The sequence below is a fragment of the Cibotium barometz genome, chromosome 8 (genome assembly GCF_041138505.1).
Source record: "Cibotium barometz isolate CiBa-2024 chromosome 8, ASM4113850v1, whole genome shotgun sequence".
Taxonomy (NCBI): Eukaryota; Viridiplantae; Streptophyta; class Polypodiopsida; order Cyatheales; family Cibotiaceae; genus Cibotium; species Cibotium barometz.
In genome coordinates, this window is record NC_141053.1 from 25,352,337 (window position 1) to 25,424,425 (window position 72,089).

At 38.7% G+C, this 72,089-nt stretch overlaps 2 protein-coding genes across 2 annotated transcripts; both read right to left on the reverse strand.

Annotated features, from left to right (window-relative positions):
- Positions 1 to 12,660: 12,660 nt before the first annotated feature.
- LOC147636083 (feruloyl CoA ortho-hydroxylase F6H1-3-like) lies at positions 12,661 to 13,204 on the reverse strand. Its single transcript, XM_086802069.1, has 2 exons — positions 12,886 to 13,204; positions 12,661 to 12,795 (listed from the first exon to the last, which is right to left on the reverse strand). Exons 1-2 carry the CDS (start codon positions 13,141 to 13,143, stop codon positions 12,661 to 12,663), a joined length of 393 nt encoding a protein of 130 aa, XP_086658195.1. The 5' UTR covers positions 13,144 to 13,204.
- Positions 13,205 to 40,598: 27,394 nt separating this feature from the next.
- LOC147636084 (fe(II)/2-oxoglutarate-dependent dioxygenase 4-like) lies at positions 40,599 to 42,364 on the reverse strand. The gene is made up of 4 exons (XM_086801088.1): positions 42,031 to 42,364; positions 41,720 to 41,940; positions 41,173 to 41,500; positions 40,599 to 41,081 (listed from the first exon to the last, which is right to left on the reverse strand). Exons 1-4 carry the CDS (start codon positions 42,286 to 42,288, stop codon positions 40,809 to 40,811), a joined length of 1,080 nt encoding a protein of 359 aa, XP_086657214.1. The 5' UTR covers positions 42,289 to 42,364; the 3' UTR covers positions 40,599 to 40,808.
- Between the last annotated feature and the right edge of the window lie 29,725 nt (positions 42,365 to 72,089).

Consider the following 72,089-nt stretch of genomic DNA (forward strand, 5'->3'; position numbering starts at 1 on the left):
TAGAAAACAGTTGGACTTGGTTAGAGGCCTCTCTCACCTATAAATAGATCCTTAGCCCTTTGTAAAAAAATATGAGAACTATACCATGCGAGTCTTATACTCAAATAATGATAATTTCTATTATCCTCTTAAAATCCTCAAAATTGAAGAGATTGGAACTTCTCTCGCTTCAATCTTCCTTGGAGACTTCATCAACATACCAAATCAATTGATTGGTTGGGGGCCTCTACTGTGATCAAAGAATCAAGTAATTTAGGAGGTAAAGTATGGATTATTGTCTTCTTTTTCTTAAATCTCCAAATGTTTCTCTTCTCAACCCCTCTCAAGCGGGATGCGATCGGATAAGAATGGATGTGATAAGAGGTGTATGGGATGTGATAAGATGAAAATAGGATGTGATGTAATGAGAATGGATGTGGATGTGTATGTGCATGTGTATGTGGAAGAATGGACGTGGAAGAATGAATAGGGATGTGTATGACGAAGAATGAATGTGGATGTGTATGTTGAAGAATGGATGTGGATGTGTATGTGGAAGAATGAATGTGGATGAGTATGAGGAAGAATGGGTGTGGATGTGTATGTGGAAGAAGGAATGTGGATGTGTATGTGGAAGAATGGATGTGGATGTGTATGTGGAAGAATGAATGTGGACGTGTATGTGAAAGAATGGATGTGGATGTGTATGTGGAAGAATGGATGTGGACGTGTATGAGGAAGAATGGATGTGGACGTGTATGTGGAAGAATGAATGTGGATGTGTATGTGGAAGAATGAATGTGGATGTGTATGTGAAAGGATGTGATGTCCATGTGAGTGAATGAATGAGAAGTGATGTGATGTGAATTGGGATAAGAATGAATGAGATGAGATGTGAAATGAATGAGATGAGATGTGATGTAAATTGAGATAGATGTGAAATGAATGAGGTGTGATGGAATGTCAATATGGGTTAATGCGAGTGGATGAGATGTAGATGAGGAAAGATGAGATGATATGGAAAATGATGTGATTGGATGAGAATGGGTATAAATATGAATTGGATATGGCTTAAATAATGTGGACAGATGTGGAACATTGTGAAAGACGAGAGTTCATTATAGGAACTGTATTTATGACCTGTTTTTAAATGTCTGTTTTATGTCAAAAATGCTGGGGAAGCATTTTGACCATCTTGTGAACGAGGTCACGGGAGACCTAGCTGCTAAAGTTGCAACAGCTGGCGCGCGAAGAGTCAACGGAGGACATCTCGCATAGCAAGGTCGGTCCAGTTCTTGACCAGCCTCGATTCGATTTAAATGGTGAGCTTTCGGTACGGTAGATGAGTGACCAAGGAAGCGGCCTATGAGTGAAGCGCTAGGTGACCTGCGCGAAGGATCCTAGAGGGTGCTGACCATACGGTGCTCGGGTTCTGGGTCGCTGAAGATACCCACACGTGCGTTGTGGAAGATATTGGAACAAGGAGTAAGAGTTGTTTTCTGAAACCGGGCATGGATGTGGTTGATAGACCTTGCTGGTCCTCAACGGATGAGTCTAAGGCTCTTTTATATGGAGCTGTTGGTTGATCTTGCTGATCTTCAACGGCGGAGATTCCATCTTGATTTTTTTATAAGTGAATATATTGTCGGGTATTATGAGTTAGGAACTATCAAAAAGGCCCCTGAGAAATAGGTGGTGAGCGTTTTGGTTGCCAACGATGCCATAGGTACACCGATGAAGGAATGATTGGAAATTAGGATTTGAATATAATGCTATCCAGATGATGAATTCGAATGTGGTTGATTTGATTTTAAGGTTCTGGTTGAGAATTGGTGAGTTTATTTTGATTCTGATTGAGATGATTCCTGAATTTTGGTCGAAAAGCAATCGGTTGATCAAAGCCACAATAAGGATGAATGGGACTCGAAGTCCCTATGATGATGTTCGTAACTAGAATGATGATAAGGACCTCAGCAAATCACTACGAGATTAGTGGATTGTGCTGACAAATTGCTACTGTTGACTAGTGGATCCAGTTAAGGGATGACAAATTAAAAACCTGCATAACTGAAACTTCCATGGAGGAATGTTCAGATAGAATTTTCGGTCTGATGGACCATTATTGTGTTGAGAATATGAATGATATATTCTGAATGAATTGTTATCTGATAATGAGTTCTATATAAGGGATCTTTATCCCATGATTCTGTGGAGCGAGCTGACCAATCTAAAGAACCCCAGAATCAATTGTATCTAAAGTCGGATTTGAATTGTAAATAAAAGGACTTAACAAGAATTTTCGTATTGATAGAATCATGGATCGAGAACATGATAGAATCATGGATCGAGAACATCGTGGTAGGAATGATAACCCCCAACTCGATGAGGAAGAGCTCGACTTGGATGTTCGTAAAAATCTTCATAGATCGCAGCCTGGACCTTTCAAGGGTGAATGGGAAAACATGGACGAGACTGTGGAGAAGTGGATCGAAGCAATGAAAGAGTACTTCGATGTCACCGGGTACAATGAGAAGAGCAAAATGGCTCTGCAAGGCTGAAGATAGTAGAAATAGCTAGAGTAGCATGGAGAAACCACTACGAGACAAATCGTGTGGATCGAAACACTCAGACATGGAATGATCTCAAAATTTATCTAAGGAAGAGATTCTGTCCTCCCTGCTTTTTGGAAACAAAGATGAACAAATTCTTAGAGTTAACCCAAGGGGAGCAGAACTATTGAAGTATATCAACAAGCGTTTGCTCTCCTCCTCCAATACTCGCCACCGTTGGATGAAGAACAGTTGATGGCCAGGTCCATTCTGGGACTAAACGAACCTTTGAATATCCTAGTGAAGAATGCCAAGCCGGTTTCCATGGCCAAAGCGCGACGGATTTCGCCAAGGCATTTGATGTCCAGGTCCCCTCGAAGCCAACACCATCACCTTTCAAAAGGTTTTTAGCTCCAGAAGGTGATTCCAACCTTCCACCGTCTAAGAGATACAAGGGTCAAGCCTAGGATAAGGGAAGTTCCAGAATGGAAGAAATGTCCTTTTCTCGGAACTCAATCCCTTGGAATGCAACTTCAGAAGTTCAACAAAGGAAGTGAAATGCTTTAACTCTCAAGGATTTAGACATCGCCATATGGATTGCCCAACACCTTTTGGAACAAGGTTTTCAGGGCAGGAAAATCAAGGATCAAGATTCAAGACTCCAGCTCCTTCCATCGAGAGTAATCACGTTTCTTTTCGCGAAAATCAAAGAAATCCTAGAGGTAGACCATCTAACCAACCTGCAGTTTTAATCCAAAGTAATGCAAGACCTCCGCCTGAGAATACAAGAAGTCAAGGAGAGATGTTCCCAAATCAACCGTCCACTTCCAAGGCAATAACGCTGGAGGTGATTGAAGAAGAAGAAGAAGATGACAGAGATTATACTCCACCTATGAGATGAGGACATCTCGTGTTTTTTAAGTGGGGTAGGATGTAAGATTCCTGCCTCCAGCTTTTGAGGTGTACAGGTGTAAGAACCTCCCCTTTTGATCTTGTAAATTATTCTCCTCTTTGAAATAAAAGAAAGATTCAATTTTACCCTGTTTTGGCTTAGAGAGAGGTAATCCAAGATTGAGATATTTTTTGATATAAAAATCTTCCTAGTGTCTAAAATGATTTCCTCCGAAAAAGAAATTCAAAAAGAACTTTCCAATGTGCATTTGGAATTAATTGAAAAGGAGTATAAAGGACCTTAGCCTAAGGGTCTAGATTTTCAGAAATTTTTGAATTATGGTCCAATTAAGGTTCCTATGGGCCAATTGGATCAATCCAAGTGTGGGGAGGAGATAAATCCAATTTGTAAAAGAAAAACTCCCAAAAATGAGTAAATGCTCACATAAGATGAAGAGTTGACTAAGGACAAGGTTTACTAGTAAAAAACTATGAGTATTACTAAAAAAATGAGATATTTTGGGTATAAGATTCAATTTTGACACCTTGGTAAGGATAAGCAAGCTATTCAAGGAGGCACCTATTTAACATGTGTGGTGGAGTTTTAAACTTAAAAATATTGTGATATTTTTATCTCTCCTCTCTCTTCGATTAAACCAAATCAAAAGGGAGCCAAACTAGGTCCAAATCTTGTCCAAATTCACCCAAACTGAACCTGGAAAATTCTAGAAAATAGTTGGACTTGGTAAGAGGCCTCCCTCACCTATAAATAGATCCTTAGCCCTTTGTAAAAAAATACGAGAACTATACCATGCCAGTATTATACTGAAATATTGATAATTTCTATTATCCTCTAAAAATCCTCTAAAAATTGAAGAGATTGGAGCTTCTGTGTCTCTTCAATCATCCTTGGAGACTTCATCAACATATCAAACCAATTGATTGGTTGGGGGCCTCTAGTGTGATCAAAGAATCAAGTAATTTAGGAGGTAAAGTGTGGATTATTGTCTTTTTCTTAAATCTCCAATGTTTCTCTTCTCAACCCCTCTCAAGCTTGAGAAGGATTAATTTGAATGGCTTTTGAATACTATTGAAATTCTTTAATGTATTGTAATGAAGAAACACATAGATTTTCATTTATGCTTAATTTATAATGATTTTTAAGAATTTCTCTCTCCCCCCCAAAGAATGGTCATTCCTATGACCTATTCTAAATTCGAATGAAGCTTCTCATGAAGCATTTCTCTAATCTAAAAGTAATTTCTATGCTTGTCTAATTGGAGGCCAAAATAATATCTTTTTAATAGTTTTATGCTATTTAATTTATGGTAAAATTAAGAATCGATCCATAATTGGATAATGATCCAATTAGTGGTTATTCTAATCACATGAATAATACTAAACTTTATTCTTTCAAATTTATTAAGAATTATCAGTAATAGCAGAGCGGAGCTATGGTAGAATTTTTGAAAAATAAACACATAAATCATTTTCATTTATATTATGAAAAGAGGACTTCCTACCATATTCTAGGATTAATCATCCTAGATTGATTGAATGTTTCTCATTATAATCATCAAAAAATTAATTTTTAGGTCTATACATAAATAGTTAAATACGAAAAAGAGGAATTTCTAGTAATCCATTTTTATGTTAAAAGAGTAATCCCCATGACAATGAAAATCCATGTATTCCAATGACATAAGAGAAAAATTGTGATGCTAAAATAATGTAGATTTTATAAAAAAAATTTAAAGAAGGATTCTAGTTAAATTTATCTTTTTGTAAAGATAAGTTTAAATGATGAAAGAGAAATTCCCACCATATTGGAATTCAAATATTTAAATGAGAAAACTGTAATTTCTAGTGTAAAGGAATTAATTGAGATTTTTATTTATATTTAAAGAGAAGATTTGGTTAAATTTATCTTTTTACTTAGATAAGTTTAAATGGTCAAAGAAGAATTCCTTTTACATTTGGAATTCCATCATTTAGATGAGAAAAGAGAAATTCGTAGCATATTGGAATTAATGAGTATTGTGTTTAAATTCAAAGATGAATTTTAGATAAATTTATTTTATCTATGAGAAATATTTAAATGTTAAAAGAGGAATTCCTATGACATTTAGAATTCCATGATTTAGATGGGAAAAGAGAAATTCCTAGCATACTGAATTAATGGGTATTTTATTTTAGATGAAATTACTTTATGAGAAATATTTGATATGATAAAAGAGGAGTACCCATGACATTGGAATGCAATAAATTAAATACAAAAAGAGGAATTCCCATGGTATTTGAGATCCAAGAAATTAAATGAGAAGAAGAGGAATTTTTAGTATAATTCAGTTTATGATTAACCCTAATCCTAGCTTGTACATACAAACCTTAATAGAGAGCTTTCATGGCTCTCCATCAAAGCTTTCTATTAAGGTTTCATGTAAAAGCTAGGGTTAGGGTTAAGCTTCAATAAGAAGGGGAAAAAAACAATTCAATAAGTTTTGTATATGATACAAAAGCTTTCATTAATATTTCTATTTAGATTAGGGTTTTGTATATGCTTTCTATTAGGGTTAAGATTATGATAACTAATACTTTTTTTTCTTTATTTGGTTTGATTTTGTAGGTTATCCACTCATACAAGCCTCATAAGGCAAGAGATCTCTCTCTTTCATGTTTCCTTTCTTATGTTTTTACATGTTATAGGGTTTGTGAGTTTTAGGTTTTTAAGATTAGGGTTTGTTATCTTCTCTCCCCTCTATGGATAGCCATGCTTCTCTCAAGAGGTGACTATATGCATGAGCCTCATGCATGAGGCTAGTGCATAAAGCTTATGCATTACCCCTATGCATAAACCTCATGCATGAGACTTATGCATGAGGCTTGTACATAAGGTTTATGCATGAGGCTTATGAATAAATCCTCATGCATAAGTCTCCTGGTGTAGGGTTCCTTCTTTGCTACTGCCATCACCTTTAATGGTTCTTCCTACAAATGCACTGTCTCTCTTTTACTTGCCATCAAATTTCTCCCCATAGCGCCTACGTAGTGCCCTTATTATTTTCACTCAATTACTCTCATTGCTACATCACTCTCATACTTTACTTACTACCATCATTATAACACATTGGGGACATAGGAGCATTTCAGTGGCATTTTGGAAGGGAGAATCCCAAGGATCTTAATGCTACGAGTAGTAAAAAAATGGTATTAAACAGTGTAAAAATGTTGCTACATTTTATCTCTACTCAGAAGAGCTTTTTTGCAGCAAAAAATGCTACTACACTATGAAAAAAATGTTGCTTAGCAACATGGCCTAGAAAAAGTACTCCTACCTTTTTTGTCGCTGTGTCGATTTTATTATTTGAATGTCCTAACTGTGATACCTTGAGTTTTTTCAAGTTTGTCTAATCCATCACTTCTACCTCTCCTACCCTATCCTCGTGAAGCTCATGCAAGGTATGTCTTCTATTTTCATTTATCTCCTATGCAAACAAGCTTTCCATGAAAGCTTCTTTTGAGTATTTTCCTTCTCTTTCCTCTCTTTGAAGTTTTTCTTTTCTTTTTTTTGCCTTCTCAAAGCGTAACCCTAACCCTAGCTTGTACATACAAAACTTAATAGAGAGCTTTCATGGCTCTCAATCAAAGCTTTCTATTAAGGTTTCATGTAAAAGCTAGGGTTAGGGTTAAGCTTCAATAAGAAGGGAAAAAAACAATTCAATAAGTTTTGTATGTGATGTAAAAGCTTTCATTAGTATTTCTATTGAGATTAGGGTTTTGTATATGCTTTCTATTAGGGTTAAGATTATGATAACTAATACTTTTTTTTCTTTATTTGGTTTGATTTTGTAGGGTATCCACTCATACAAGCCTCATAAGGCAAGAGATCTCTCTCTTTTTTGTTTCCTCTCTTATGCTTTTACATGTTATAGGGTTTGTAAGTTTTAGGTTTTTAAGATTAGGGTTTGTTATTTTCTCTCCCCTCTATGGATAGCCATGCTTCTCTCAAGAGGTGACTATATGCATGAGCCTTATGCATGAGGCTAGTGCATAAAGCTTATGCATTACCCCTATGCATAAACCTCATGCATGAGCCTTGTACATAAGGTTTATGGATGAGGCTTATGAATAAGCCACATGCATGAGACTTGTGAATAAATCCTCATGCATAAGTCTCGTGCCCGATGTCGTGCCATGGCACGTCTATGGTGTGAAACCATGCATGTGAGACCATTAAATGTAAATCCAGATGCATGGATAAAGTGCCACAGTGTACATGATGTGTATATGCCTTTACGCATTCCGAGGGGCTAGCAGAAGTCCTTATGCCTTTGTACATAGGTTTGGGCAAAATGCTTGTGGGTGAGATCTTTGGGTTGTAGATGGTTTGCTGTTGCCTGCACGGACAGCATGTGGTCACAAAGCTGATGATAGTGTTGAATGATGCAGTGAATGGCCAAGAGTCGGAAAAATTTCCTTTGGCATTTTTTTTCGACCGTAATGGGCACTTGAAGCTTTATTGAAGTGTGAATGGAAAACATGGGCAGAAAAAGGTAAAAAGGGCCAAAGTTGTCTTGGACTTGGTGTGAAAAGACACATTATGGTGGCCATTTTCAAATAAATAAAAATAAATAAAACAATGAAAAACGTGGCCAACGAGGTAGTAGCCACGTAGAGGACTGTAGCTGGAGTCCCTGGAAGGTTGGCGAAGCCGCCTTATGGAGATGAGGAGCTGCCGATGAAGGGGGACGCCGTGGGGGAGGACCTGGTGTGAAGGGCTCGGATCGAGCTGCAACTGGATAGGAGGGGAACCGCCTTGTATAGTAAGGACCTAACTAGTGACAAAGCAGGGAAACGGCGGGGTGGGGCTCTGATGGAGTATAAACCTCATAATGCCTCTCTGCGGGATAATTCCTCATCCAGAAACACATGGTTAAGGGGATGATTTGACATTCTGAAACTTCTAGTTGTGGAAGATTGCTCGGGTGATTGAGCAGCAGCAAAAGGTGAAGAGTGCCAATGATAAAGTGACCGTGAAATGAAGCTGCAGAGGACAGACGTGAAGGGTGAACTTGCTGCTGGCGGCGACTGAAGAGGGAGTCGAAGAGCAACTGGGGAGCGCCATGCTACAGTGGGTGATGGGGCCTCCCGTGTGAAAGAAGAAGCTGCCCGGTCCAGAGCAATAAAACAGGCATACACAGTGGAGCTGGAATCTGAGTGACACTTGTAGAGGTCTTTTTGGAAGTGATTTTCTCTCCTTTATGATGGCTGCGGTAAATACTGGGTGCTATACTATGGGCTGTCGACATGCAGATGCTGAAGATATGTATACCCTTTGGATTTGGTGATGTCTTGTGAGTTTTATTGTTTTGTCTCATGAGTGTTGTTGCATGTCAAACATTTTGTACAAACATATACCATATGTTATGTGAAGACCTTCCATGATGAATCTTTGATGATGAAATATGATGATGAAGATGAGTTCTCTTGCCATAAGCCTTGTATCATCAAAGACGAAGATGGTGTGTCATGTATGAGTTGTGGAGACAATTCCATTGAATGTATGCCTGAGTCAAGAGATAGAATTAATACCGTGTTATACTTTGTTCCATGAGAAGCTGAGAAGACATTTAATGCTTGGGATTTTGGAAGCCACTCTCACAGCCAGAAGCCTCGCGCTTTCCCAGCGACACCGCCCACGTCACGACAGCTTTGGTGAACCCGACGTGAAACCGCTGGGGTGAGAGTACGTAGAGATGGCTAGCAAAATGGAGCATTTATATGCAGAGATGAAAGAGCTTGAAGAGCGGTTCAGGAAGATTGAAGAAGAAAAGCAAATTCAGGAAGCAGTGGAAATTGCTGTGCAATTGGTATATGACAGGGTCAATATATTTGATGGTTACGATCCAGAAAGCTATCTAAGGTGTTATGAGACAGAGATGAAGAATCAAGTGGTTCCAGAAAACATGATGATTGCATCTTTTGCATACCTTGTAAGTCCTGATTTAAAAGATGAAGTGCTGGAACTAGCAGAGTATCACTCCAAACGATGGAATGATTTTGCAGATGCACTTATTTATGCGAGTTCCAGGTATAATGTGAGCTGTGATAGTGTTCCAGCAACAATCCGAGCAAATTTAGAAGCCGTTGTAGATGCATGTCTTATGGAGGATAATCAATTGCTATTCAAGGCTGATACAGAGATTGTGGAGGCTGTTTATGCTAAATTGGGACTGCAAAAAGCCATTAGTGAGCAACAAGGCCTTCACAGTGACAAAAGGGATGCTTTGCTACAACCTCAAAAAGATGCAATGGGTGAACTGTGCAAGTATAATCTGATTTCCTTGGGTGCAGACATACAGGGTCCTATAATCATACCACATGATGTATGTATGCCTATGCTTGAGGAGACACATTTGAAGGGTATTCCTCAGGGGTCGTATCATATGTGTGAAGAACATCAGGAACCAATGCTTCTTGCTGAAAGCATGATTGCAGAGTTTGAAGATTTAAGACAAGAAGAAGATGCTATCATTACTGCATTCTTATCTAGTTATGATGCTTATAAGCAGGATGATGTACATGAATATGCAGATGGGCCACAAGTATGTGTGATTGATTTAGAGGGGGTGAGTGATATGGGTGATTCCAACAGTGATGTTGTTTCTGAAGCTGGTTGCCAAGGTTCTTTGGATTTGGGTTATTCTGGAATGCTAACAGGGTGTTCCAACAATAAACAGGGTGATGCTATGTCATCAGTGTCAGGGTTACCTTGCAACCACATTTGTGAGCAACAATCTCGAGCTTGGAAGCCTGTTTATGATGATGATTTGGAGAGGGAAATTGAATCTGTCTTTTTGGATCATGCGGGGTTCAATGATATACAGATTCAAGGGTACTTGGGTGAGGGACCCATAGTTCTAAGCCCATCTGCAGACAGGTATCAAGAAATACTGGGAGATAACATGCAGGATATGCAAAGTGTGGTCACAGAGCCTCATGAGGCTGCATATGAGCAACCAAATGGATATAGCTATGGGGGTATGAATGTTCATGATAATCAACATGTGGGATTGCAAGATGATAATGGCTTCAATGCGATTGATCCTGGATTGGATGCTATCTTAGATGATGTATTGGATGATTTCATGGTATATAATAGATCCCCATCAGCTTTGGGCTCTTCTATGCTTGATGCTAGTCAACTGTTGGTTGCAAGTGAGGATGTGCAGGTGTTATGTAAGCCAAATGATTGTGATGAGATTGATTCAGATCTGGAGGCTATTCTCGATGATGCCTTGTTGGATTTTGTATGTGTTGATGCTTTTCCGTCTTTGGATGAGAAGAATGAATGTTTATTAGAGCTGGATCCAGGCAAGGTAGATTTGGATGGGATGTTACCAAATGTGTGTTCCATGCTGTTAATGCAGCTGCTACTTGGTGTGGCCATACAATATGTGGTGCAAAGGCTTCAAACATGGCCTGAGGAAAATTTTGAAGCAAATCATTTTGAAGAGCATCCCACTTTGAATGATGAGGGTAATCATACATATGCAGGGAATCTAAATGAGGATAGGGCTTCATATGAGCAAAGGATATGGCACATATGCCAAAAGCGGTTGGTATTTGATCCAGGTGGGAAAGCAGAACCATTCAGATGTGATTGCTAAGATACAGGACCTGTGTGGCACATACCAGAGGATGTGCAGGTTTAGAGGGGGTGGATGTCGTGCCATGGCACGTCTATGGTGTGAAACCATGCATGTGAGACCATTAAATGTAAATCCAGATGCATGGATAAAGTGCCACAGTGTACATGATGTGTATATGCCTTTACGCATTCCGAGGGGCTAGCAGAAGTCCTTATGCCTTTGTACATAGGTTTGGGCAAAATGCTTGTGGGTGAGATCTTTGGGTTGTAGATGGTTTGCTGTTGCCTGCACGGACAGCATGTGGTCACAAAGCTGATGATAGTGTTGAATGATGCAGTGAATGGCCAAGAGTCGGAAAAATTTCCTTTGGCATTTTTTTTCGACCGTAATGGGCACTTGAAGCTTTATTGAAGTGTGAATGGAAAACATGGGCAGAAAAAGGTAAAAAGGGCCAAAGTTGTCTTGGACTTGGTGTGAAAAGACACATTATGGTGGCCATTTTCAAATAAATAAAAATAAATAAAACAATGAAAAACGTGGCCAACGAGGTAGTAGCCACGTAGAGGACTGCAGCTGGAGTCCCTGGAAGGTTGGCGAAGCCGCCTTATGGAGATGAGGAGCCGCCGATGAAGGGGGACGCCGTGGGGGAGGACCTGGTGTGAAGGGCTCGGATCGAGCTGCAACTGGATAGGAGGGGAACCGCCTTGTATAGTAAGGACCTAACTAGTGACAAAGCAGGGAAACGGCGGGGTGGGGCTCTGATGGAGTATAAACCTCATAATGCCTCTCTGCGGGATAATTCCTCATCCAGAAACACATGGTTAAGGGGATGATTTGACATTCTGAAACTTCTAGTTGTGGAAGATTGCTCGGGTGATTGAGCAGCAGCAAAAGGTGAAGAGTGCCAATGATAAAGTGACCGTGAAATGAAGCTGCAGAGGACAGACGTGAAGGGTGAACTTGCTGCTGGCGGCGACTGAAGAGGGAGTCGAAGAGCAACTGGGGAGCGCCATGCTACAGTGGGTGATGGGGCCTCCCGTGTGAAAGAAGAAGCTGCCCGGTCCAGAGCAATAAAACAGGCATACACAGTGGAGCTGGAATCTGAGTGACACTTGTAGAGGTCTTTTTGGAAGTGATTTTCTCTCCTTTATGATGGCTGCGGTAAATACTGGGTGCTATACTATGGGCTGTCGACATGCAGATGCTGAAGATATGTATACCCTTTGGATTTGGTGATGTCTTGTGAGTTTTATTGTTTTGTCTCATGAGTGTTGTTGCATGTCAAACATTTTGTACAAACATATACCATATGTTATGTGAAGACCTTCCATGATGAATCTTTGATGATGAAATATGATGATGAAGATGAGTTCTCTTGCCATAAGCCTTGTATCATCAAAGACGAAGATGGTGTGTCTTGTATGAGTTGTGGAGACAATTCCATTGAATGTATGCCTGAGTCAAGAGATAGAATTAATACCGTGTTATACTTTGTTCCATGAGAAGCTGAGAAGACATTTAATGCTTGGGATTTTGGAAGCCACTCTCATAGCCAGAAGCCTCGCGCTTTCCCAGCGACACCGCCCACGTCACGACACCGTGGCAAAGGCCACGGGCGCGTGGGCATCCTCAAACGGGAGTTGGTTCTTTTCTTCGATAGGCAGCTCGTAGAACTTCTTCATAGCCTTCATGATCTTCTCTGTGTCCACGCCATGGTTAATCACCTGCGCCCATGCCATAATAAGCAGCATTACACACTTATAATGGTGGACGGAAAAACCATTAAGGATAATCTCAGGAACTGCCACGCGAACCTGGAAGAAGCCCCACTGTTCCGATGCACGACCAACCTGGTCAACGATATCCGCCCACCGCGTCTTGTAGTGTGAAAGGTCCACTACGGGGACTTCGAGGTCTGCATACTCGTCCGCGGAGGGACGCTCGTGGGCCGGCCTTACGTAAGAGGCTGGCACCTCTCTAACGCCGTGATCCAGCATGGCTTTGACACCCTTCAACTGGCCATTGGGCTCAATATTATTGGTGCTTGTGGTCGAGGAGGTGATGGGAGCCATGATTCCTAGCTGGCTTTGGCAATCTTCTCTTGTTTCACCCGATTCAATCACCCTTCTCTTGAGCCGATTCAATCACCTTTTATAGATATGATCGTGGCCACGGCATTGCTTTTAATTTATTATAATCACCCACGCTTGTATCTGTCACCCACTTTTCAAATGTGCAATTAAGCACAAAAGTTTCACGACCCCTCATCTCTTACGTACGTCGATTCAATCACCCTTTCTAGATGTCGTGGCAGCGTTCTCATTGTCTCTATTATTGATTGAATCGGAAATGCGCTTCACCACACAACTTCACATCGCACGGTCTACACTGGGCGATGCCAGATTGGCCCTATCAGTGCTACAGAAACATTTTCAGCTTCGCCTAATTGTTTCAGCTCTACTCTGCCATTAGCGTCTAAATCGAGGTCGGTGAAATATTTTTTTCGAACATTAGTACTCGAGCACTCATGAATTGACCTCAGTTATTTCATCAACACGACGCTGGAGAATCCAAATGTACGTACTGTGGGAATCCAAATGTACGTACTGTGGTGTCTCAGCTTTGCTCTGCCATTGGCGTTCTTGGCTGCTCTACTACCCAGTTACCAGTGAAAAAGGATTTGTCAAGAAGAAAGTAATTCATTCTGAAGCATGTAGAAAAAAAAAAAAACCATTCTTTAATTGATTCGTGAAATGTTTCTTTTTGAACACTAGTACTCTACACGGAAAAACCGAGGTTTAATGTTCAAATTTGAAAATAAAACCTGCTAATTTTAAGGCATTTTAGTTAAATTTTTTTGCTTCAAACCTAAAACAATTTCAATAAAAACCTTTTAAAATTTCAAGTTGAAGGTTTTTGTATCGCTTAACCAAAATGTTTTCTATTCATCAACACGAGAGAACCGGAGACGCCCAACGAGGCACACATGCTTACTTCACTTCAAATCTAGCACTTTCTAAATTCTAAGTCTCTCTATTTATTACTTGAGTTACTGTTTATGTAATTAAGCACTGTAATAATTGTTTGGAAAATAGAACTCCATAATCGTCTTTTTTGGATTTCTTTTTCATCACTTTTGTGAGGTGCCTATTTACTCGAATGGCACAAATTGCATAAACTAAATTGATATAATAGAAATCACGGTCACATCATCATAACAACAGCAAGGTACGAACGTAAATGGAAAAGCGACCATAGGCACCTTTATAGACGTGTTTTGACAACGTGCTTTAAAATGTTATGGGCGCATTTATAATCGCGTCTACAGACGCATCTATAAGCGCGTCTATACTGATATAAGCGCGCTTACAGACACGCATATAGACGCCTAAATAGACGCCTTTATAGCCTGTGTTATAGACATGTTCTGCAATTAAAAAAATTTCCAAAGATCTGCCTGTGCAGATGTATAGCTGCATTTTCTACACATGCAACTGCATTTTTTGCGCAGGCAGCTCTCTGGCGTAAGGTTTTGCTTCCTTGTACATAGAGGAATCAAGATTAGCAAAGATATCTACATAAAAACTTAAATTAAAGATAGATATGCACAAAAAGATTTGTGAACACACTTCAGATATTGATTAAAGAAGATGAGAAATTACATTTTATATCTAAAAATTCCTCCATACATGATCGTAGCCACATAAGGCTTGAATAAAAACGTAGATACATAAAGAAGATGAAAAATTTTATCTTGTATCCAAGAAATTATCCATACTACACGATGGTAGCCACATGAGGCTTGAAAAACAAACATAGTTGCATAAACTAAAACTATACATGAAGAAAAACTACAAGAAAAACTACTCGGAGGAGTCATCACTCTCTGGGTCATCTTGTCCACCTGTACCTACACAAAGTGAAGATATATATAAATAAAAATATAAAGTATTATAAAAATCGAAACATGTTTTGTAAATAAAATAAAAAGTATTACTTGCATTGATGTTCTCCTTGCTCGATTGTATTGTTCGTCAGAGATGATCCCTTCATCGTGAAGGTAATCCCATGTATCTCCTCTACTGTGGGCGATGATGGTAGCCAGTCTCAAAGACATGAAGTTATACTATACATACAAACTTAGTCTCCCATGATGCACGACCTCTAGATCGGAAGTGCAATGATCCATATCGCTCCATTTGTGTTCGCCGTCGCGCTTCTCTTTGTTTGCTGGTTCACTACTCCTTCTTGGCTTTCTTCCACTCACCCCTATGAGCAGTAAATGGCTTGCCATGTCCATTTTGACTGGCATCTATTCGGGCTTTCTCCTCCTTTGCATGTCTCCTTACTAGAGACCTCCTATTCTTAAGTATGTCTTTGATTTTGTGCTGCGTCCATCTGCTGTTAAACCTTTAGTTGTGAGGATTAGGATACTTTTTGTGGACAGCTTTAATGCAATCATCTACAAGGCTCTCCCTTTGCTGCTTAAAATGTATAAAGCAGTCTTTATAGCGTGCAAAAACTACTTGGCAGCACAAGTAGTTTACCACGTCCTTCCCACGAGAGTCATCAACTATGCCGCCCACATTTGTGATATCATAATATAATATATCACCATGATGTGGTGGTGACTCTGAAGAACTATCCCCACCCCCAAAGCATTGCCCTAGGCATTCTCTATCTCCTCTATCTCCACTCTCAGTGCTAGTGCAGTGTGAGATATGATCGCCCCTACCCTCCCTATGACTACCCTCGCTACAACGACGGTTGCCACTCTCATGAGAGCCATGATAACTGTGAGGTGTTAAGATTGATAACTGTGAGGTGTTAAGATTCTAGAAATGGGATTGATCGTGGTGGTGAAGGACATAGATTAAGCATAAGATTAAGGTGGATTAAACCACACTAAGAACTCCATAACTAGAGAGAGAGAGATTGCACACTTAACACTATTCCCTTGTATTTCATATCACAATGAACCATACAATGATATAGGCCCTCTAGCCTTATCCCACTTTACACATCATCATCCATGTGGCAACTCCTTTTCCACTCTTTTGGTCAACTCTCACACACCATGCAATATTACATGTGGCATTCTTATCTCACCACAATATCTTGCACCTCTAGGGTGCTTTCCCACACAATACAATACCACGATTATATCTCTCAACACCCCCTCTTAATCGAGGTGTTCCATAACTCACCCATCATCCATCACCTATATCAATGTAGCATTGCACAAACGCAATCGCTATCTCTCAACACTCTCCCTAAATGATACATTGGAGTGTCCATCAACCAAACATGTGTGCCCGTGTCTACCATCTTAGACACCTAGTCCATTTTGAGCCGACTCGCTCACAGCAGAACCACTGAGTCCGATTTGAACATGGAAGTTCGGGTGGGAACCAACCCATGCGCATGCACCTCACACGTGCATCACTCATGCACACATCACGCAACAACCATTTCGAGCTTCTAGGTGAGCTCGGGCAGGGCAACCCTCATACCAATGGGTGAATACAAAAATTTCTCGTTTTGAGCACGCATGCTCGTGGACGATTGTCCATTATTATATTTGGGTGAAAAATAAAATTACAAACCCCTTGGTTGCAACTGGGCAGGGAACCCTCGATGTATGAACATATCTTTGAAGAGAGTTACAACCTTAGGATCCTTGTGTGAATGGACCTTTATTTTTATTTTTATTTTTTTTGAAAAGTTGAATTATTTTCTCTCAAAAAATTAAAAAAGTGATGTTTATTACTTGCGTTTGCAGGCTGCTGGTACGCAGTTTTTTTTTTGTTTTTTAAATTTTCAGCGCCATGAAAAAATACAAGGAGGAAGAGAGCTTGAGCTCTTGCAAGCACACATACACACTCACAAAACCCTAATAGAGAACACACAAGGTGAGAGGCTGAAAATCTTCTTCTTCTTCCATCAATGCTCACACAATCTCAGCAATGTGCCTGTTTTTCCACTCAGCAACTCCATTTTGCTGCGGAGTGTATCTGCATGTAAACTGTCTCCGAGTACCATTCTTCTTCAAAAATTCAGAGAACTCATTGGAGAAGTACTCTCCCCCTCCATCTGACCTTAGACACTTTACATATTTCCCTGTTTGCTTTTCAACCAAAACTCTGAAATTCTGAAAGTGAGTGAACACCTCACTCTTCTCCTTCATGAAATATACTCACACTTTCCTTGTGTGGTCATTAATGAAAGTCACATAATACCTGCAGCCTCCCATAAACATGGTCTTCGTAGGACCCCATACATCTGAATGCACAACATCTAGTACATTTTTACTCATATATCTGTTGCGTGGAAATACATGCTTTGTTTGCTTTCCAAATTGGCATGCATCACATATTCTCTGCATACCTTCCACTTTAAACTTTGGCAAGCCCTGTCACAATTCCTTTAGTCTACATAGACTTCATTCTCTGCACATTCACATGTCCAATTCTTTTATGCCAAATGTCTGTGTCTGCAACAATTCCTGAACCATTTGCAAACATCGCAGCACTCATTTCAGGCATGTCTACATTCAACGTAAACATTATGCCCACTCTGTTGCCTTTTGCAACCAACCTGCACTTGTCTTTAAAGTCTTCAACATAACAACCATCAGGATTAAACCGAACTTGCAAACCTTGCTCAATCATCTGGCCAAACGAAACCAGATTCTTTGTTATGTTCGGAACATGAAGTACATCTGCAAGGTACTTCACTTTGCCATCCTGCATAGACAATGGCACATCTCCAACATGGGCAATTGGATGAGCAGTGTCATCCCCTGTTTCCACAAAACCTGGTCTTTCCGGGTTTTTCATCTCATTGAACCACTCCCCATGACTTGTCATGTGGTTTGAAGCACCTGAATCCACATACCATACATCATCTTTTTGTGCTGCATCAACATTTTTAGACATGGCATTCACGACATGCTGCATAACAAACAACCTTTCATTATCCTCATTATTTCTGCTTGAGGATGCATAGTTGTTTTGCTACACTTTTCCATTTTGCATGTCAGCCTGCATCTTATAACATTCTGACTGCACATGTCCAAGCTTACCACAATAATAGCATTCACGTGCATCATTATACTACCTTTGCCAATTTCCACGGCCTCTTTGACTCCCCTTGCCTCTGAATTTGCCTCTTCCACTTGCGTGTTGTTGTTGTTGTTGTTATTGTTGTTGCTCTAAACTGTTTTTATTTTGTGGACTGTTGGTCTTCACCCAAGCTCTTCTCTTCTATAATCAGCATAGACACCAAATCTGTAAAGTTGGGAATGTTTTCTCGAGTCTGAATAGACGTCTTGAATGCCTTGTATTGTGGCCCAAGACCACGTAGACAGACCTCCACCTTATCATCATCATCTACTGACACACCAATAGATGCAAGGGATTCCATAATACTCTTTATCTTTAACGCATAGTCATTCACAGACATGCTCTTTTTCTCCACAGTATGAAGTTCATTCTTTAACTATATCTTACGTGCCTTGGTATTTGTTTCATAAAGCTTTACCGAGGTGTCCCACGCCTCCTTGGGGGTCTTGGCATCCTGAATGTGCCCAATCATGGTATCCTGACTAATGGAGAGACCAATACATAACTTTCCTGGCTCCTTGGTTCTAGTCTTTAAACTCTTTCACATCTGCAGCCAGCAGCAGTCGGATTTATGTCCGGTATCTCTGGTGCCTCTTCATACTCACCTTCTATGTAGTCCCAATAGCCCTTTCCCATCAGGAAATTCGTCAACCTGAATCTCCAAGCATGGAAGTTATTCTTATCAAACTTCTCAGCCACAATCTGGGGTATCCCATCATTTGACATCTTGGTAAACACACAATTTTACTAGAAATAGCACTCTGGTTTATCCTGCACAAACTGTTGTATTTTCTGCAGCGGTACTGTAGTACTCTCAAATGTCACAACCACTGACTTCAATATGCATACATACACCCAATGGCAACTGTTGACCTCTTTGCACCATCCACAGGGTCTGCACAGTCAATCTGTCTTCCTGTAGTTCTTAAAACAGAGTTCTGCAGAGAATCGATGACTTACACCCACAGTGCTCGAAATCGCCTGCTTTCTGAAAAACGGAGGTCCAGACGTGCCCAAAATGCGTTTTTGACCCAAAAAAATTTATCCAATAGGTGTCTAATATAGTTGCCCTATAGCTTTACTCCCGCAAAGAAAGCTCCTCAATCAGAGATCATTTGCCGGTGCCTCCCGGGAGCTCTTGACAAGGGTGTAGTCACCAACACAAATAGGGAAGAGTAGTTGAAGCTCTTATCCTCGTACCGCTTCTTGTGGTTCACTTGCTTGCAGCTCAGCCCTTAACACGAGCTAGGCTCTGATACCATGTTAAGATTCTAGAAATGGGATTGATCATGGTGAAGGACATAGTTGGATTAAACCACACTAAGAGCTCCATAACTAGAGAGAGAGAGATTGCACACTCAACACTATTCTCTTGTATTTCATATCACAATGAACCATACAATGATATAGGCTCTCTAGCCTTATCCCACTTTACACATCATCATCCATGTGGTAACTCTTTTTCCACTCTTTTGGTCAACTCTCACACACCATGCAATATTACATGTGGCATTCCTATCTCACCACAATATCTTGCACCTCTAGGGTGCTTTCCCACACAATACAACACCACGATTATAGTCACCAACACAAATAGGGAAGAGTAGTTGAAGCTCTTACCCTCGTACCGTTTCCTGTGGTTCTCTTGCTTGTAGCTCATCCCTTAACATGAACTAGGCTCTGATACCATGTTAAGATTCTAGAAATGGGATTGATCATGTGGTGAAGTACATAGATTAAGCATAAGATTAAGGTGGATTAAACCACACTAAGAACTCCATAACTAGAGAGAGAGAGATTGCACACTCAACACTATTCCCTTGTATTTCATATCACAATGAACCATACAATGATATAGGCTCTCTAGCCTTATCCCACTTTCCACATCATCATCCATGTGGCAATTCCTTTTCCACTCTTTTGGTCAACTCTCACACACCATGCAATATTACATGTGGCATTCCTATCTCACTGAAATATCTTGCACCTCTAGGGTGCTTTCCCACACAATACAACACCACAATTATATCTCTCAACATGAGGCGTCACATCTCTTGAAGGTGCAGGTGTAGTGGGGTGTGGATGCTGTAGCACTAACTGGGGCTAACGGATGAGGGGTAAATGTAATGGCAAGTAAAGTGCCTAGCAAGGATAAAGCGCCTAGCAAGGAACTCTGTTGGGACCTAATGGTAAAGGGGTGCCTGCTGTATAGGCTGGGAGTATAGCCAAAGATGCCCTCTACCTCCCTAGCAAACCGTCGTTGAGACTCAATGAGAGCCTCAACCTGTGGATCTATGGAACAAGAGGACGAGGACCCATTCCACATCTATACAAACAAAGAAAATATTTAAAAAATATTATGAAATGAAGATTTCCCGGCTCTTTAAGTCAATTAACCGCAGGAATCATCTCATTCTTCAAAACACAAAATATAAAGAAATATTAAGAAAGCATGTAAGCCGAATGATTCTCGGCACTATGCATTATGCAAGCCGTTACACAAGCCTTGCATAAAGCATTATGCATTAGGCCTTATGCATAAGCCCTTAAGCATGAGGCCTTATGTATAAAGCACTATGCATAAGGCCTTAAGCATGAGGCCTTAAGTAAAAAGCTATGCATGAGGCCTTATGCATAAAGCACTATGCATAAGGCCTTAAGCATGAGGCCTTATGCATAAAGCTACGCATGAGGCCTTAAAGCTCATCCCTTAATTGATTGGTGAAATGTTTCTTTCAAACACTGTGAATCTCAAGTACTTGACGGTGAGAAATATTTCTTTCGAGCACTCATGAATTGAGCTCAATTATTTCTCAATTCATTGCTCACATAAACGAGTTTGTGCACTTCCTAACTTCTAGATATCGTGGCACAAAAATCACCCAAGCTTGTTTCTCTCAAAAGGTATCCACTTATCAAATGTGCAAAGCACAAAAGTTTCAATTATCACCCTTCATCTCTTTTGTCGATTCAATCACTCTTTATAGATATCGTGGCAGCGTTCTCGTCGATTCGTGTCTCTATTATTGAATGGGAAATGCGCTTCAGCACACAACTTCACATCGCACAGTCTACACTGTGCGATGCCAGATTGGCGTTCTTGGCTCTATCAGTGCTACAGAAACATTTTCAGCTTGGCCCTATGAGTGCTACAGAAACATTTTGGCGTTCTTGGCACTATCAGTGCTACAGAAACATTTTCAGCTTCCCCTACTTCTTTCAGCTTTGCTCTGCCCCATTGGCGTTCTTGGCTCTATATATCTACCCAATACAAAAATACCATCCTTTAATTGAGATCGATGAAACGTTTCTTTCGAACACTAGTACTCGAGCACTCATGAATTGAGCTCAATTATTTCATCAACACCAGAGATGCCCAACGAGGCACAAATACTTACTTCACTTCAAATGTAGCACTTTCTAAATTCTAACTCTCTCCATTTATAAGTTAAATTATTATTTAGGTAATTAAGCACAAGGAAAATAGAACTTAATAATCATCTTTTTTAGAGTTCTTTTTCATCACTTGTTGTGAGATGCCTATTAAATTTTATCCAAATGGCACAAATTGCATAAACTAAATTGATATAATAGAATTCACAAGGCCTTGGTCACATCATCATCCCAACAACAAACAGAACACCATTATGGGGACTTAAGGGTGCATTGACGAAATAGACAAGATAGGAACGGTTGACATAGGAGAACATGTGAAAAAGTCAAAATAACTAAAAGGTGTAAAAATCACCAAACAATAATTACACCAAAAATCCTTTGATTATAATTTTATGATAAAAAAAAGCATTGTTCCACCACCGAGCTAATCTTACCCACACTAACACTCTCACTCCCAAACACAATGATCAATCTATGAATCTCTAACTTCATGCATGGCTAGTAATATGCATAGCTTAAATAGCCAAGGCCTTAATGCCAAGTATAAGGACAACATTTGGAGAGGGACAATAGTAGAGAATAAAATATTCTCTCTCATTATTTTACCTAGTTGGTGAAAATGTTTTTCCTATTATAACAAATGGGGGTTTTAGAATGCACATGCACATGGGGATGGGTCTAGGCAAATGGGGCTTAGAGACATGTATACATGTGCTGTTAGGGCATGTAGGCCTTGAGACTATAAAAGGCAACAGCCCTAGGACTATTGTAACTTTATGATGTTTTTACCATTTTATGTCTACTATGTTCTTTTTTACGGCTCATGTTTCTATTGTTGTGATTACTACAAGAAAGGGGGTCCTCGGCGGAGGGTCACTCATAAATATGTAACCGTAGTACGTGGGTTCAAGAGAAGGGGTTTTTAAAATGCCTTTTTAATACATTTTTTTACATTCAAAAGGGTACCATTTAAGGGGGGTATTTACAAATTAAATAGCATAGGGATGTGTTTTAATCTTGAGAAATTTATAGATAAGGGATTTTTAATTAGGCCTTGAACGCACGTGAGTTTGAGAGTTTACATATAGTGAACCCCCCAAGAGGGGGTCTAAGAATCACTCCAAACATATTCCCTAAGCATAAAACTTAGAAGTTAGAGGTGACGTTAGGAGTGACGCACTTAAATGTCACTTTTGATAACGTTAAATGTCATAATTATTTTTAGCTAGGCCCAATATTGTGAGTAACGTTTAGTTTCACAAAAGTGACACTAAATGTCACTTTTGTGACACTAGAAGTGATATTTAGTGTCACAAAAGTTACACCTGGAGTGACGCTAAACATCACTTTTGTTACACTAGGAGTGACACAAGGAGTGAGTTTAGTGCTCTTAGTGTCACAAAAGTGACACTTGGAGTATAACACTCAACATCACTTATAGTGTTATAAATGTGACATTTAGAGTCACTCCTAGTCCCACTTTTGTGACTCTAAAATTCACATATAATATTATTCTATAGTGAAAAAAGGATTCTCCAAGCTTCGTTCCTAGACCCTTTATATGGTCTTAAACTAATTACACCTTTAAACCATTAGTCCTAGAGCTCTCTATTTTCTCTCTAATCTTGCCTACAACCTTCTAATCTCTTTCTAATCATTGTTGTAAGCTTGTAATCTATGTTCAATCCTCTTGTATGCATTTAATCTCTCCTTAACCTTGCAGCAAGTTTCAAACCCTCTTGCAAGCTTCCATATCTCTACTAAGGTTGCTATAACCTATCTAATCTCTCTCGAATCTTGTCTGTAGCCTTCTAATCTCTTTATAATCTTTGCTTTAAGCATGTAATCTCTCTTTAATCCTCTTGTATGTCTTTAATCTCTCCTTAATCTTGCACAACAAGTTTTTGACCCTTTTGTAAGCTTCCATATCTCTACTAGTCTTGATATAACGTCTTTAGTCCCTCTCTAACCACTTGTAAATCTTAATGTAAGGTTTAATGGCTCTCGAAGCTCTTGTCGAATTCTCTAGCAGCCTTCTAAACTCCCTATTCCTCCTCTAATCCCACTTAAGTCACTTTATGCTCTTATAAGCAAGTTCTTAGTCTCATGGAAACATTGAATAGGAGACCTTGTGATTCCAACTCTCTGAGTATGCTAACAACTCTATGAATGAGAAAAGTATGTGGGTTGGAGAGAGATTTAGGGTTAATGATGAGGTTTACTTATAGCCAATCTCAAGAGGGCTATACAGAGTCCAAGCATGTGGTATTTTGGAACATCATTGGAAGGGAAGATCGCTAGCTTTCAAGAAAACTCAAAATGAAGGCATGGTGGCAGTGGTTCAACATGTCTACATGGCTTCACGCATTCATCTTCCTCCTCAAATGGCAAAAACCAAGTTTCCTTGTAATTATAAGTATTTTGTTACTAATGTGGTTCTATTCAAATCATTTGTTATACCCTTGTTATTCACTTCTTCTTTTTGGTGTTTTTGTATATGCAAACATATTCCCATCAACTTATATAGAGGAGCAACCATAGAAGAGAATAACAGGGACCTTCATTGCTTTCCATTCCACCATAGGTGAGGTTTTATTTTGCAGCAAGAACCCTAGGAGACTTCTTGGCACAGTACAATATTCTTTTTCACACACTCATTACATAGTTCCCTCTAGGACTAAAGACTATGGATGACTTTAAAAGCTTCCATTTAATCCCTCATTAGACAATATAGAGTGGCCAATACCAAACAAATGGAGTGTAGATGCCTTCAAACAAAAGATGATTAGTGATATCCAATCCTCTTTAAAATTTACAAAGCCCTCTCAATCAGTAGGTCTTAGTTGGTATGCTCCCATTCATCTTTTTGTGCACGTGTTTTGTAAGCTTTTGCCCCCACAAACCACTCCAATAATGTTCACTTGCAAGAAATTGCAATCTAAGCAGATGAATGGTTTATTTGGAAATGCATGGGATATGGTGAAAGGGGTGTGTAAGGGAGATGCATATTCTTGCAAAGTTGTGATTTCAATTATCACACTTCGATACTTGAAAGCACACGCAAATTTATACATTCGATTGCACTAAGAGCGATGGATGAAGAAAAAGGGGGAGTGGATACCATTGCAGTCATGTTAGGGTGTTGATTCACCCATAGAACTACCAGTCAAAGTACCCAATGGCACCATTGACCTTGTCAACGCTAGCAAAGAATGGAACTTATCAAACATTCGAGAAACACCTACTAATCATGGGATTTGAGGAAGTACAAGATACAAGCTTCAAGATAGAAGATCGAAAGGTTTTAGCTTTTTCCTTATTGATTTTTGAGTTGATTTTTCTTAACCATCCATGCTCTGGTGATATTTGTTCATATGTGCTTGTGTATATTGGGAGACGTATGGAGAAGTCTTTCATGGTTTGTGATTCTTGGAGGGGCATGGGTGTGGAATTGCAATTAGGAGTGTAATTGGGTAATGTCAATGTAATTGTTTTTCATTCTAATCCAACTTTTTCCTTTTTGGTCGATAATGTAATGAATGGCATGGACTATTTGGATCAAGCTTGAATGATCACAATATATTCAATTTGGATAAGTTTGTATAAAATTATTATTTGGATACATATGATTAAATATATTACTTGGATTAAGTATTTTAATTAAAATGACTATGTTTAATAAAGTACTTTGGGCGGTTGGCCCTTTTTTGATAAGTGTGAAATTGTCAATTTCAAACCCTAATTTTTTCTATAAATAGGAAACCTCCCTCATTTTTTTTCATTTGACAACAATAGCGGTTGTGGATGCATCCACCTGCAAAGAATGAGTTTGATCAAATAGGGGAAGCACCAGATATGCCCGAGTTAACATTAGTTCCATAGTGGTAGATGGAGAGTAGTTCCTCTTCTTGTTGTGCAGGACTTAGAAAAAATGTTTAAAGTAAACCAAGATGAGTGCTTGTCTGTCCTTGCTATCGGTCTAGATTAACCACTTTTGATAATAGATCCTCTTAATACACGACGGAGAAACTTGTACCAATTGATGGTATGATATTAGAGAGTGTCCAATTTGTTCAAGGGAAAATACAAGAAGATGAGCAAGGTCAGGTGTCTGAGGAGAGGAATTTAAAGAAGTACAAGCTAGCTTGCCCCAAGTCAGCTTGGTGCATTTGACTCCTCAACAATTAGAGGAGCACAAGGTGTCATTTAGCATTGAGTAGCGAGATGTGATAGCATCTAATGAACTACACTCGGTAAGCTAATAATCCCTAGTTGTTTACTCCTATTCATGGCATGATTGATTACTAAAATGTGGTTTGTATGCAACATGTCATGGAGTTGGATGCCTGGGCACATAGTAAGGGTGGCACAAGGGATCCCTTTGGTACTAACTTAGCATTGGCCCATTACATGGGCCATATTCCAACTAAATACATTGTGGTTGTCTAGAATGCTTTTAGCCCTATAGGAGGATTCCAACTTTTTGCTCTCAAGGCCTTATCTAAAGTGTTGTGCTTGTCTAGCATCTCCAAGAATGCACCCATTGCCAAAATTGTAAGAGAGAGAGATGCTAAGTGTATTGTAGATTCCATCATGTCAGACACTCTTCCCCTCAACAAGGGAAGGTGCAACGCTTGAAAAGAAGCAATCAAAAGACTAAAAAATTGGGATGTAAATTGTAATTCCTATCATGTAATCGCTTGTTTTGGTAAAAAAATAACCTTTTTTGAAGTATCTACGTTGGGGCCAATTTTAATTTTTGTAGTTGAATTTTACATGAAGTGAATTTTGTAACAGTGCAGTTGATTATGAATTTGTAGTTGAATGGAGTGAGTTCAATTTTGTAGTTGAGTTTGTACTAATGAACTAATTTAATCTTTGTAATTGTTTTTGAAATCAATTCCAAAAAATTAAATAATTTTAAACATTACTTTTGAGCCTGTATAGGCCTTCCACGCCCTCCCCCAGGCCTCGGGGGGCTGCATGGGCCCAAAACACCCTAGGCCAGCACGAGGCAACCTGGGGCAAACAAGCAAGGCTCTTGTAGCCCCCTCAGAGACCTTGGGGAGCAAGTTTGTCTGGCCCCAGGTTGCCCCGTGCTAGCTTGGGGCCCTTTGGGCTAGCCCCCCCGAAGCTTGGGGAGCAAGTTTGTTTGGCCCCAGGTTGCCCCGTGCTAGCTTGGGGCCCTTTGGGATAGGCCCCCTGGAGAGGGCTTGGAAGGCCGGTACACAGGATATTAAATATTGTTTTGGATTCTTTAGAAAAAAAATCTAGTTTTTTTTGAAAAGTTTTGTTACAAATTCATAATTCAATTTTGCAATTAAAATGAAAAAAAAATTTATAAATCTATAAACTCTCTAGAAGAATTTACAAAAAATTACACTTATGTGTTTTATAACTTGCTATATGAGAAACATGGTTCAATTGAGTTCAATTTTGCACCTAGTAATTAATAAAATATATCTCAAAATGTGTCCCAAAATAAAAAACCATGACTATACAAGCTTAAAACGACACAAGATAAAAAAACTTGAGCCTTCTATCGATAAAGATAAGTTCTTACATAGCAGCAGCGCTGGTTACAAGTCTTGACAACGCAAAAGTCTAGCTAGTTTAAGTTCCTTCATCATTATCGTATCCCTCTTGGCGTGGATAGCACAGAGGTTTTCATCCTAAAAAAAGGTCACCAAAAATGCTTCTACAACTTCTTGTAAAGCTCCCAATGTAAGGATTTGCACACAATAGTCTTGAGAGTAACTATATCGGATTTCTTTTACAATATGTGTGAAAGGTGCCTTGGAAATAAGGAGATCCATAGATTTTTAAAATGTGCGTATCTCTTGGAGTGCTTTGACTCCATATTTCCTCCTCCTCCTTGGTGCACATGGAGGCACATTTGGGTTCTAAGGCCTTGGAGGAAGAGGAGCCCTCTTCCAGTCGTGTCTGTTGGGCGACCATGGCGAGGTTGTGGTGGAGGTTCTACTACATGCATCTCTAGTGGTGCTTGTAAATATAAAATACTAGCCATGCTCTCCTCACTTGTAGAGCCTCCTTGTCCTCTGCTTGCTACTTGGACTTCCTCTTGTGTTGGAAGGAGACCCATATTGGGAGGGAGTTCTTCCCACACGTTGCCCTCGTGGAGGTGGAACATTTTATCCTTCACATGGTGGAGGAACCTCCTGCTACTCGTGCTCATCTCACTGTTGACAATTCTGTGCTATCGAGATCACGAGGCTGCTTTCTAGTACTACTAGTAGCATTGTAAGATTCCTCTCTCCAGCTTTTGAGATGTAAAAGTTTAAGAATCTCCCCTTCTCATCTTGTAATTATTCCCCTCTTGGAAATAAAAGAAAGATTATGTTTTACCTTGTTTTGGCTTAGAGAGAGATAATCCAAAATTGAGATATTTTTTGATATGAAAATCCTCCTAGTGTCTAGTACTACTAGTAGCATTGTAAGATTCCTCCCTCTAGCTTTTGAGGTGTAAAGGTTTAAGAACCTCTCCTTCTGATCTTGTAATTATTCCCCTCTTGGAAATAAAAGAAAGATTATGTTTTATCCTATTTTGGCTTAGAGAGAAAATATCTAGAGAGAGATAATAAAAAATTGAGATATTTTTTGATATAAAAATCCTCCTAGTATCTAAAATGGTTTTCCCTGAAACAGAAATTCAAAAAGGACTTTCCAATTTGCATTTGCAATTAATTGAAAAAGAGTATAAAGGACCTTACACTAAGGGTCTAGATTTTAAGAAATTTTTGGATTATGGTCCAATAAAGATTCCTATATGGGCTAATTAGATCAATCCAAGTGTGGGGAGGAGATAAATCTAATTTAACCTTCCACCATCTAAGAGATATAAAGGTCAAGCCTAAGATAAGGAAAGTTCCAGAATGGAAGAAATATCTTTTTCTTGGAACTCAATCCCTTGGAATTCAACTTGAGAAGTTCCACCCTTGAACAAGGGCGTGAAATGCTATAACTGTCAAGGATTTAGACATTACAGTATGGATTGCCCAACACCTTTTGGAACAAGGTTTTCAGGGCAAGAAAATCAGCCTTCAGGGATCAAGATTCGAGACTCCAGCTCCTTCCTTCCAAAGTAATCAGGTTTCTTTCCGCCAAAATCAAAGAAATACCAGAGGTAGACCGTCTAACCAACCCATAATTTTAATCCAAAGTAATGCAAGACCTTCGCCTCAGAATAGGGGTAGTCAAGGAGTGATGTTCCCAAATCGATCGTCTACTTTCAAGGCAGTAACGCTAAAGGTGATTGAAGAAGAAGAAGAAGATGAAAGAGATCATACTCCACCTACGAGATGAGGACATTTCGTGTTTTTTAAGTGGGGTAGGATGTAAGATTCCCGCCTCAAAATAGGGGAAGTCAAGGAGAGATATTCCCAAATCGGCCATCCATTTTCAAGGTAGTAACGCTGGAGGTGATTGAAGAAGAAGAAGAAGATGAAAGAGATCATACTCCACCTACGGGATGAGGACATCTCGTGTTTTCTAACTGGGGTAGGATGTACGATTCCTTCCTCCATATTTTGAGGTGTACAGGTGTAAGAACCTCCCCTTCTGATCTTGTAATTATTCCCCTCTTTAAAATAAAAAAAGATTCTATTTTACCCTGTTTTGTCTTAGACAGAGAAAATGTCTAGAGAGAGGTAATCCAAAATTGAGATATTTTTCTATATAAAAATTCTCCTAGTGTCTAAAATGGTTTTCCCTGAAACAGAAATTCAAAAAGGACTTTCCAATTTGCATTTGCAATTAATTGAAAAGGAGTATAAAGGACCTTAGCCTAAGGGTCTAGATTTTAAGAAATTTTTGGATTATGGTCCAATTAAGGTTCCCATGGATCAATCCAAGTGTGGGGAGGAGATAAATCTAATTTATAAAAGAAAAACCCCCCAAAAATGAGTAAATGCTCACATAAGATGAAGAGTTGACTAAGGACAAGGTTTATTAGTAAAAAACTATGAGTACTACTAAAAAAATGAGATATTTTGGGTATAATGATTCAATTTTGACACCTTGGTAAGGAGAAGGGAGCTCTTCAAGGAGGTGCCTATTTCACATGTGTGGTGGAGTTTTAAACTAAAAGATATTGTGATATTGTATCTCTCCTCTCTCCTAGAACAAAACAAATCAAAAGGGAGCAAACTAGGTCCAAATCTTGTCCAAATTCACCCAAACTGAACCTAGAAAATTTTAGAAAACAGTTGGACTTGGTTAGAGGCCTCTCTCACCTATAAATAGATCCTTAGCCCTTTGTAAAAAATATGAGAACTATACCATGCTAGTATTATACTCAAATAATGATAATTTCTATTATCCTCTTAAAATCCTCAAAATTGAAGAGATTGGAGCTTCTCTCGCTCTTCAATCTTCCTTGGAGACTTCATCAATATACCAAACCAATTGATTGGTTGGGGGCCTCTACTGTGATCAAAGAATCAAGTAATTTAGGAGGTAAAGTGTGGATTATTGTCTTCTTTTTCTTAAATCTCCAAATGTTTCTCTTCTCAACTCCTTTCAAGCTTGAGAAGCATTAATTTGAATGGCTTTTGAATACTATTGAAGTTCTTTAATGTATTATAATGGAGAAACACATAAATTTTCATTCATGCTTAATTTATAATGGTTTTTAAGCATTTCTCTCTCTCCCCCGAAGAATGGTCATTCCTATGACCTATTCTCAATTCGAATGAAGCTTCTCATCATGAAGCATTTCTCTAATCTAAAAGTAATTTCTGTGCTTGTCTAATTGGAGGCAAAAATAATGTCTTTTTAATACTTTTATGCTATTTAATTTATGGTAAAATTAAGAATCAATCCATAATTGGATAATGATCAAATTAGTGGTTATTATAATCACATGAATAATACTAAACTTTATTCTTTCAAATTTATTGAGAATTATCAATAATATCAGAGCAGAGCTATGGTAAATTTTTTGAAAAATAAACACATAAATCATTTTCATTTATATTATGAAAAGAGGACTTCCTACCATATTCTAGGATTAATAATCCTAGATTAATTGAATGATTCTCATTATAATCATGAAAATTTTCATTCTTAGGTTTATACATAAAAAGTTAAATACGAAAAAGAGGATTTTCTAGTAATCCATTTTTATGTTAAAAGAGTAATCTCCCATGACAATGGAAATCCATGTATTCCAATGAAATAAGAGAAAAATTGTGATGCTAAAATAATGTATATTTTATTAAAAAAATTCAAGAAGGATTCTAGTTAAATTTATCTTTTTGTATAGACAAGTTCAAATGATGAAAGAGGAATTCCCACCATACTGGAATTTAAATATTTAAGTAAGGAAAGTGTGATTCCTAGTGTAAAGAAATTAATGGTGATTTTTATTTAAATTTTAAGAGAAGATTTAGTTAAATTTATCTTTTTATTACATAAGTTTAAATGGTAAAAGAGGAATTCCTATGACATTTGAAATTCCATCATTTAGATGGGAAAAGAGAAATTCCTAGCATATTGGAATTAATGAGTATTGTATTTAAATTCAAAGATGAATTTTAGATAAATTTATTTTATCTATGAGAAATATTTAAATGTTAAAAGAGGAATTCCTATGACATTTGGAAATCCATCATTTAGATGGGAAAAGAGAAATTCCTAGCATATTGAATTAATGGGTATTTTATTTTAGATGAAATTACTTTATGAGAAATATTTTGATGATAAAAAAGGAATACCCATGACATCGGAATGCAATTAAATAAATAAGAAAAGTGAAGTTTTCATGGTATTTGAGATCCAAGAAATTAAATGAGAAGAAGAGAAATTTTTAGTACAATTCAATTTATGATTATTTATTAAAAGTAAAAATATGGGTAGAATTGATTTCTGTAAATCCCATAAATTCTTTTATTCAAAAGAGGAATATTGAATATAATTCATTTGAGAAATTGTGAATGAATATGGAAATAGTTATGGAGAAAAAGAACCTTTAATTTGGCCAAGCAATTGGTAGAAATTTAGAAAAAGTTTCATTATCAGGATCAACCTAGAAAAAGCTGTTAAATGGGAATAGCATGTGAATGGATGAGATAAGGTGAAAATAGGATGCGATAAGATGTGTATGGGATATGATAGGATATCATAAGATGTAAACGGGATGCGATCGGATAAGAATGAATGTGATAAGAGGTGTATGGGATGTGATAAGATGAAAATAGGATGTGATGTAATGAGAATGGATGTGGATGTGTAGGTGGAGGAATGAATGTGGATGTGTATGTGGAAGAATGGATGTGGATGTGTATGTGGAAGAATGAATAGGGATGTGTATGACGAAGAATGAATGTGGATGTGTATATTGAAGAATGGATGTGGATGTGTATGTGGAAGAATGAATGTGAATGAGTATGAGGAAGAATGGGTGTGGATGTGTATGTGGAAGAAGGAATGTGGATGTGTATGTGGAAGAATAGATGTGGATGTGTATGTGGAAGAATGAATGTGGACGTGTATGTGAAAGAATGGATGTGGATGTGAATGTGGAAGAATGGATGTGGACGTGTATGAGGAAGAATGGATGTGGATGTGTATGTGGAAGAATGAATGTGGATGTGTATGTGGAAGAATGGATGTGGATGTGTATGTGAAAGGATGTGATGTCCATGTGAGTGAATGAATGAGAAGTGATGTGATGTGAATTGGGATAAGAATGAATGAGATGAGATGTGAAATGAATGAGATGAGATGTGATGTAAATTGAGATAGATGTGAAATAAATGAGGTGTGATGGAATGTCAATATGGGTTGATGCGAGTGGATGAGATGTAGATGAGGAAAGATGAGATGATATGGAAAATGATGTGATTGGATGATAATGGGTATACATATGAATTGGATATGGCTTAAATAATGTGGACGGATGTGGAACATTGTAAAAGACGAGAGTTCATTATAGGAACTGTATTTATGACTTGTTTTTAAATGACTATTTTATGTCAAAAATGCTGGGAAAGCATTTTGACCATCTTGTGAACGAGGTCGTGGGAGACCTAGCTGCTAAAGTTGCAACAGCTGGCGAAGAGTCAACGGAGGACGTCTCGCATAGCAAGGTTGGCCGAGTTCTTGACCAGCCTCGATTCGATTTAAATGGTGAGCTTTCGGTACGGTAGATGAGTGACCAAGGAAGCGGCCTATGAGTGAAGCGCTAGGTGACCTGCGAAGGATCCTAGAGGGTGCTGACCATACGGTGCTCGGGTTTTGGGTCGCTGAAGATACCCACACGTGCGTTGTGGAAGATATTAGAACAAGAAGTAAGAGTTGTTTTCTGAAACCGGGCATGGATGTTGTTGATAGACATTGCTGGTCCTCAAACGGATGAGTCTAAGGCTCTTTTATATGGAGCTGTTGGTTGATCTTGCTGATCTTTAACGGCGGAGATTCCATCTTGATTTTTTTATAAGTGAATATATTGTCGGGTACTATGCGTTAGGAACTATCAAAAAGGTCCCTGAGAAATAGGTGGTGAGCGTTTTGGTTGCCAATGATGCCATAGGTACACCGATGAAGGAATGATTGAAAATTAGGATTTGAATATTTTAGAGGATTATGATCAGTGACACTACGGTTTCATTAAATGATTGTTTAAAGATAGCTGACTGTGAAGAAAAAGGCAATTTCATATTGTGTAAGTGGTGTGAGTGGCATTAAATTTGCATGAATATCCGGCTAGGGGACCTGGTAACTCTTTTCCCTGGTACCCAGGACAAAACCTAACCAAATTCTCAATTGGATCCCATCAATACAGTGGTTGGGCGGTTGGCTAACCCATTTGACTAGATGGGGTTAGGCTGGACTGATGGATCTATAAAATGAGACTCAATTCTGTTATAGTATGATAGATAAAGTAAATCCCAGAAAAAAATTGTTCTATGGAAAAAGAATTAACGGCTATGCCTCTCGATGGGAAAAAAAGCGTTGGTTTCTATGATCCAAGTGCAAGTATCTTCCTTGATCTGACCAAGTGACTCACAAGTTGGGTCGGATCAGTTTGATCAGTAATGACCCTGACTACGTTAGAGTACAAATATCCTAGAGGACTTGCTCGTGCTTTTTGGGTGAGGGAAGTTTTTTCGGGTTCAGTTTTTGAAGAGCCGAGGGATTAGTCTCTTGTCTGGATATCCGGCGGGCGAGACCCCGAGTGAGCGATCCTGCCCTACGCAAGGAGTGCTACTTCCACTCCTAGTACCCCCAAATCCGTTGCGTGGAGGGAGTAGGGATCTTTCAACTTGTATGAGAGCGAATTGGCTAAAGTGGATCAACTGAAAAGCCAAAAATGCTAAAAATTTGTGAAGTAACAATAAAAAGTTATAATTATGTGATAAAATTCATACAAATTGATATTCAAAATGAAGATTCATAAAATTGAAAGCGGGTCTTCAGATGAAGTACTGCAATTGTATGGAAATCTCTAACTTGCTTAAGGCCTAGTCATGATGGTATTTACCTTATAATTCCAAGGACCGTGACTACCTGAATATACCGAGGGTATAACTGTAGCTCTTAACTGGCAGTGTATACGAGTTAATCCAAGACCTTGAAATTATAAGTAAAAATGCTATCTAGATGATGAATTCGAATGTGGTTGATTTGATTTTAAGGTTCTGGTTGAGAATTGGTGAGTTTCTGATTGAGATGATTCCTGAATTTTGGTCGAAAAGCAATCGGTTGATCAAAGCCACAATAAGGATGAATGGGACTCGGAGTCCCTATGATGATGTTCGTAACTAGAAGGACTTCAGCAAATCACTACGAGATTAGTGGATTGTACTGACAAATTGCTACTGTTGACACTGGACCTAGTGGATCCAGTTAAGGGATGACAAATTAAAAACTTGCATAACTGAAACTTCCATGGAGGAATGTTCAGATAGAATTTTCGGTCTGATGGACCATTATTGTGTTGAGAATATGAATGATATGTTCTGAATGAATTGTTATCTGATAATGAGTTCTATATAAGGGATCTTTATCCCATGATTCTGTGGAGCGAGCTGACCAATCTAAAGAACCCCAGAATCAATTGGATCTAAAGTTGGATTTGAATTGTAAATAAAAGGACTTAACAAGAATTTTCGTATTGATAGAATCATGGATCGTGAACATCGTGGTAGGAATGATAACCCCCAACTCGATGAGGGAGAGCTCGACTTGGATGTTCGTAAAAATCTTCATGGATCGTAGCCTGGACCTTTCAAGGGTGAATGGGAAAACATGGGCGAGACTGTGGAGAAGTGGATCGAAGCAATGGAAGAGTACTTCGATGTCACCGGGTACAATGAGAAGAGCAAAATGGCTCTTGCAAGACTGAAGATAGTAGAAATAGCTAGAGTAGCATGGAGAAACCACTATGAGACAAATCGTGTGGATCGAAACACTCAGACATGGAATGATCTCAAAATTTATCTAAGGAAGAGATTCTGTCCTCCCTGCTTTTTGGAAACAAAGATGAACGAATTCTTAGAGTTAACCCAAGGGGAGCAGAACTATTGAAGTATATCAACAAGCGTTTGCTCTCCTCCTCAAATACTCGCCACCGTTGGATGAAGAACAGCTGATGGCCAGGTTCATTCTGGGACTAAACGAACCTTTGAATATCCTAGTGAAGAATGCCAAGCCGGTTTCCATGGCCAAAGCGCGACGGATTTCGCCAAGGCATTTGATGTCCAGGTCCCCTCGAAGCCAGCACCATCACCTTTCAAAAGGTTTTTAGCTCCAAAAGGTGATTCCAACCTTCCACCGTCTAAGAGATACAAGGGTCAAGCCTAGGATAAGGGAAGTTCCAGAATGGAAGAAATGTCCTTTTCTCGGAACTTGATCCCTTGGAATGCAACTTTAGAAGTTCAACAAAGTTCAACTCTCAAGGATTTAGACATCGCAGTATGGATTGCCCAACACCTTTTGGAACAAGGTTTTCAGGGCAGAAAAATCAAGGATCAAGATTCAAGACTCCAGCTCTTTCCATCGAGAGTAATCACGTTTCTTTTCGCGAAAATCAGAGAAATCCTAGAGGTAGACCGTCTAACCAACCTGCAGTTTTAATCCAAAGTAATGCAAGACCTCCGCCTGAGAATACAAGAAGTCAAGGAGAGATGTTCCCAAATCAGCCGTCCACTTCCAAGGCAATAACGCTGGAGGTGATTGAAGAAGAAGAAGAAGACGACAGAGATTATACTCCACCTATGAGACGAGGACATCTCGTGTTTTTTAAGTGGGGTAAGATGTAAGATTCCTCCCTCCAGCTTTTGAGGTGTACAGGTGTAAGAACCTCCCCTTTTGATTTTGTAAATTATTCCCCTCTTTGAAATAAAAGAAAGATTCAATTTTACCCTGTTTTGGCTTAGAGAGAGGTAATCCAAGATTGAGATATTTTTTGATATAAAAATCTTCCTAGTGTCTAAAATGATTTCCTCCGAAAAAGAAATTCAAAAAGAACTTTCCAATGTGCATTTGGAATTAATTGAAAAGGAGTATAAAGGACCTTAGCCTAAGGGTCTAGATTTTTAGAAATTTTTGAATTATGGTCCAATTAAGGTTCCTATGGGCCAATTGGATCAATCCAAGTGTGGGGAGGAGATAAATCCAATTTGTAAAATAAAAACTCCCAAAAATGAGTAAATACTCACATAAGATGAAGAGTTGACTAAGGACAAGGTTTATTAGTAAAAAACTATGAGTATTACTAAAAAAATGAGATATTTTGGGTATAAGATTCAATTTTGACACCTTGGTAAGGATAAGCAAGCTATTCAAGGAGGCACCTATTTAACATGTGTGGTGGAGTTTTAAACTTAAAAATATTGTGATATTTTTATCTCTCCTCTCTCTTAGATTAAACCAAATCAAAAGGGAGGCAAACTAGGTCCAAATTTTGTCCAAATTCACCCAAACTGAACCTGGAAAATTCTAGAAAATAGTTGGACTTGGTAAGAGGCCTCCCTCACCTATAAATAGATCCTTAGCCCTTTGTAAAAAAATACGAGAACTATACCATGCTAGTATTATACTGAAATATTGATAATTTCTATTATCCTCTAAAAATCCTCTAAAAATTGAAGAGATTGGAGCTTCTGTGTCTCTTTAATCATCCTTGGAGACTTCATCAACATATCAAACCAATTGATTGGTTGGGGGCCTCTAGTGTGTTCAAAGCATCAAGTAATTTAGGAGGTAAAGTGTGGATTATTGTCTTTTTCTTAAATCTCCAAATGTTTCTCTTCTCAACCCCTCTCAAGCTTGAGAAGGATTAATTTGAATGGCTTTTGAATACTATTGAAATTCTTTAATGTATTGTAATGAAGAAACACATAGATTTCCATTTATGCTTAATTTATAATGATTTTTAAGAATTTCTCTTTCTCCCCCAAAGAATGGTCATTCCTATGACCTATTCTAAATTCGAATGAAGCTTCTCATGAAGCATTTCTCTAATCTAAAAGTAATTTCTATGCTTGTCTAATTGGAGGCTAAAATAATATCTTTTTAATAGTTTTATGCTATTTAATTTATGGTAAAATTAAGAATCAATCGATAATTGGATAATGATCCAATTAGTGGTTATTCTAATCACATGAATAATACTAAACTTTATTCTTTCAAATTTATTGAGAATTATCAGTAATAGCAGAGCGGAGCTATGGCAAAATTTTTTAAAAATAAACACATAAATCATTTTCATTTATATTATGAAAAGAGGACTTCCTACCATATTCTAGAATTAATCATCCTAGATTAATTGAATGATTCTCATTATAATCATCAAAAAATTATTTTTTAGGTTTATACATAAATAGTTAAATACGAAAAAGAGAAATTTCTAGTAATCCATTTTTATGTTAAAAGAGTAATCCCCATGACAATAAAAATCCATGTATTCCAACGAAATAAGAGAAAAATTGTGATGCTAAAATAATGTAGATTTTATTAAAAAATTTTAAAGAAGGATTCTAGTTAAATTTATCTTTTTGTAAAGATAAGTTTAAATGATGAAAGAGAAATTTCCACCATATTGGAATTCAAATATTTAAATGAGAAAACTGTAATTTCTAGTGTAAAGGAATTAATTGAGATTTTTATTTATATTTAAAGAGAAGATTTGGTTGAATTTATCTTTTTACTTAGATAAGTTTAAATGGTCAAAGAAGAATTCCTATGACATTTGGAATTCCATCATTTAGATGAGAAAAGAGAATTTCGTAGCATATTGGAATTAATGAGTATTGTGTTTAAATTCAAAGATGAATTTTAGATAAATTTATTTTATCTATGAGAAATATTTAAATGTTAAAAGACAAATTCCTATGACATTTAGAATTCCATGATTTAGATGGGAAAAGAGAAATTCCTAGCATACTGAATTAATGGGTATTTTATTTTAGATGAAATTACTTTATGAGAAATATTTGATATGATAAAAGAGGAGTACCCATGACATTGGAATGCAATTAATTAAATACAAAAAGAGGAATTCCCATGGTATTTGACATCCAAGAAATTAAATGAGAAGAAGAGGAATTTTTAGTATAAAATTTCAGTTTATGATTAATCCTAATCCTAGCTTGTACATACAAACCTTAATAGAGAGCTTTCATGGCTCTCCATCAAAGCTTTCTATTAAGGTTTCATGTAAAAGCTAGGGTTAGGGTTAAGCTTCAATAAGAAGGGAAAAAAAACAATTCAATAAGTTTTGTATATGATGCAAAAGCTTTCATTAATATTTCTATTGAGATTAGGGTTTTGTATATGCTTTCTATTAGGGTTAAGATTATGATAACTAATACTTTTTTTTCTTTATTTGGTTAGATTTTGTAGGTTATCCACTCATACAAGCCTCATAAGGCAAGAGATCTCTCTCTTTCATGTTTCCTCTCTTATGCTTTTACATGTTATAGGGTTTGTAAGTTTTAGGTTTTTAAGATTAGGGTTTGTTATCTTCTCTTCCCTCTATGGATAGCCATGCTTCTCTCAAGAGGTGACTATATGCATGAGCCTCATGCATGAGGCTAGTGCATAAAGCTTATGCATTACCCCTATGCATAAACCTCATGCATGAGACTTATGCATGAGGCTTGTACATAAGGTTTATGCATGAGGCTTATGAATAAGCCACATGCATGAGACTTATGAATAAATCCTCATGCATAAGTCTCCTGGTGTAGGGTTCCTTCTTTGCTACTGCCATCACCTTTAATGGTTCTTCCTACAAATGCACTGCCATCAAATTTCTCCCCATAGCGCCTATGTAGTGCCCTTGTTGTTTTCACTCAATTACTCTCATTGCTACATCACTCTCATACTCTACTTACTACCATCATTATAACACATTGGGGGCATAGGTGCATTTCAGTGGCATTTTGGAAGGGAAAATCCCAAGGATTTTAATGCTATGAGCAGTAAAAAAACGGTATTAAACAGTGTAAAAATGTTGCTACATTTTATCTCTACTCAAAAGAGCTTTTTTGCAGCAAAAAATGCTACTACACTATGAAAAAAATGTTGCTTAGCAACATGGCCTAGAAAAAGTACTCCTACCTTTTTTGTCGCTGTGTCGATTTTATTATTTGAATGTCCTAACTGTGATACCTTGAGTTTTTTCAAGTTTGTCTAATCCATCACTTCTACCTCTCCTACCCTATCCTCGTGAAGCTCATGCAAGGTATGTCTTCTATTTTCATCTATCTCCTATGCAAACAAGCTTTCCATGAAAGCTTTCTTTTGAGTATTTTCCTTCTCTTTCCTCTCTTTGAAGTTTTTCTTTTCTTTTTTTTGCCATCTCAAAGCGTAACCCTAACCCTAGCTTGTACATACAAAACTTAATAGAGAGCTTTCATGGCTGTCAATCAAAGCTTTCTATTAAGGTTTCATGTAAAAGCTAGGGTTAGGGTTAAGCTTCAATAAGAAGGGAAAAAAACCAATTCAATAAGTTTTGTATGTGATGTAAAAGCTTTCATTAATATTTCTATTGAGATTAGGGTTTTGTATATGCTTTCTATTAGGGTTAAGATTATGATCACTAATACTTTTTTTTCTTTATTTGGTTTGATTTTGTAGGTTATCCACTCATACAAGCCTCATAAGGCAAGAAATCTCTCTCTTTTTTGTTTCCTCTCTTATGCTTTTACATGTTATAGGGTTTGTAAGTTTTAGGTTTTTAAGATTAGGGTTTGTTATTTTCTCTCCCCTCTATGGATAGCCATGCTTCTCTCAAGAGGTGACTATATGCATGAGCCTTATGCATGAGGCTAGTGCATAAAGCTTATGCATTACCCCTATGCATAAACCTCATGCATGAGACTTATGCATGAGCCTTGTACATAAGGTTTATGGATGAGGCTTATGAATAAGCCACATGCATGAGACTTGTGAATAAATCCTCATGCATAAGTCTCGTGTATAAAGCTTATGCACGTAAAAAGATTATGATTGTTGTGACAATTGATTAGTAAACAAAAAAAAAGTATAAATGCATAAAAATCATTATTATGATCACCCACGCTTGTTTCTCTCAAAAGATATCCATGAGTTACCACATGGGATTTTCACTTATCAAATGCTGTAAAGTGCAAAAGTGTCATTGTACCAATTAGAGAGCACAATAATACATCATCTCGGTCAGGAGTACAAGAGGTAAATAAATTAATAATGGTTAATCGCTTCTCCTAAGACTTCTTGAGTAAGGCATATAAACATACATACTTTCACACACACACGCACGAGTGTATGCATGTTGTCAGAGGAAGTAGGGACCGAAGGGAGGGGGCATGCATCGGTGAGGCACAAGCATGACTCATGAGAGAAACCAAAGAAGGGAGAAGAATAAACTTTTGAGGAGGTTTCCAATCGTATCGAATTATTCACTACGTATAGATAATTTCTCAAAGAATAAATAGGCACATAAAAAGTTTATGATTGACAATTGATTAGTAAACAAAAAAAGGTGTAGAAAACACATCGAGGCCCAAAAATCATTATTATAATCACCCACGTTTGTTTCTCTCAAAGGTATCCAAGAGTTACCACATGGGAATTTGATTTATCAAATGCAACAAGCACAAAAGCGTCGTCGTCATCGCAGCTAGAGGGTACAAATATAGTGCATCATCTCGAGATGAGGAGTATAAAAGATAAAGCAATTAACAATGGACAATGGCTTGTCCTAAGAACTACTTGAGTAAGGTGCTTTCATTATATTGTTGGCCTGCATAGTTCAAGGTTGCTTTGTAGAGAGGTAGACCTTTTGTATAGTAGTTCATGATATATTCCCCAAATGCAACTTCTCTGAAGAAGGGTGGATTTTCCTTAGTGCACAATGCAGGAATGGGGGCAACTTTGGCTTCCTCGCGAGGACCAAAGAAAGCAGCTAGGGAGATTCTTGGCCTATCCCTGTTAACTACGGCTCTATGCTCCACGCTTTTGTACTTGGCATTGGTCAAGATCTACACCGGAGTAAGGCATTAAGCAGTAGAGAAACAGAAAAACCGTTTGCTAAAATGATACGAATAAAGATTAAGTCACCATATTGCTCACCTCAACTTGGTCTGCTAAGTTGATGACAAAGGCATTATGGATGGGTTTAACGTCTACCCATTTGTCTTCCTTCTTTATCTGGAGACCACCCACCTCGTCCTGGAGGAGGAGCGTGATACTATTGATATCGGAGTGAGCGCTTTGCCCAAACACCAGGTCGGGGTCCGGGCAAGGTGGGTAGAAGTTGCACACCAACACGTACCGCTGTAGCCCGGGCATTCCCCCACGTCGCACGTGCTCTTTGCTAAGTCCCAAGCTCTCAAATATGGCCTCGTATAGAAGGTTGGCCAGGCTCTCAGTCTCCGCCTGATATTGCAGGACCTCCTCCCTGCACACCCCCTCGGATTGGGTTAGGCTACCATAGATACAATGTGACTAAGTGCCCAAATATGGAAGAAAGCGAGTTCGCTACTTGAAGTAGTATTGAAGGATGGATTAATGTAACAGCTCACCTAGCTAAAGATTAAGCTAATTGAGATGCAAGGCTTAGGACATCATTGAGGCGTCTAATTTATAGCTGGCGTAAAATGGCTATGCGCATCCACACCTGATCACTTCGGGGGTTAAGGGGAAGCCGTTGCAGATACCCGGACGGCGTCGGATAACCAGAGCATCCTTCCAGTCGCAGGTGGCGCCCGTGCCCGTGGCAAAGGCCACGGGCGCGTGGGCATCCTCAAACGGGAGTTGGTTCTTTTCTTCGATAGGCAGCTCGTAGAACTTCTTCATAGCCTTCATGATCTTCTCTGTGTCCACGCCATGGTTAATCACCTGCGCCCATGCCATAATAAGCAGCATTACACACTTATAATGGTGGACGGAAAAACCATTAAGGATAATCTCAGGAACTGCCACGCGAACCTGGAAGAAGCCCCACTGTTCCGATGCACGACCAACCTGGTCAACGATATCCGCCCACCGCGTCTTGTAGTGTGAAAGGTCCACTACGGGGACTTCGAGGTCTGCATACTCGTCCGCGGAGGGACGCTCGTGGGCCGGCCTTACGTAAGAGGCTGGCACCTCTCTAACGCCGTGATCCAGCATGGCTTTGACACCCTTCAACTGGCCATTGGGCTCAATATTATTGGTGCTTGTGGTCGAGGAGGTGATGGGAGCCATGATTCCTAGCTGGCTTTGGCAATCTTCTCTTGTTTCACCCGATTCAATCACCCTTCTCTTGAGCCGATTCAATCACCTTTTATAGATATGATCGTGGCCACGGCATTGCTTTTAATTTATTATAATCACCCACGCTTGTATCTGTCACCCACTTTTCAAATGTGCAATTAAGCACAAAAGTTTCACGACCCCTCATCTCTTACGTACGTCGATTCAATCACCCTTTCTAGATGTCGTGGCAGCGTTCTCATTGTCTCTATTATTGATTGAATCGGAAATGCGCTTCACCACACAACTTCACATCGCACGGTCTACACTGGGCGATGCCAGATTGGCCCTATCAGTGCTACAGAAACATTTTCAGCTTCGCCTAATTGTTTCAGCTCTACTCTGCCATTAGCGTCTAAATCGAGGTCGGTGAAATATTTTTTTCGAACATTAGTACTCGAGCACTCATGAATTGACCTCAGTTATTTCATCAACACGACGCTGGAGAATCCAAATGTACGTACTGTGGGAATCCAAATGTACGTACTGTGGTGTCTCAGCTTTGCTCTGCCATTGGCGTTCTTGGCTCCCAGTTACCAGTGAAAAAGGATTTGTCAAGAAGAAAGTAATTCATTCTGAAGCATGTAGAAAAAAAAAAAAACCATTCTTTAATTGATTCGTGAAATGTTTCTTTTTGAACACTAGTACTCTACACGGAAAAACCGAGGTTTAATGTTCAAATTTGAAAATAAAACCTGCTAATTTTAAGGCATTTTAGTTAAATTTTTTTGCTTCAAACCTAAAACAATTTCAATAAAAACCTTTTAAAATTTCAAGTTGAAGGTTTTTGTATCGCTTAACCAAAATGTTTTCTATTCATCAACACGAGAGAACCGGAGACGCCCAACGAGGCACACATGCTTACTTCACTTCAAATCTAGCACTTTCTAAATTCTAAGTCTCTCTATTTATTACTTGAGTTACTGTTTATGTAATTAAGCACTGTAATAATTGTTTGGAAAATAGAACTCCATAATCGTCTTTTTTAGATTTCTTTTTCGTCACTTGTGAGGTGCCTATTTACCCGAATGGCACAAATTGCATAAACTAAATTGATATAATAGAAATCACGGTCACATCATCATAACAACAGCAAACAGATCACCATTAAGGGTGCATTGAAGAAATAGACAAGGTACGAACGTAAATGGAAAAGCGACCATAGGCACCTTTATAGACGTGTTTTGACAACGTGCTTTAAAATGTTATGGGCGCATTTATAATCGCGTCTACAGACGCATCTATAAGCGCGTCTATACAGATGTATAGCTGCATTTTCTACACATGCAATTGCATTTTTTGCGCAGGCAGCTCTCTGGCGTAAGGCTTTGCTTCCTTGTACATAGAGGAATCAAGATTAGCAAAGATATCTACATAAAAACTTAAATTAAAGATAGATATGCACAAAAAGATTTGTGAACACACTTCAGATATTGATTAAAGAAGATGAGAAATTATATTTTATATCTAAAAATTCCTCCATACATGATCGTAGCCACATAAGGCTTGAATAAAAACATAGATACATAAAGAAGATGAAAAATTTTATCTTGTATCCAAGAAATTATCCATACTACACGATGGTAGCCACATGAGGCTTGAAAAACAAACATAGTTGCATAAACCAAAACTATACATGAAGAAAAACTACAAGAAAAACTACTCGGAGGAGTCATCACTCTCTGGGTCATCTTGTCCACTTGTACCTACACAAAGTGAAGATATATATAAATAAAAATATAAAGTATTATAAAAATCGAAACATGTTTTGTAAATAAAATAAAAAGTATTACTTGCATTGATGTTCTCCTTGCTCGATTGTATTGTTCGTCGGAGATGATCCCTTCATCGTGAAGGTAATCCCATGTATCTCCTCTACTGTGGGCGATGATGGTAGCCAGTCTCAAAGACATGAAGTTATACTATACATACAAACTTAGCCTCCCATGATGCACGACCTCTAGATCGGAAGTGCAATGATCCATATCGCTCCATTTGTGTTCGCCGTCACGCTTCTCTTTGTTTGCTGGTTCACTACTCCTTCTTGGCTTTCTTCCACTCACCCCTATAAGCAGTAAATGGCTTGCCGTGTCCATTTTGACTGGCATCTATTCGGGCTTTCTCCTCCTTTGCATGTCTCCTTACTAGAGACCTCCTATTCTTAAGTATGTCTTTGATTTTGTGTTGCGTCCATCTACTGTTAAACCTTTAGTTGTGAGGATTAGGATACTTTTTGTGGACAGCTTTAATGCAATCATCTACAAGGCTCTCCCTTTGCTGCTTAAAATGTATAAAGCAGTCTTTATAGTGTGCAAAAACTACTTGGCAGCACAAGTAGTTTACCACGTCCTTCCCACGAGAGTCATCAACTATGCCGCCCACGTTTGTGATATCATAATATGATATATTACCATGATGTGGTGGTGACTCTGAAGAACTATCCCCACCCCCAAAGCATGTCCTAGGCATTCTCTATCTCCTCTACCTCCACTCTCATCAGTGCTAGTGCAGTGTGAGATATGATCGCCCCTACTCTCCTTATGACTACCCTCGCTACGACGACGGTTGCCACTCTCATGAGAGCCATGATAACTGTGAGGTGTTAAGATTCTAGAAATGGGATTGATCCTGGTGGTGAAGGACATAGATTAAGCATAAGATTAAGGTGGATTAAACCACACTAAGAACTCCATAACTATAGAGAGAGAGATTGCACACTTAACACTATTCCCTTGTATTTCATATCACAATGAACCATACAATGATATAGGCCCTCTAGCCTTATCCCACTTTACACATCATCATCCATGTGGCAACTCCTTTTCCACTCTTTTGGTCAACTCTCACACACCATGCAATATTACATGTGGCATTCCTATCTCACCACAATATCTTGCACCTCTAGGGTGCTTTCCCACACAATACAACACCACGATTATATCTCTCAACACCCCCTCTTAATCGAGGTGTTCCATAACTCACCCATCATCCATCATCTATATCAATGTAGCATTGCACAAACGCAATCGCTATCTCTCAACACTCCCCCTCAATGATACATTGGAGCGTCCATCAACCAAACATGTGTGCCCGTGTCTACCATCTTAGACACCTAGTCCATTTTGAGCCGACTCGCTCACAGCAGAACCACTGAGTCCGAACATGGAAGTGCACCTCACACGTGCATCACTCATGCACACATCACGCAACAACCATTTCGAGCTTCTAGGTGAGCTCGGGCAGGGCAACCCTCATACCAATGGGTGAATACAAAAATTTCTCGTTTTGAGCACGCATGCTCGTGGACGATTGTCCATCATTATATTTGGGTGAAAAATAAAATTACAAACCCCTTGCTTGCAACTGCTTGCAACTGGGCAGGGGACCCTCGATGTATGAACATATCTTTGAAGAGAGTTAAAACCTTAGGATCCTTGTGTGAATGGACCTTTATTTTTATTTTTATTTTTTTGAAAAGTTGAATTATTTTCTCTTAAAAAATTAAAAAAGTGATGTTTATCACTTGCGTTGCAGGCTGCTGGCACACAATTTTTTTTTATTTTTTAAATTTTCAGCGCCATGAAAAAATACAAGGAGGAAGAGAGCTTGAGCTCTTGCAAGCACACATACACACTCACAAAACCCTAATAGAGAACACACAAGGTGAGAGGCTAAAAATCTTCTTCTTCTTCCATCAATGCTCGCGCAATCTCAGCAATGTGCCTGTTTTTCCACTCAGCAACTCCATTTTGCTGCGGAGTGTATCTACATGTAAACTGTCTCCGAGTACCATTCTTCTTCAAAAATTCAGAGAACTCATTGGAGAAGTACTCTCCCCCTCCATCTGACCTTAGGCACTTTACATATTTCCCTGTTTGCTTTTCAACCAAAACTCTGAAATTCTGAAAGTGAGTGAACACCTCAGTCTTCTCCTTCATGAAATATACCCACACTTTCCTTGTGTGGTCATTAATGAAAGTCACATAATACCTGCTGCCACCCATAAACATGGTCTTCGTAGGACCCCATGCATCTGAATGCACAACATCTAGTACATTTTTACTCACATATCTGTTGCGTGGAAATACATGCTTTGTTTGCTTTCCAAATTGGCATGCTTCACATATTCTCTGCATACCTTCCACTTTAAACTTTGGCAGCCCTGTCACAATTCCTTTAGTCTATATAGACTTCATTCTCTGCACATTCACATGTCCAATTCTTTTATGCCAAATGTCTGTGTCTGCAACAATTCCTGAACCATTTGCAAACATCGCAGCACTCATTTCAGGCATGTCTACATTCAACGTAAACATTATGCCCACTCTGTTGCCTTTTGCAACCAACCTGCACTTGTCTTTAAAGTCTTCAACATAACAACCATCAGGATTAAACCGAACTTGTAAACCTTACTCAATCATCTGGCCAAACGAAACCAGATTCTTTGCTATGTTCGGAACATGAAGTACATCTGCAAGGTACTTCACTTTGCCATCCTGCATAGACAATGGCACATCTCCAACATGGGCAATTGGATGAGCAGTGTCATCCCCTGCTTCCACAAAACCTGGTCTTTCTGGGTTTTTCATCTCATTGAACCACTCCCCATGACTTGTCATGTGGTTTGAAGCACCTGAATCCACATACCATACATCATCTTTTTGTGCTGCATCAACATTTTTAGACATGGCATTCACGACAAGCTGCATAACAAACAACCTTTCATTATCCTCATTATTTCTACTTGAGGATGCATAGTTGTTTTGCTACACTTTTCCATTTTGCATGTTAGCCTGCTTCTTATAACATTCTGCCTGCACATGTCCAGGCTTACCACAATAATAGCATTCACGTGCATCATTATACTGCCTTTGCCAATTTCCACGGCCTCTTTGACTCCCCTTGCCTCTGAATTTGCCTCTTCCACCTGCGTGTTGTTGTTGTTGCTCTGAACTATTTTTATTTTGTGAAGACTGTTGGTCTTCACCCAAGCTCTTCTCTTCTATAATCAGCATAGACACCAAATCTGTAAAGTTGGGAATGTTTTCTCGAGTCTGAATAGACGTCTTGAATGCCTTGTATTGTGGCCCGAGACCACGTAGACAGACCTCCACCTTATCATCATCATCTACTGACACATCATCTACTGACACACCAATAGATGCAAGGGATTCCATAATACTCTTTATCTTTAACGCATAGTCATTCACAGACATGCTCTTTTTCTCCACAGTATGAAGTTCATTCTTCAACTATATCTTACGTGCCTTAGTATTTGTTTCATAAAGGTTTACCAAGGTGTCCCACGCCTCATTGGGGGTCTTGGCATCCTGAATGTGCCCAATCACGGTATCCTGACTAATGGAAAGGCCAATACATAACTGTCCTGGGGTTGTTGCAAGATCAGGGTGTCCAGTTTTATCCAGTTTATGCTGGACTGGGACAATGCTTGGAGAGCAAATTTTGGGGGGCAAGATACTTAATATAAGATCAAGAAAATTTTTTGGGGGGCAAGATACTTAATATGAGATCAAGAAAATAATAGAAAATACACTTGCCCTTAAATTAACCCAATATAACTTAAATTAATATAAATTAGTCTAATTAATCAAAAATATGATGAAATGATAAACAAATGATCTTTCCATACTTAGAGTGATCCAATTTATTTTTCCATAGATGCACCATTACAAGTACACTAGTCCCTATAGGTTTTAGATGATTCACATCAAAAATGTAATTTTACTAATTAGATTATTAATATTTGCAGGCCTTCTGATAGTCTGGAAGAATTTTGAAAAAGAGATCATTAAAAATCCAACCATTAGATTTGTAATTTTTAATAACCACCACATTCTACTAATGTCTCAGTATCTACCCAATCTTTTGATCTACAAGATTGAGGATTTTAAGTGGTAGCTATTGTGGGCACAAAAGGTGGCGTATATTATAACTCTTTAAAGACCTTGAAATATTTAAAGAAAATAGACAAATATCTTAAAATTTTCTTGAAAAATCAAGTTAAGCTCCATATTATGTGAAGATCTAGTGTACAAAGTGAGAATCTCATATGAGTTTATATGTAAAAGATATTAGCATTTTATGGAATCAGTTCAAATTTGGGACAAGGTGTATACATTGACTTTGTACCTAAGAAAATGAGGACTTTTGACTATCTAATGCTTAATCAAATTATGCAACTATATTTCCAACTTTGAATATGATGTTCCAACAAAAGAACTTGAAACGAAATTCCTTCATTTACTAGGAGAGATTAGTCACTAAAGGTAAACAAATGCCTATTTTTTTACTGTTTACAGGGTGCCTGAGTGGACAAAACTGGGCACCCTGATCTTGCAACCACCCCCTGGCTCCTTGGTTCCAATCTTTAAACTCTTTCACATCTGCAGCCAGCAACAGTCGGATTTATGTCCGGTATCTCTGGTGCCTCTTCATACTCACCTTCTATGTAGTCCCAATAGCCCTTTCCCATCAGGAAATTCGTCAACCTGAACCTCCAAGCATGGAAGTTATTCTTATCAAGCTTCTCAGCCACAATCTGGGGTATCCCATCATTTGACATCTTGGTAAACACACAATTTTACCAGAAATAGCACTCTAGTTTGTCCTGCACAAACTGCTGTATTTTCTGCAGTGGTACTGTAGTACTCTCAAATGTCACAACCACTGACTTCAATATGCATACATACACCCAATGGCAACTGTTGACCTCTTTGTAGCATCCACAGGGTCTGCACAGTCAATCTGTCTTCCTGTAGTTCTTAAAACAGAGTTCTGCAAAGAATCGATGACTTACACCCACAGTGCTCGAAATCGCCAGACGCGCCCGAAATGCGTTTTTGACCCAAAAAAATTTATCCGATATAGTTGCCCTATAGCTTTACTCCCGCAAAGAAATCTCCTCAATCAGAGATCATTTGCCGGTGCCTCCCGGGAGCTCTTGACAAGGGTGTAGTCACCAACACAAATAGGGAAGAGTAGTTGAAGCTCTTATCCTCGTACCGCTTCTTGTGGTTCACTTGCTTGCAGCTCAGCCCTTAACACGAGCTAGGCTCTGATACCATGTTAAGATTCTAGAAATGGGATTGATCATGGTGAAGGACATAGATTAAGCATAAGACTAAGGTGGATTAAACTACACTAAGAACTCCATAACTAGAGAGAGAGAGATTGCACACTCAACACTATTCCCTTGTATTTCATATCACAATGAACCATACAATGATATAGGCTCTCTAGCCTTATCCCACTTTACACATCATCATCCATGTGGCAATTCCTTTTCCACTCTTTTGGTCAACTCTCACACACCATGCAATATTACATGTGGCATTCCTATCTCACTAAAATATCTTGCACCTCTAGGGTGCTTTCCCACACAATACAACACCACAATTATATCTCTCAACATGAGGCGTCACATCTCTTGAAGGTGCAGGTGTAGTGGATGCTGTAGCACTAACTGGGGCTAACGGATGAGGGGTAAATGTAATGGCAGGTAAAGTGCCTAGCAAGGATAAAGCGCCTAGCAAGGAACTCTGTTGGGACCTAATGGTAAAGGGGTGCCTGCTATATAGGCTGGGAGTATAGCCAAAGATGCCCTCTACCTCCCTAGCAAACCGTCGTTGAGACTCGATGAGAGCCTCAACCTGTGGATCTATGGGACAAGACGACAAGGACCCATTCCACATCTATACAAACAAAGAAAATATTTAAAAAATATTATGAAATGAAGATTTCCCGGCTCTTTAAGTCAATTAATCGCAGGAATCATCTCATTCTTCAAAACACAAAAAATAAAGAAATATTAAGAAAGCATGTAAGCTGAATGATTCTCAGCACTATGCATTATGCAAGCCGTTACACAAGCCTTGCATAAAGCATTATGCATTAGGCCTTATGCATAGAGCTTATGCATAAGCCCTTAAGCATGAGGCCTTATGTATAAATCACTATGCATAAGGCCTTAAGCATGAGGCCTTAAGTAAAAAGCTATGCATGAGGCCTTATGCATAAGGCCTTAAGCATGAGGCCTTATGCATAAAGCTACGCATGAGGCCTTAAAGCTATGCATGAGGCCTTATGCATAAAGCTTATGCTGCATGAGGCCTTATGCATAGTGCTTTATGCATAAGGCCTCATGCTTAAGACCTTAAGCATAAAGCTTATGCATGAGGCCTCATGCATAAAGCTTATGCATGAGGTCTCATGCATAAAACTATGCATGAGGTCTTATCCATAAAGCTATGCATGAGGCTTTAAGCATAAAACTATGCATGGGGCGTTATACATCGTTTTATGCATGAGGCCTTATGCATAAAGCACTAATGAGGCCTTATGCATACTTTTATGTATAAGGCCTTAAGCATGAGGCTTATGGTCGAGGAGGGGGAGAAGGTAGTGGGAGCCATGATTCCTAGCTGGCTTTGGCAATCTTCTCTTGTTTCACCCGATTCAATCACCCTTCATCTCTTGCGCCGATTCAATCACCCTTTATAGATATCGTGGCCGTAGCATTCCCGTGGATCTAAATGGCCGCCTCTATGTCTCTCGTATTCAATGGAATGTGTCTATTTCTACAACACGGGAAATACGCTTCACGGTACGACTTCACATGGCACGGTCTAGCTACACCCTGCGATGCCAAATTTGGTGAAGTCAGTGCTTCAGCAACTTTTTCCCTGATCAGTTCACCCTATTCAGCAACTTTTTTTCGATCGGTTTCATTGTTCATTTTGAAGCATTTGTCAAGAAGACGTTTCATTCTGAAGCATGTCCCAAAAAAAAAGCCATCCCTTAATTGATTGGTGAAATGTTTCTTTCGAACACTGTGAATCTCAAGCACTTGACGGTGAGAAATGTTTCTTTCGAACACTGTAAATATCAAGCACTTGATGGGTGGTGAGAAATGTTTCTTTCGAGCACTCATGAATTGAGCTCAATTATTTCTCAATTCACTGCTCACATAAACGAGTTTGTGCATTGCCTTTAATTTTAAGGCTCTTAAAAAAAATATTTTTTCGAGCACTGCGAGAGATGCTGAACAGGCACAAATACTTACGTCACTTCACATCTTGCACTTTCTAACTTCTAGATATCGTGGCATAAGGCCTTATGCTTAAGACCTTAAGCATAAAGCATATGCATAGTGCTTTATGCATAAGGCCTTATGCTTTAGACCTTAAGCATAAAGCATATGCATAGTGCTTTATGCATAAGGCCTTATGCTTAAGACCTTAAGCATAAGGCCTTATGCTTAAGACCTTGAGCATAAAGCTTATGCATGAGGCCTCATGCATAAAACTATGCATGAGGTATTGTGCATAAAGCTATGCATGAGGTATTATGCATAAAGCTATGCATGAGGCTTTAAGCAAAAAACTATGCATGAGGCCTTATACATCGTTTTATGTATGAGGCCTTATGCATAAAGCACTATTGAGGCCTTATGCATAGTTTTATGCATAAGACCTTAAGCATGAGGCACTATGCATAAAGCACTATGCATAAGGCCTTAAGCATGAGGCTTATGGTCGAGGAGGGGGAGAAGGTAGTGGGAGCCATGATTCCTAGCTGGCTTTGGCAATCTTCTCTTGTTTCACCTGATTCAATCACCCTTCATCTCTTGCGCCTATTCAATCACCCTTTATAGATATCTATAGATATCGTGGCCACCACAGCGTTCCTGTGGATCTAAATGGGCGCCTCTGTATCTCTCGTATTCAATGGAGCCTCTCTGTTTCTACAACACGGGAAATGCGCTTCACGGCACGACTTCACATCGCACGGTCTAGCTGCACGTCAAGCTGCACCCTGCGATGCCAGATTGGGTGAAGTCAGTGCTTCAGCAACATTTTCCCCAGTCGGTTCACCCTATTCAGTAACTTTTTCCCGATCGGTTTTATTCTTCATTCTGAAGCATTTGTCAAGAAGACATTTCATTTTGAAGCATGTCAAAAAAAAACACCATCCCTTAATTGATTGGTGAAATGTTTCTTTCAAACACTGTGAATCTCAAGTACTTGACGGTGAGAAATATTTCTTTCGAGCACTCATGAATTGAGCTCAATTATTTCTCAATTCACTGCTCACATAAACGAGTTTGTGCACTTTCTAACTTCTAGATATCGTGGCACAAAGTCACCCAAGCTTGTTTCTCTCAAAAGGTATCCACTTATCAAATGTGCAAAGCACAAAAGTTTCAATTATCACCCTTCATCTCTTTTGTCGATTCAATCACTCTTTATAGATATCGTGGCAGCGTTCTCGTCAATTCGTGTCTCTATTATTGAATGGGAAATGCGCTTCAGCACACAACTTCACATCGCACAGTCTACACTGTGCGATGCCAGATTGGCGTTCTTGGCTCTATCAGTGCTACAGAAACATTTTCAGCTTGGCCCTATCAGTGCTACAGAAACATTTTGGCGTTCTTGGCACTATCAGTGCTACAGAAACATTTTCAGCTTCCCCTACTTCTTTCAGCTTTGCTCTGCCATTGGCGTTCTTGGCTCTATATATCTACCCAATACAAAATTACCATCCTTTAATTGAGATCGATCAAACGTTTCTTTCGAACACTAGTACTCGAGCACTCATGAATTGAGCTCAATTATTTCATCAACACCAGAGATGCCCAACGAGGCACAAATACTTACTTCACTTCAAATTTAGCACTTTCTAAATTCTAACTCTCTCCATTTATAAGTTAAATTACTATTTAGGTAATTAAGCACAAGGAAAATAGAACTTAATAATCATCTTTTTTAGAGTTCTTTTTCATCACTTGTTGTGAGGTGCCTATTAAATTTTATCCAAATGGCACAAATTGCATAAACTAAATTGATATAATAGAAATCACAAGGCCTTGGTCACATCATCATCCCAACAACAAACAGAACACCATTATGGGGACTTAAGGGCGCATTGACGAAATAGACAAGATAGGAACGGTTGACATAGGAGAACATGTGAAAAAGTCAAAATAACTAAAAGGTGTAAAAATCACCAAACAACAATTACACCAAAAATCCTTTGATTATAATTTTATGATAAAAAAAGCATTGTTCCACCACCGAGCTAATCTTACCCACACTAACACTCTCACTCCCAAACACAATGATCAATCTATGAATCTCTAACTTCATGCATGGCTAGTAATATGCATAGCTTAAAAAGCCAAGGCCTTAATGCCAAGTATAAGGACAACATTTGGAGAGGGACAATAGTGGAGAATAAAATGTTCTCTCATTATTTTACCTAGTTGGTGAAAATGTTTTTCCTATTATAACAAATGGGGGTTTTAGAATGCACATGCACATGGGGATGGGTCTAGGCAGATGGGGCTTAGAGACATGTATACATGTGCTGTTAGGGCATGTAGGCCTTGAGACTATAAAAGGCAACAGCCCTAGGACTATTGTAACTTTATGATGTTTTTACCGTTTTATGTCTACTATGTTCTTTTTTACGGCTCATGTTTCTATTGTTGTGATTACTACAAGAAAGGGGGTCCTCGGCGGAGGGGTCACTCATAAATATGTAACCGTAGTACGTGGGTTCAAGAGAAGGGGTTTTTAAAATGCCTTTTTAATACATTTTTTTTACATTCAGAAGGGTACCATTTAAGGGGGGTATTTACAAATTAAATAGCATAGGGATGTGTTTTAATCTTGAGAAATTTATAGATAAGGGATTTTTAATTAGGCCTTGAATGCACGTGAGTTTGAGAGTTTACATATAGTGAACCCCCCAAGAGGGGGTCTAAGAATCACTCCAAACATATTCCCTAAGCATAAAACTTAGGAGTTAGAGGTGACGTTAGGAGTGATGCACTTAAATGTCACTTTTGATAACGTTAAATGTCATAATTATTTTTAGCTAGGCCCAATATTGTGAGTAACGTTTAGTTTCACAAAAGTGACACTAAATGTCACTTTTGTGACACTAAATGTCACTTTTGTGACACTAGAAGTGATATTTAGTGTCACAAAAGTTACACCTGGAGTGACGCTAAACATCACTTTTGTTACACTAGGAGTGACACAAGGAGTGAGTTTAGTGCTCTTAGTGTCACAAAAGTGACACTTGGAGTATAACACTCAACATCACTTATAGTGTTATAAATGTGACATTTAGAGTCACTCCTAGTCCCAGTTTTGTGATTCTAAAATTCACATATAATATTATTCTATAGTGAAAAAAGGATTCTCCAAGCTTCGTTCCTAGCCCCTTTATATGGTCTTAAACTAATTACACCTTTAAACCATTAGTCCTAGAGCTCTCTATTTTCTCTCTAATCTTGCCTACAACCTTCTAATCTCTTTCTAATCATTGTTGTAAGCTTGTAATCTATGTTCAATCCTCTTGTATGCCTTTAATCTCTCCTTAACCTTGTAGCAAGTTTCAAACCCTCTTGCAAGCTTCCATATCTCTACTAATGTTGCTATAACCTATCTAATCTCTCTTGAATCTTGTCTGTAGCCTTCTAATCTCTTTATAATCTTTGCTTTGAGCATGTAATCTCTCTTTAATCCTCTTGTATGTCTTTAATCTCTCCTTAATCTTGCACAACAAGTTTCTGACCCTTTTGTAAGCTTCCATATCTCTACTAGTCTTGATATAACATCTTTAGTCCCTCTCTAACCACTTGTAAATCTTAATGTAAGGTTTAATGGCTCTCTAAGCTCTTGTCGAATTCTCTAGCAGCCTTCTAAACTCCCTATTCCTCCTCTAATCCCACTTAAGTCACTTTATGCTCTTATAAGCAAGTTCTTAGTCTCATGGAAACATTGAATAGGAGACCTTAGTGATTCCAACTCTCTGAGTATGCTGACAACTCTATGAATGAGAAAGGTATGTGGGTTGGAGAGAGATTTAGGGTTAATGATGAGGTTTACTTATAGCCAATCTCAAGAGGGCTACACAGAGTCCAAGCATGTGGTATTTTGGAACATCATTGGAAGGGAAGATTGCTAGCTTTCAAGAAAACTCAAAATGAAGGCATGGTGGCAGTGGTTCAACATGTCTACATGGCTTCACGCATTCATCTTCCTCCTCAAATGGCAAAAACCAAGTTTCCTTGTAATTATAAGTATTTTGTTACTAATGTGGTTCTATTCAAATCATTTGTTATACCCTTGTTATTCACTTCTTCTTTTTGGTGTTTTTGTATATGCAGACATATTCCCATCAACTTATATAGAGGAGCAACCATTGAAGAGAATAACAGGGACCTTCATTGCTTTCCATTCCACCATAGGTGAGGTTTTATTTTGCAGCAAGAACCCTAGGAGACTTCTTGGCACAGTAGAATATTCTTTTTCACACACTCATTACATAGTTCCCTCTAGGACTAAAGACTATGGATGACTTTAAAAGCTTCCATTTAATCCCTCATTAGACAATATAGAGTGGCCAATACCAAACAAATGGAGTGTAGATGCCTTCAAACAAAAGATGATTAGTGATATCCAATCCTCTTTAAAATTTACAAAGCCCTCTCAATCAGTAGGTCTTAGTTGGTATGCTCCCATTCATCTTTTTGTGCACGTGTTTTGTAAGCTTTTGCCCCCACAAACCACTGCAATAATGTTCACTTGCAAGAAATTGCAATCTAAGCAGATGAATGGTTTATAATTTGGAAATGCATGGGATATGGTGAAAGGGGTGTGTAAGGGAGATGCATATTCTTGCAAAGTTGTGATTTCAATTATCACACTTCGATACTTGAAAGCACACTCAAATTTATACATCCGATTGCACTAAGAGCGATGGATGAAGAAAAAGGGGGAGTGGATACCATTGCAGTCATGTTAGGGTGTTGATTCACCCATAGAACTACTAGTCAAAGTACCCAATGGCACCATTGACCTTGTCAACGCTAACAAAGAATGGAACATTCGAGAACACCTACTAATCATGGGATTTGAGGAAGTACAAGATACAAGCTTCAAGATAGAAGATCGAAAGGTTTTAGCTTTTTCCTTATTGATTTTTGAGTTGATTTTTCTTAACCATCCATGCTCTGGTGATATTTGTTCATATGTGTTTGTGTATATTGGGAGACGTATGGAGAAGTCTTTCATGGTTTGTGATTCTTGGAGGGGCATGGGTGTGGAATTGCAATTAGGAGTGTAATTGGGTAATGTCAATGTAATTGTTTTTCATTCTAATCCAACTTTATCCTTTTTGGTCGATAATGTAATGAATGGCATGGACTATTTGGATCAAGCTTGAATGATCACAATATATTCAATTTGGATAAGTTTGTATAAAATTATTATTTGGATACATATGATTAAATATATTACTTGGATTAAGTATTTTAATTAAAATGACTATGTTTAATAAAGTACTTTGAACGGTCAGCCCTTTTTTGATAAGTGTGAAATTGTCAATTTCAAACCCTAATTTTTTCTATAAATAGGGAACCTCCCTCATTTTTTTTCATTTGTATCACTAGTAATCACATGCACTTTTCTAACATATATTCCCTATAGCTTGGCTTCCACTCTCATGTTACGATCCTGATGGATCATTCCATGGTGTATGAGAATGTTCTTGGATTCCTAGAGCTATTTCACATTTTCTCTCACACCATTGACTTTGAAGCAATTATCCTCCTTGCCGAACATGGATACAAGGAGACCTTGGAGTACATGGAAACATACATAAAGCCCTTTTCTATGATTATCCCCAATAGTAACACTCTCTGGGTCCCTTGCAAGATTCTACGCTACATCAACAAAACCAATGCAAACTATACTAAGCAATTGCATAGGTACTGACAAGGCATACAAGAAGATGGGCACTTTAAGGTGCTCTCCACTCAAGAAAGGGTTGCCCTTGGTAAGGGAAAACTTGGCACCAATGTTTTGTCATGGATCTCAACATTCATTCTCATGTTGAATGAACAAGAGTCCGATAATGAGGTTGAGGTTAGTGACGTTGCCTTGGCTGATTTAGTTAAGAGAAAGGAGGTAGATCCAAAGCCCAATCTCCTTGATCAAGTGGTGGAGCAAGCTCTGGCCTTGGTTCTTCTTCAACAACATGAAGAGGTAGAAAAGATAAAGGTACCACCTCACGGGCTAGTGGAGAAGGGTCAACAACAATAGCCGTTGTGGATGCATCCACCTGCAAAGAATGAGTTTGATCAAATAGGGGAAGCACCAGATATGCCCGAGTTAACATTAGTTCCATAGTGGTAGATGGAGAGTAGTTTCTCTTCTTGTTGTGCAAGACTTAGAAAAAATGTTTAAAGTAAACCAAGATGAGTGCTTGTCTCTCCTTGCTATCGGTCTAGATTAACCACTTTTGACAATAGATCCTCTTAATACATGACGGAGAAACTTGTACCAATTGATGGTACGATATTAGAGAGTGTCCAATTTGTTCAAGGGAAAATACAAGAAGATGAGCAAGGTCAGGTGTTTGAGGAGAGGAATTTAAAGAAGTACAAGCTAGCTTGCCCCAAGTCAGCTTGGTGCATTTGACTCCTCAACAATTAGAGGAGCACAAGGTGTCATTTAACATTGAGTAGCCAGATGTGATAGCATCTAATGAACTACACTCGGTAAGCTAATAATCCCTAGTTGTTTACTCCTATTCATGGCATGATTGATTACTAAAATGTGGTTTGTATGCAACATGTCATGGAGTTGGATGCCTGGGCACATAGTAAGGGTGGCACAAGGGATCCCTTTGGAACTAACTTAGCATTGGCCCATTACATGGGCCATATTCCAACTAAATACATTGTGGTTGTCCAGAATGCTTTTAGCCCTATAGGAGGATTCCAACTTTTTGCTCTCAAGGCCTTATCTAAAGTGTTGTGCTTGTCTAGCATCTCCAAGAATGCACCCATTGCCAAAATTGTAAGAGAGAGAGATGCTAACTGTATTGTAGATTCCATCATGTCAGACACTCTTCCCCTCAACAAGAGAAGGTGCAACGCTTGAAAAGAAGCAATCAAAAGACTAAAAAATTTGGATGTAAATTGTAATGCTTATCATGTAATCCCTTGTTTTGGTAAAAAAATAACCTTTTTTGAAGTATCTACGTTGGGGCCAATTTTAATTTTTGTAGTTGAATTTTACATGAAGTGAATTTTGTAACAGTGCAGTTGATTATGAATTTGTAGTTGAATGGAGTGAGTTCAATTTTTTAGTTGAGTTTGTACTAATGAACTAAATCTTTGTAATTGTTTTTGAAATCAATTCCAAAAAATTAAATAATTTTAAACATTACTTTTGAGCCTGTATAGGCCTTCCAAGCCCTCCCCCAGGCCTCGGGGGGCTGCATGGGCCCAAAACGCCCTAGGCCAGCACGAGGCAACCTGGGGCAAACAAGCAAGGCTCTTGTAGCCCCCTCAGAGACCTTGGGGAGAAAGTTTGTCTGGCCCCAGGTTGCCCCGTGCTAGCTTGGGGCCCTTGGGCTAGCCCCCCTGAAGCTTGGGGAGCAAGTTTGTCTGGCCCCAGGTTGCCCCGTGCTAGCTTGGGACCCTTTGGGATAGGCCCCTTGGAGAGCGCTTGGAAGGCCGGTACAGGATATTAAATATTGTTTTGGATTCTTTAGAAAAAAAATCTAGATTTTTTTGAAAAGTTTTGTTACAAATTCATAATTCAATTTTGCAATTAGAATGAACAAAAAAATTATAAATCTATAAACTCTCTAGAAGAATTTACAAAAAATTGCACTTATGTGTTTTATAACTTGCTATATGAGAAACATGGTTCAATTGAGTTCAATTTTGCACCTAGTAATAAATAAAATATATCTCAAAATGTGTCCCAAAATAAAAAACCATGACTATACAAGCTTAAAATGACACAAGATAAAAAAACTTGAGCCTTCTATTGATAAAGATAAGTTCTTACACAGCAGCAGCGCTGGTTACAAGTCTTGACAATGCAAAAGTCTAGCTAGTTTAAGTTCCTTCATCATTATCGTATCCCTTTTGGCATGGATAGCATAGAGGTTTTCATCCTAAAAAAAGGTCACCAAAAATGCTTCTGCAACTTCTTGTAAAGCTCCCAATGTAAGGATTTGCACACAATAGTCTTGAGAGTAACTATATCGGATTTCTTTTACAATATGTGTGAAAGGTGCCTTGGAAATAAGGAGATCCATAGATTTTTAAAATCTGCGTATCTCTTGGAGTGCTTTGACTCCATATTTCCTCCTCCTCCTTGGTGCACATGGAGGCACATTTGGGTTCTGAGGCCTTGGAGGAAGAGGAGCCTTCTTCCAGTCGTGTCTGTTGGGCGACCATGGCGAGGTTGTGGTGGAGGTTCTACTACATGCATCTCTAGTGGTGCTTGTAAATATAAAGTACTAGCCATGCTCTCCTCACTTGTAGAGCCTCCTTGTCCTCTGCTTGCTACTTGGACTTCCTCTCGTGTTGGAAGGAGACCCATATTGGGAGGGAGTTCTTCCCACACGTTGCCCTCGTGGAGGTGGAACATTTTATCCTTCACATGGTGGAGGAACCTCCTGCTACTCGTGCTCGTCTCACTGTTGACAATTCTGTGCTATCGAGATCACGAGGCTGCTTTCTAGTACTACTAGTAGCATTGTAAGATTCCTCTCTCCAGCTTTTGAGGTGTAAAAGTTTAAGAATCTCCCCTTCTCATCTTGTAATTATTCCCCTCTTGGAAATAAAAGAAAGATTATGTTTTACCCTGTTTTGGCTTAGAGAGAGAAAATATCTAGAGAGAGATAATCCAAAATTGAGATATTTTTTGATATGAAAATCCTCCTAGTGTCTAGTACTACTAGTAGCATTGTAAGATTCCTCCCTCTAGCTTTTGAGGTGTAAAGGTTTAAGAACCTCCCCTTCTGATCTTGTAATTATTCCCCTCTTGGAAATAAAAGAAAGATTATGTTTTACCCTGTTTTGGCTTAGAGAGAGAAAATGTCTAGAGAGAGATAATCCAAAATTGAGATATTTTTTGATATGAAAATCCTCCTAGTGTCTAGTACTACTAGTAGCATTGTAAGATTCCTCCCTCTAGCTTTTGAGGTGTAAAGGTTTAAGAACCTCCCCTTCTGATCTTGTAATTATTCCCCTCTTGGAAATAAAAGAAAGATTATGTTTTACCCTGTTTTGGCTTAGAGAGAGAAAATGTCTAGAGAGAGATAATCAAAAATTGAGATATTTTTTGATATAAAAATCCTCCTAGTATCTAAAATGGTTTTCCCTGAAACAGAAATTCAAAAAGGACTTTCCAATTTTTATTTGCAATTAATTAAAAAAGAGTATAAAGGACCTTAGACTAAGGGTCTAGATTTTAAGAAATTTTTGGATTATGGTCCAATTAAGGTTCCTATATGGGCCAATTAGATCAATCCAAGTGTGGGGAGGAGATAAATCTAATTTATAAAAGAAAAACCCCCAAAAATGAGTAAATGCTCACAGAAGATGAAGAGTTGACTAAGGACAAGGTTTATTAGTAAAAAACTATGAGTACTACTAAAAAAATAAGATATTTTAGGTATAATGATTCAATTTTGACACCTTGGTAAGGAGAAGGGAGCTCTTCAAGGAGGTGCCTATTTCACATGTGTGGTGGAGTTTTAAACTAAAAAATATTGTGATATTTTATCTCTCCTCTCTCCTAGAACAAAACAAATCAAAAGGGAGCAAACTAGGTCCAAATCTTGTCCAAATTCACCCAAACTGAACCTAGAAAATTTTAGAAAATAGTTGGACTTGGTTAGAGGCCTCTCTCACCTATAAATAGATCCTTAGCCCTTTGTAAAAAAATATGAGAACTATACCATGCCAGTATTATACTCAAATAATGATAATTTCTATTATCCTCTTAAAATCCTCTAAAAATTGAAGAGATTGGAGCTGCTCTCTCTCTTCAATCTTCCTTGGAGATTTCATCAACATACCAAACCAATTGATTGGTTGGGGGCCTCTACTGTGATCAAAGAATCAAGTGATTTAGGAGATAAAGTGTGGATTATTGTCTTCTTTTTCTTAAATCTCCAAATGTTTCTCTTCTCAACCCCGAGCTCAAGCTTGAGAAGCATTAATTTGAATGGCTTTTGAATACTATTGAAGTTCTTTAATGTATTATAATGGAGAAACACATAAATTTCCATTTATGCTTAATTTATAATGGTTTTTAAGCATTTCTCTCTCTCCTCCAAAGAATGGTCATTCCTATGACCTATTCTCAATTCGAATGAAGCTTCTCATGAAGCATTTCTCTAATCTAAAAGTAATTTCTATGCTTGTCTAATTGGAGGTCAAAATAATGTCTTTTTAATAGTTTTATGCTATTTAATTTATGGTAAAATTAAGAATCAATCCATAATTAGATAATGATCCAATTAGTGGTTATTATAATCACATGAATAATACTAAACTTTATTCTTTCAAATTTATTGAGAATTATCAGTAATAGCAACGGAGCTATGGTAAAATTTTTGAAAAATAAATCATTTTCATTTATTCTATGAAAAGAGGACTTCCTACCATATTCTAGGATTAATCATTCTAGATTAATTGAGTGATTCTCATTATAATCATGGAAAAATTAATTTTTAGCTTTATACATAAATAGTAATATACGAAAAAGAGAAATTTCTAGTAATCCATTTTTATGTTAAAAGAGTAATCCCCATGACAATAGAAATCCATGTATTTCAATCAACCAAGAGAAAAATTGTGATGCTAAAATAATGTATATTTTATTTAAGAAATTAAAGAAGGATTCTAGTTAAATTTATCTTTTTGTATAGATAAGCTTAAATGATGAAAGAGGAATTCCCACCATATTGGAATTCAAATATTTAAATGAGAAAAGTGTAATTCCTAGTGTAAAGGAATTAATGGAGATTTTTATTTAAATTTTAAGAGAATATTTAGTTAAATTTATCTTTTTACTTAGATAAGTTTAAGTGGTAAAAGAGAAATTCCTATGACATTTGGAATTCCATCATTTAGATGGGAAAAGAGAAATTCCTAGCATATTGGAATTAATGAGTATTGTATATAAATTCAAAGATGAATTTTTGATAAATTTATTTTATCTATGAGAAATATTTAAATGTTAAAAAAGGAATTCGTATAAAATTTAGATTTCCATCATTCAGATGGGAAAAGAGAAATTCCTAGCATATTGAATTAATGGGTATTTTATTTTAGATGAAATTACTTTATGAGAAATATTTGATGATAAAAGAGGAATACCCATGACATTGGAATGCAATTAATTAAATGCAAAAAGAGGAATTCCCATGGTATTTGAGATCCAAGAAATTAAATGAGAAGAAGAGAAATTTTTGGTATAATTTAATTTATGATTATTTATCAAAAGTGGAAATATGGGTAGAATTGATTTTTGTAAATCCCATGAATTCTTTTATTCAAAAGAGGAATATTGAATATAATTCATTTGAGAAATTGTGAATGAATATGGAAATAGTCGTTGAGAAAAAGAACCTTTAATTAGGCCAAGCAATTGACAGAAATTTAGAAAAAGTTCCACTATCAGGATCAACCTAGAAAAAGCTATTAAATGGGAATACCATGTGAATGGATGAGATAAGGTGAAAATAGGATGCGACAGGATGTATATGGGATGTGATAATATGTAAACAGGATGCGATAAGATAAGAATGGATGTGATAATAGGTGTATGGGATGTGATAGGATGTGATAAGATGTGAAGGAGGAAGAATGAATGTGGTAGAATGGATGGGGGTGTGTATGTGGAGGAATGAATGTGGATTTGGAAGAATGAATGTGGATGAGTATGACAGGAAGAACGGATGTGGATGTGTATGTGTATAGGAATGAATGTGGATGTGTATGTAGAAGAATGGATGTGGATGTGTATGTGGAAGAATGAATGTGGATGTGTATAGGAATGAATGTGGATGTGTATGAGGAAGAATGAATGCGGATGTGTATGAGGAAGAATGAATGTGGATGTGTATGTGGAAGAATGGATGTGGATGTGTATGTGAAAGGATGTGATGTCGCTGTGAGTGAATAAATGAGAAGTGATGTGATGTGAATCGGGATAAGAATGAAAGAGATGAGATGTGAAATGAATGAGATGAGATGTGATGTAAATTGAGATAGATGTGAAATAATGAGGTGTGATGGGATGTGAATATGGGTTGATGCGAGTGGATGAGATGTAAATGAGGAAACATGTGATGAGATGGAAAATGATGTGATTGGATGAGAATGGGTATACATATGAATTGGATATGGATTAAATAATGTGGACGGATGTGGAACAATTATGTGATGGGATGAGAATGGGTATACATATGAATTGGATATGGATTAAATAATGTGGACGGATGTGGAACAATGTGAAAGATGAGAGTTCATTATAGGAACTGTATTTATGACCTGTTTTTAAATGACTGTTTTATGTCAAAAATGCTGGGGAAGCATTTTGACCATCTTGTGAACGAGGTCGTGGAGACCTAGTTGATAAAGTTGCAACAGCTGGCCGAGAGTCAATAGAGGACGTCTTGCGTAGCAAGGTCGGCCGAGGTCTTGACTAGCCTCGGTTTGATTTGGGAAAAAAGCGTTCCTATGATCCAAGTGCAAGTATCTTCCTTGATTTGACCAAGTTACTCACAGGTTTGATCGGATCAAATTGGTCAATAATGACCATGACTACGTTAGAGTACAAATATCTTGGAGGACTCGCCCGTGGTTTCTGGGCGAGGGAAGTTTTTTCGGGTTCGATTTTTGAAGAACCGAGAGATTAGTATACAGGTTGTTGTGCTCACCATCAACATCAAGAGACACATATATGTGAACCACAAAGCTTTACTTACAATCAAGAGAGAGCTTCACTTGTAGGCAACCGAAAGCTTCACCTTTAGGCACCGAGATGGATGATGCTTGAAGGGTCATCATGTGCACACATCCCTTCACGTACGTGAGCTATAGCCATGATTAGCCATTGATGATGGCCCATCCAAACTCTTTGGAATTCCCATATCACCACTCACCCTCTTCTACACTACTTGCACCCATCAAAGCCCTTGTCTTCATCTCACCATAATGAAATCCATCTTTGAATTCAACTGTAAAGATCGTATAGGTAAGGTCATATAGTAGGAGCTCTTATTGGCTCAAGCAAGAGACAACAAAGAGATTACTAGAGATGATTGTGATCTAAGACCTAAGATGACTTTAAGAATAAGGACCTAGATTGGCCCTAAGGATTTATAAAATCTCGAGATGATCAAAGGACATAGCAGAAGAAGGACTGAAGGGCGTTCTTGATGAATATGGGGTCATGGCTAACAAGGCTTATGGAGATCGAGTGCCTCTTTATGTGCACAAAGAGATCACTTGCATAGCTTGCTATGGCATCCTTGATGGCATCAGCCCCGCGGATTGGAGCAGGGTAGGGGTGGCTGCGGCGTGGTGGTAGGGCCTGCTCTCTGCAAAGGATTTTTGGGCGTGGAAGCGATCTGCCCTCTCGAATTTGGACCACAAGTCCAAGTACTCCTACTTGATGCAACGGAACAGGCCCTTTGGCAAGCTACAACGATGAAGACCACCATCGAGCTCTCGCAAAACGGGTCCCACTACATATGTGGGGTCCCCACCACTACCAAGGTAGCCAAAAACTCCAAGCATAAGAAGACACAAAGCAAGGGTGTCATCGAGGAGCGTTGTCGTGGCCTCTCTTTGTGTTGGCCGGTATGCCCCCCTTTTGTGCAGGTTAATAAAATAGAGTTGTGCTAGGTACATCCCCTCTTTGCACAATTTTTACAAGTAATGCATTTTCTTGAAAGAATGCTCTTCATACCATCAAAATTTTCACCATGAATCTCATCATTCACCAGATTAGACTCACCAAATTGAGAAGACCCATTTGAGTAGATGTAAAAAGTAGGTATTGGATATACATGATAATTTGGTTGATCAAATGAGTTTCCAATCATAGGGTCCAAATAGAATCTATCAGAGCTTCCTTGTAAATAAGAACCCTGATGTGCTTAAGGCTCCTTATTGTTTGGTCATAACAAGGCTAGCATTGAGGCTGAACAGTTGTGAACCAGGTTATTGGGTTATAGATAGTTGGGTTGAGGCTGAGTTTCTCTGGGAGACAGACTTTGGGAGAGGGGCCTCCCAACCACTGATTGGATAGTCCATTCGCTAGGTGACTTGGAGTGCATGGTATGGGACATGCATACTTTTGGGATGTGATTGGTCAGGGATTTGTTGTCTCTAGCATTATAAGGTGTACCACCGAGAGCCAATCAATCACGAGCTTTCGATTGCCTTCGCTCGTGGTTTTGTTTATGAGAATAGCACAACAGCCCCCTTTACTACTGTTCTTCTCTGTTCTTAGTAGGCGAGAGCAACATATAAGCATGGTTATCAATTAAAGTTTACCTATTTGGGATCTATCCCTTACCCTTCTGTGGCATCTTTCCTTGCACCAAAAGTCTGCAAACCATGCCCCAAGGTAAACTTTGTTTTTAATATGTATCTTAGATATGATCAAGATTTGATAATAATGGTTGTTTTTTGTTGGTATTAGCATAGTGATGCATGGCTAGGGAAGAGAACACGCAGAAATGGGCTAAAGATCCAAGTGCGATTCACTCAATTTCTTATTGGAAAACTGCCCCAAAATCTGAGGGTAATACAGGTTCGCATGGGAAACGTGCAACTCTCACCACACTCTCGCGTGTACATCACAAGAATCTTGTCTCAGTTTGGTTAGAAGGGGATCAAATCCTTGTCTATGAGTACATGGCACATGGCAGTCTCCGAGACTCTCGCACAGGTAAGATACTTCTTTAGGTGAAGCAAGCGCTTGTTTCCAATGTCTACAGTTGTGTGCTCTTAGAGCATGCATGCATACATACATACATACGGATATGCATGCATACATACATACATACGGATATGCATGCGTGCACACATACGTAAATACATAGACAAACATACATACTATATGCATGCATGCACGCACATGCCAGTACATACAAAGTCATACATACATGCATGCATATGCCCTTTCATACATGTAGATAGATGCATATGTCCATACATACTTGCCCTGCATACATACATCCAATGGAACTGACACAACAGTTAGGCCCGGATTTTTCTTAAATAAGTGTTAGCCATTGAGAGGGTAGGATCTTAGATAGAGGAAGCATTGTTGCATGCCCTCTCCCCATTTCTTTGTGGATGTTATCATGGATGGTGGTGTGAGGAGGCCCCTTGAGGCTTAGAGAAGAGAGCAAAGACCGTGGATGAATAGGCAAATGATACAAATTAGTCCTAGTGTCGGGAACATGTCCCTTATGAACATTGTGCAAACTTTCTTACTGTCATCGTCATGATCCACGAAAGAGCATCCAACTTTCTTTGACTTGTATAATCTTTGCACATCCACACCCCTACGATTGCTAACATTCCCACTGTGGATGGCATATGTACTCCACCAAGCACTCAGGAGGGCCCATTGTTCCTAGCAGGGATTTCATTAACGTCTTCACAATTTCGTGATCACGTTAACAAAACCTATTGTTAACATATTAAAACTTGTGATCATTCACATGACCTGAGCAATGACCTGCCAGAACCCACTAGTCCCGTAACACCTCCGGGCTTTTATCTTTCCCGACGGGCCTGCCGGGAAAACTATTTATCCCGGCGGGCCCGCCGGGAAAGATAAAAGCTCGGCGGGCCCGTCGGGAAAAATAAAGAACACCGGCGGGGTACTATTCTGTATATAAACACTGCCCGACACCCATCGTACAACTTTTGGGGAGATAGTCCTTGTTTTGGGGGCGTGATATCTCTCCTCAAAGTACTTGTAGAGCTCTCGAGTTGCTAGAAGTGTCCTCTTGGGAAGAACGTCCTTATCTTAGGGACTGTCATCTTTCCTTATAGGCACTCCTAAGGCTATTGAGCCACTCGTCCTTAGTTCTTTGAACTGGGGGCAGGGTGTGGTTCGTAGCTAATACTTGCGGAGATTTAGGGACAAATTTGGAGTCATTCAGCTTTGCATTTGAGCCACGTACGTAATCTACCTCATTCTGCTTTATGAATGGTTTGATGGAGCCAAGAGTCCTGCTTAGGGGCTTGTACTGGTTCTTGATACTTGATATAGTTTAGAGTAGACAAGGGTCTATTGTCCTATACTAGAGTATTGGGCAAGCATAGATCTTTGATTTTCTTTGTGAATGTTAGAGAAGGTCTATTGTCCTATACTAGAGTATTGGGCAAGCATAGATCTTTGATTGTGTAAAGTATCCTTAATTGGGTACAAAAGGCATCCTTCATTGGAGGTGCAATGTGCATGATAGTTTCGAAGTAGCTTTGTAGTAAGACCTTGCAAGATAGTTTGAAGTAGTTTTGTGTTATGTGATAATCTTTTGTATTTGTCAAGATAGTTTCGAAGTACTTTGTCTGCTAATGTATGTTTTGTTATACGTGAGTGATTTGTTGTTTTTTCATTTGTGTATTCATTGTTATATGCTTGGTTGAATAGGTTATTTGTTGAGATGGAGGACAATGTTGGATCCAGTGATACCTCGTTAAAAGAGGAATTCCTATGACATTTGGAATTCAATCATTTAGATGGAAAAAGAGAAATTCCTAGCATATTAAATTAATGGGTATTTTATTTTAAATGAAATTACTTTATGAGAAATATTTGATGATAAAAGAGGAATACCCATGACATTGGAATGCAATTAAATAAATACAAAAAGAGGAACTCCCATGGTATTTGAGATCCAAGAAATTAAATGAGAAGAAGAGGATTTTTTAGTATAATTCAATTTATGATTATTTATCAAAAGTAAAAATATGGATAGAATTGAATTTTGTAAATCCCATGAATTCTTTTATTCAAAAGAGGAATATTGAATATATTTCATTTGAGAAATTATGAATGAATATGGAAATAGTCTTCGAGAAAAAGAACTTTAATTAGGCCAAGCAATTGGTAGAAATTTAGAAAAAGTCCCATTATCAGGATCAACCTAGAAAAAGCTGTTAAATGGGAATAGCATGTGAATGGATGAGATAAGGTGAATGAGAACATGTGAATAGCTTATTCCCATGTGTAGCCAAGCTTTTAAGAGGTTCCCAAATGGCAAGTGACCTGTTATTTTGTGAACGGTAACATGAGAACATGTGAATAACTTGTTCACATGTGTTATTATCACAAAAAATCTTGTGATCACGTGAATATTAAATCCCTGGTCTTCATTGCCTTCCCTGCACTATTCATTATAGATGCCTCATCCCTAATTGTGTATATCTTGCTAATGTCATGGTCATGTGTGGACGCCGGGGAGTGGAAGGTGAACCTATGGGTGTGCTATCAACAGATGAGAGCGAAGGACGACGCTCAGGTGGTGGTGGTGTCACAGCATCTGTGGCACTACCACCACAACAACCTCCCCGAAGACCTACTACGTGAGCGACATCTATGTGAAGAGGTGGTAGATCGAGCTGTAAGAGGAGTGGAAGGCTATGTGGTATGAGGTGTGGGAGCTTCTGTCATACCTACGGGTGTGGGAACTGCCGTCGTCCGTGAAGCCAGATGGTGAGGCAGATGTCCCTGCTCCAGAACCCCAATAAGTCTGAGCCATGGCTCTCTGCTCTAGAGTCATGGACGAGAGAAAACCATATAACTGCTGGGGACTCATGCCCTGCGGTGTAGGGTTAAATGAGAAATCGGGACTGTAGTCGAGCGGCGGTGAGTCATCACCCATGGCCTGTTGGACAAAAAACCATATGACAAACTTGTGCGAAATAAAAATTATATGGTAAACAATGAAAGAACCATATGACAAACATTAACAATGATAAACAACAATGATAAAACCATATCAATTTGCACCTGCACTAGTGATTATGACGGTAAACATTAACAATGGTAAACAATGAAAGGACCATATGACAAACATTAACTTCCTAAACAACAATGGTAAACCATATCACTTTGCACCTTCAATGTCATAAAATCATTACAAATATGTCATAACTATTTGCATAATCATTAAGATACATCATTTTAAAAATCATTATCTATTCTATCATCCTCATTAAGATCAGTAGCCCCAAAAAGATCTATGTCTATGTACATTTCAGCATCCTCATCATCATTAAAAGTCCCTTGATGAAGGATGTCCTCATCATCTATGTCTTCTTCCTCAACAGGTTTTCCAGCTTCATTGGTTTGCACCTCTTCATTTGGATCTTGCTCTAGTCGCTCCTCTTCATTTGCTTGCTCCTCTTCATTGTTGATATCGGCTTGTTCTTGCTGCTCCCCACCACCCTGTGAATCCACATCACCCTGTTGTAGCTCAAATTCTTCAAAAATTTGCTTACTACTACGGGGGGCGACTTGAACCACAAATAGCCAACGTGGATCTTTTGGATCCGCTTTAAAGACAACCTGCTCACAATGCTTTGGGCGCACAAAAGTATCTTGCTGATCGGTCCATACCTTTGTGGAGTCCACTTGGATGAGGCCACTCTTGTCTCTACGTACAGTTGCATGTGGCCCATTTGTGATTACCTTGAACCACTTCACATCAAAGATAAACAACTCAAAACTTCTGAAGCCGACCTTTAATATGACTTGAATGGTTCCAAAGTAATCAAGCATTCCAGTAATTGTGTTATCATCACTTGCACTTGCACGACTTTCTTGAACAAACTGTGCTGTGACACCACAATCAAAGGTTGCTCTTCTTTGGTCTATTCGTTCTACTCGAAAATGACGTCCATGTGACCAAAACGCCCCATGTTTGTGATACTACAAATAGCACATAAAGATTGTTGATGGAAACTGAGACATGTAGAGAAAAAAAAGAGAGACATGTAGAGCTTAAACACTTACATGCCAATCGCATCCTTTTGTAAGCTCCTCCTCCTCCTCTGTTATAGTTAAACCAGCATGTTTGGCTTCTAAAATTGTAGCTTCTAGCCATCTACCTGTGGGAAAGTCCGGAAGAGCTTGCATACCTTCTGGATATGGGAGATTTCTTGTAGTGCGATTTCTTCTGAAACTTAAATGATCTTGTACTCGCTGTCGCTTGAGAGCTTCATATGTCTCAATCCACTTCTCCATTACATGAGAGTTCAAGATGCAAAATTTGTTGATTTTTTTCCTCAAATTGTTATCCATCTTTCTCTTAATGCCTTGGCCTTGAGGTTCCTCACCAATGACTCGCCTGTTAGACTCTTGAGACCATAGTCGAGGTATCTCTGGATCTGAAGAACTTAAATATTCAGTGATGTAAACAAGGGACTCTTGTATCAGCCACCCTTCTGACATACTACCCTCCGGGCGAGCCATTTGGCGAACAAATCCCTTTAATGTCTTCATAAACCTCTCTAAAAAGAACATCCATCTTGAATGGACTGTTCCAGCAACTACAACCTCATCTACAACATGAACTAGTAGATGCATCTGGATTGTTAATAAACTTGTAGGGAAAAACTTCTCTACCATGCAGACTGCCTCTATGGAGTTTAAACGCGCTGCCTCTATGGAGTTTAAACGCGCTGTCTCCAAAGTGTCTCTCTTTATCTCTTTTGAAGAAATCCAACGCACCAATGTGCTAATCTTATAGATAGCAGCTCTAATGTCTTCAGTGAGGCAATCTTTTATTGCTATGGGTAGCACAAATTGTAGAAACTTGTGCCAATCATGACTCTTGAGGCCACTAAGATCATCATCCTTTGTAAATGCACTTTTCAAGCAATGCATACAACCTGTAGGAGTCCGAAACTCTGAAATTGTCCTCTTCACTTGTTGTTCCTCCATCTTACTAAAAACCCATGGGGCTCTTGGAAGTAGCACCTTTCCTAGATTACCATCCCGCAATTCATGAATTTCTGGAAGATACCTAACATGTCCTTGGTAGACATTCTTTTGTAATGCTTTTGAGTATCTTGAATCAAGTCAAGGACCACATATAGGACATGCATTGTAACCCGATATAGACAAACCTGGGCATTCACCATAGCCAGGCCAATCATGCATTGTCCACATGAGAATACCTTGCACAGTTGCAAGTCTTTGGCCACTCTGCTGCTTTGACATGTCCTTCACTTCAATTCTGTTCCACAAGGTGCGTAACTCATCAATAAGTGTGGTGCCAAATATACATCCATGTTCTTCACCTTGTACTTTCCTGGAACTATTAATGAGAGCAACAAATGACCTTTCTTTATTGCTAACCATGGCGGAAGATTATAATTCACAAGGCAAACAGGCCATGTGCTCTATGAAAAGCTCCTTAAACCAAAAGGGTTTACACCATCCATTGCTAGGCCAAGACGGAGGTTACGAGGATCTTCCCTAAAAGCTGGCCATTTCTCTTCAATGTGTCTCCATGCGGGTGAATCAGCAAGCACACGCATCACTTCATCTATGGATTGAGTTGTGGCATGCCATGTCATCAAGCTTGCTATAGATTTGCACCTGAACATGCTTTTTATTCTTGGGATGATTAGAAAGTGCCTAAGAACCTTTACCGGGAGAGCTTCCCCCTGAACATCTTCTCTGTATCTCTTAGAGCCACAATGGGGACATTCTTGCAAATGCTCATATTCATTACGGAAGAGGCAACAATCATTGCGACAAGCATGAATATTATTGCAATCCATGCCTATGGATTTCAATAACTTCTTGGCATCTGCACGAGATGGAGGCATCTCGTTTGCCGAGGGGCAATATCTGGTCTTT

Bases quoted from the DNA above. Each gene is read 5' to 3' on its own strand.
- LOC147636084 (XM_086801088.1), bottom strand. From the start codon at position 42,288: ATGGCTCCCATCACCTCCTCGACCACAAGCACCAATAATATTGAGCCC. The intron at 41,941-42,030 runs GTTCGCGTGGCA...GCATGGGCGCAG, and splicing joins AACAGTGGGGCTTCTTCCAG to GTGATTAACCATGGCGTGGA. The intron at 41,501-41,719 runs GTGTGGATGCGC...GGGGGTGTGCAG, and splicing joins TTAACCCCCGAAGTGATCAG to GGAGGAGGTCCTGCAATATC.
- LOC147636083 (XM_086802069.1), bottom strand. From the start codon at position 13,143: ATGGCTCCCATCACCTCCTCGACCACAAGCACCAATAATATTGAGCCC. The intron at 12,796-12,885 runs GTTCGCGTGGCA...GCATGGGCGCAG, and splicing joins AACAGTGGGGCTTCTTCCAG to GTGATTAACCATGGCGTGGA.